Genomic DNA, 72,089 nt, shown 5'->3' on the forward strand with positions numbered 1-72,089 from the left:
TAAATCACGTGTTGAAAGTGGTTTACTTTTGGTGCATGACGCTTTTTATATGGTGGTTCCCTCCGCTTGGGGCTGCTTTTGCGAGTCTTCACCCCCTCTGATTGGCTTGGAAGGTTCAATACATGTGAAAGAGTGCAACCACGCTGCTACTCAGAGCATTACAAAGGTTGATACATGCTACCTCATAACGTTGAACTTTCCTCGTTGATCCCTTGTGCGAACCGGTAACAAGCCCCCGCCAAAAGCACCACCTCAAATTTGATCCTTTGCTTGGAGCTAGCTCAAGTAATATTGACAACACAACGCTTCCAAAACCAGCCATTAAAGGAGATTATGCGTGCATCGAGTTTGATCAAGAAGAATACGAGAAGAGTCTCGCTGGTTGTAAGAAAATTTTTCACGGTGGACTTGTTCTGAACAAAGGAGCCAAAACCCTACACTGCAAGGGATTTGACTCTCAAGGTAAGATGTGGAAGACGACTGGTAAATGGAAAATGGTCTCACTTGGAATAGGCTTTTACAACTTTCAGTTTGCAACCTACGAAGATTTGTGTACCGTGTGGGCAACAGACACTGTTAATCTCAAACTAGGCATTCTTCGTCGCTCTCAATGGACGAAGGATTTCAACTACCACACTCAACATCAGGCACATGTCTACTTCCCATACCGTACTCTTTTTAAACTTATGGAGTTGCCTAAAAAATATTGGTGAGACCGTACTCTTTTATGTTGTTATTCAATAACCTTCTCTTTACAACCTTTGAGTCTTTTACCACAACCTTTAGTATTTTAAAATTGTGGTGGAAGAATTTCTATTTCCTCATAAATATTGGATCTGATAAAGGCTTGTAAATTATATGTCTTAGTTTTCTTAGAACCCCTTCAAAGTCCTTCAATTTCGTTTCCATCTTATTAACTCCATTTAACACAAGAAAAAACAATTTTTTCTGATCTTGTCCACACACGTAAGTGATCCTACGCATATGAAATAAACTTGTTATCATTTTTTGGTTTTAGAACACATTGCAAGAGATTGTACCTATATCAAAAATATGTTTTCTATTTCGAAATGTAGTACACCTATTCATGATCTACAAACTTGATATTTCATTTAAATCTTTTCGTTTTACAACACAAAGTATGTGTCCACATATGGTATGCCTTGAACCTGAAACATTTTGCACAAACAACATGCATTTCTCTAAGTTTCCTTTTAACTCACTTTTTTTCTCTAAATATTTACTCTACATGTGGTTGAGATGTATCTCGCCTTTGAATTAATTTCTATAAAGTAACCAGATAGAAAATAATTTAGATTCAATGTTTATGGGAAATAATTTCTATATATATAAAGCTTAAGTTAAAGATGTAAGAATATAGGTTCGAATCTTGATTGGAATAATATTTGATAAAATTTTAGTTGCCTCTCATCTCGATTTAAGATTTGTAGGGTCCACTCCACCTTGGAATTAGATGGTGACCAAAAAAGTCAAACTAGTCGGAGGAGCTTCTTAGGCTAGCTAGGTCATTTAATTCAGGTTATCGTTGAAATCTTCCAATACATTGATGAATCATGACATTGAACAATATATTTAGGTATTTCTAGATATTGTGATTTATATGATACGAGTTTGAATCAAACTATCATACAAAATTTAGAATAGTTGAGAATTCTAGTTTAATAATTATATTTTTAATTGCACTTTCATAAAAAATTAAAACATGTTATGAATGAACTAGAAAAGATTTATTGAAGCATAAAGGTAAAACAAAATCTAGTGATGGTTATGATGTGTATATTAGGGGTGCGTTTGGCCCTACTTTTTAGAGGTATAAAAGTTACTTTTAGAATAAAGTTGAAAATTAAAACTTTGAAGTTGAAGTTGAAGTTGTTTGGTATTTGTTGTTTTTTCCAACTTAATTTGCACTTTTAAGTTAAAATATGTTTGGTAAAATATTTTTAAAAGAGTTTTGTGATTTTATTACAAATTATCGTCAATAAAATAAAAGGCATTTTTTTATAAACATTTAAATTTTGTAAAGTACTGATTTTTTTTTTAGAGCAGATGAAAATTTATAAATTCTTATATAAAACATTATCGTAAATTAAATTGAAAGAGTTTGAAATTAATTAGAAACATAACACTTCATAAACTTGAACGATTTTTGTTTTCCAACAACTTAGTGGCTATTTGATTTCTAGCTCTATCCATGTAGCTCCCATCTTGCACTCTTAAATTGTATGAACTGGAATCTTCAGTAATATTTCTTTCTTCTTCACGTTCAGACATATATCCAGGAATTTGATCCAATTTGTTGAATTCCTCATCTTGAACGCCACATATTCGAATGAAGTTATGACGTGCTGTTGTTGCAACTATGATCTTTTCTTGTTTGATTAGTGGAAATGGTCTCATATCACATAAAATATGCCATCTTTTCTTCCAAACACCAATTGTTCTTTCAATGACATTTCTAAGTGATGAATGTGCATGATTGAATACTTCATGAATACCTTGTGCTTGACTGCCATCTCTAAAATCAGGAATGTGATATCTTTCACTTTGTATGGTGATAAATATCCTTTCATGTTTGGATATCCTGCATCAACTAGGTAATACTTTCCTAGAAATATTTAAAAAATAAATAAATCATTGTTAATTTATGCATAAAAGTTATTGTCAGAATTATATAAATCACAAATTTTATTTATAAAAAAAAATATTAATCGTACCTTCAGGAGGATGAGGGAACACTTTTTTCATTTCTTCAAGGACTGATGTAAGAATACGTGTGTCATGTGCAGTACCAGGCCAACCAACAACAATAAAAGTGATTAACATGTCTAAATTACAGACTAACATGACATTTTGTGTTGGATATCCTTTTCTGCCAATATAACGAATTTGATCTTTAGTGGGAACAATGGCAGGAATATGTGTTCCATCTATAGCACCGATACATCCTTCAAAATAAGGCCAGTACCTTTTATCATCCTTGATTTTGGACGGAATTTCTGTAAAGTTAAAATCAGGAGGCCTCACAATTTCTTTTGCTAGCAAACATAAACTTTCTAAAACTTCACTAAACTTCCTACTAACGGTCTCTCCTGATTTTCCAAATTTATTTTGAATGTTTCTATTAGTCTCGCTATGCGCACAACTCCAAAGAAACATAACAAGGGCCTCCAAGGATGTCATTTCATTTGATGGGTGTAACCATCCCTTACTTACTAATAACTTTTCAAGTTTCAATACAGCATGAGTTTCCATTCTAAACATATTATAACTTTCACCTGGGGTGTTAAGAGTTTCTCGAACCCAATTCCATCCATGAGAATAAAGAAATCTATTACCTTGCTTCATTAAGTATTTCATATGATAGTCATATGCAATCATCGCTGCCCCATAACATATTTTATAAAACATGCATTTTCTTTTTTTAACTTTTCTTGAATGCTGCTCATTGATCTGATTAGATGACATCTGTAAACAATTTCAAAACAACGACATTACCAAATGAAAATAAATATAAATTAAAGTTGCTCAAATATTGCATAAATGTCATTTGTTTTTTTATTCTTACGTTTTTTTTCTCTTTTCAATCACTTCAAAGTTATACTATCATTCTATCAATATTCTTTGATCATTCTAACAATAAAAGATCGAAGGAGATCGATAGGTAAGCAAACAAGGTATATATCCGTATGATCATATAGAATTAAATGACAGGATTAATGAACAAAAGGAAAACTAAAATATAGAAGAAGCTTGTAACAAGAGTAATAGATTATTACTATAAAGAATAAAACATGAGTTGGTTACTAAAGAATAAAAAGACAAAATCTGATCATTGAACAAAAGTATAAAACATGAATGATGTGCATATCATATAAAGGGATAAAGAAAATAACAAAAGGACAAAAAATAAGCAAGATTAATTGGAATCAAAAGAATAAAATATAAAGAAATATGATGTACCTGCCTGCACCTGTCAGCGGCGGCCACAAGGAAAGGTGTAGAAGAAAGCAGAAATCGAAAATGTATATATATTAGGGTTGGACAGTTTTGGCGCTTTCCTCAAAAATGAAAAACAGTGTGGCGCCAATTTGCCAGAAATAATAATAAAATAAAAATATAGTGGCCAGTGCGGGAATCGAAGGAGGAAAAGCAGATATACCTCCGAAAAGTTGCTCCCAAAGTTCATTTTTTTATCTTATTTTCAAAGTCACTTTTGTTGCATTTCCTTCTTTGCAAAAAAGTCACTTCTTTTATTAAGAGCTTTATTAAAATTGTGTTTGGCCCCACTTTTCCTTAGAAGTAAAAGATAAGTGGAAAATAAGCAGGGCCAAACATGCTCTAGATTCAGTTTGGCAAGATTTTCCATTCGAGTGAGACTTGTGGAATTTCATGACTCTGCTGTAGCGACACCTTAGAGTCAAGTATGTAACAAAAAATTAAAATTGAACGTGTCTTAATATTTAGAAATGGCAATGACAAGTTTTGAATGTTATTCTCCCATTTACTTATTTTGAGAAATGATATTTGAACAATTATTTTTAAACAATTTTTATGACAAGTCTCTCTTATATTTTCATTATACTTTTATTCTTTCTCTCCATTTTTCTCTCTCTATTGCTATTGTCCAATATAAAAAAGAGAAAAAAAAATTGTCATTAAAGTTGTTTAAAATTGGTTGTCCAAATATCATATTTTCAACAACCACTCATATTTTCAACAACAATATTATTAACAACACTCATAATCCAACAATAATATTCATCACTCATATTTCAACAAAAATACATCAAAACTCATATTTCAACAACAATAATTCAACATAATTAGAGATAGAACAACATTACACAGATTGAAAAAATATAATGCAAAGTGACAACACAATTTAACCAACCAAAGTAAAACTCTGTTGACACATTTGAGACTTGAAGTTTGAGCGAAACCAAATATATAACCCTCTCTTCTCATATACCATCTAGAAAAACATTTATTTTATGTCACCATCATCCTTAAGAAGCTCTAGATAATGAACTACAATACCTTTGTCGTTATCATCTTATAGCTTATTTCAGGAGCTTATAGCTATTTTTCAGAAGCTACTTCAAGTAGCGTTTGAGTTTATAGCTTTTAGCTTATCATATTTTGTTCCATTTTTACCCTTATCATTTTAATTAAAACCCACATTTACCCTTTATATATAAAAACACTTATTATTATGTTTTCAATGCCTTGCCTCCATTTCTTTTGTTCCTACGTTTTCCATCCTATGTATATGACGTTTTACAAGTTTTGTTCCATATAGATAATGGTTTGTTTTAAAAAAAAATTGTTCGCGTAACAATTTTTATTTCAAAATAAAATTTTATACTTTATTTTTTTTAAAGTATAAAAACTGAAATGGAATAAGTTTAAAATGAATCTTCAACAAAAAAAATAATATTTTTAAATAGAAATAAATTAATAATATATAAAATATATATTAAGAACATAATTTAATAATTTTATTAGAATTAAAAATGTCCTTTTATGTCATTTTATATTTATCAGCTGGTTGAACCGCTAATTTTACCAAACAGTTTTATTACCTTATCAGCTATAAGTTATCAGTCATCAGTCATCAGCTATAAGCTATCAGTCATCAGTCAGCAGCTATAAGCTATCAGCTATCCGCTATTTTTACCAAACAAAGTCATAGTTGCTTTGAAAGTTTTGCCACACCAATATCAAATGGAGAAATGATATTTTGACAACCACTTTTTAACAACTTTTGGACAACTTTCTCTCTCATACTCACATGATGTTGTTATCCTCTCTCTTCCTTTTTCTCTCTCCATTGTTTTTGACCAATAAGAAGTGAGAAAAACAAGGTTGTCAACAAAGTTGTCATCATCCTCTCAAAAAAAAAAACAAAGTTGTCATCAAATGGATGTCAAAATATCATTACTCTATCAAATGTATCCGCCCCCTGGGTGCAATATTTACCACAAAGTGTCGGCAGGGGCGGATCCAGACTTCAAGTATACGTGGAGCTAAAATTTCAAAAAAAAAATAATGCAAACTATAATAAAAATAAGAATTAACATTATTTTTTGTTGAAACGAAAAATTTTATTCATCGACAAGTTAGGTGTAAAACACCACCAACTCGCGGGAAAACAGGAAAAAACAACAAAAAGTGCACCGTATATAGGCGGCACGCCAAAATCCCAAACCCTCTACCTATGATGCCGGACTATAATACAAGAGGCCAAAAGAGAAAAGACACTCCCAACAGCAAAACACAACAGAAGGTACTGCTATAGAGTGCAATACATTACAAAGAAAATGAAAGACACGGGAAAAAATTTCTTCATCCTATAAAACACGCACATATGAATATAAATCAGTTTACTTCAAACACAATTTTATGTTTTTAAGTTTTACAAAATCAACATCTTTAAAAGTCATGTCCAAAAAATTAGTCCCCAAGGCAATAGATTGCTCCCTAGGAGCAGGGGACAAAACAAAATTACAGCAATGAAGAACAAAAACTATTGTCATATTAATGATTGGCAGTTTGAAACTTCCAACTGTTAAAGTACTATAGTCACATAAATCTCTAAAAGAAGAAAATTAATCCTGTGACCATTTTAATTGATAGTTAACAACCCAATTTAACTAAAATAACATAAATTACGTGACATACATACCTAATTCCGTGGGTAAGAGCACAAGTAACATCATCCACATTCACATCTGAACATCCAGGACCAATTGAAATGCAATCATCACCTATTAAATAAAAAGTAACATTATTTGACATAATTAAATAAAAAACCATAGAATAAAATGAAAAAGAAATTAGGGTTTGAAATAAAATATGAGGTTTATGATTTCCTACTCAAAATCAATATAAGGATCAAATTAAACATTCTTAGTAATTGATTGATGTCACTAAGGAAACCCTAACAATTTTAAAACCCCAATTTTGAAAACCTAAAACAATCAATTGGAGAATGAGGGGGGAAATTGCTTACCTTAGAGTGAGAGGTGAGAGTTGAGAAGTAGGAGAAATTTGAAATTGAGAGAGATGGAGAGCTGAGATTGAGAGAGATGGAGAGCTGAGAGAGGAAGGGGCGTGTGTTCTGTTTATGGTTTACAGGATTGGAATAGAAAATGAAAGACAGAAAGAGAGTGAGTGACGTTTCCTTTTGTTTAATATATAAAAAAAAAATAATGGAAAAAGCATGTGGAGCTATAGTCCCACATAGCTCTCAAGTGCATCCGCCCCTGAGTGTCGGTGAACATCTTCATCATCAACCACTCTTTCTTCAACCCAAAAATTTTGCTCTCAAACACACAACCTCTCTTTCGTCAATTAAGTGACTTTCTATGAACAAAATTTATAAGATAAATGCTATTTGAACAACTATTTATTTGTCCAACAACGTTTTTATATATTGTGTATATACAATTTCAATTTTTATTAGTTTTTTCTCTCAACAAGTCAAATTAATATCTTTAAATAGTATACTTTTATACGGTTATCAAATACGTTGTCAACTTTTGAATAATTCCAATTTAAGTGTGCTAGTTTATCTTTTTCAAAAAAATGTTTGCATTATTCAAATTACATTGTTCAATTAATTATGTCGGACTATAACAGTTTTCTGAAGAAAAACCATTCTTTTCCATTACCTTCCTTTTCTGAAGAAAACCATTTTTTAGTTTATTAAAAAATTACTTAAGCTGATGAAATTTATGAGGAGCTTGTTTCTTTAATCTATGCATTGCATCATTGACATCTATGTCACGTGTTCGGTTCAACGAGGTACCAATGTTAAACAATTTTGAAGATTAAAAAAATAAACTTGGTCATGTATTAGTCGATAGCTGCAAATAATATACAAGGTCGAGATTCGAATCTCAATTTTTTCATTTCTTCGCACTTAAAGTGCAACTATCAATTAACCTTAAAAATATATTAACCAAATAATTTTGTTACATTTCTAGAAGTTTTTTTTTTTTTGAAAAAGTTAGAAGTAAAATTCTTCAACGTTATTTCTGAAAATAAATTTGATAAAAACACTTTTTTTGGGTACAAAAACAAACGCATGTAATTTCTCCTTCCCTAAAAAAAAATATATGTTTCTCCTTAAAAAATGTGATTTCTAGTATAAATAGATGTTTTTAATAGAAAATAGCGAAAAACTATTACACATTTTTATGTAATTTTTTTGTTGATATTGACATTTTTATGTAATTTGATTTGATAATAACGCAGGTATATCTTTTAATTTTTTTTACCAAAGGTATATCTTTTAATTATTTACTAGACTTTTGACCCGTACGTCGCACGGGTTTTCTCGACTATAATAGAGACCAATAAATAATCTTTAACCCCGTAAGATCATTGATATGGTAGAAAATATTTTCTTCAAAAAAAAAGAGGCAAGAGGATAGGAATGAAATTGGTGTGCAATGCATTTTTTTAGATGGAATTTGTTAGGTTAAATAATTGCAAATCTAATAAAACAAATGAGCGGGAAAAAAAATAGGTTAAGTTGCTGCAGACGTAACAAAATTAATAAATAAGGATGTAAAAAAAAGGCATGAAATTAAAAAAATCCAAAAAAAAAAGTGTAAAATTCTTTGACAAAAAAAAAAGGTATAAAATAGAAGGATCATACGTGATCATTGATATGGCAGAAAATATTTTCTTAAAAAAAAAAGGCAAGAGGATAAGAATGAAATTGGTGTGCAATGCATTTTTTTAGATGAAATTTGTTAGGTTAAATAATTGCAAACCTAATAAAGCAAATGAGCGGGAAAAAATTAGATTAATTTGCTGCAGACGTAACAAAATTAAATAAATAAGGATACGAGAGATATTCCTACGCAAGTGAACGCATAAATTCCCCGTGTGTGAACTGGGCATGATGAAAGGAAACTATATGAAAAATGCTACTTTTCATGTCAAACCGAAACAGAAGAAAGATTTGTTTTGATAAAAGAAATAAAAGGATAATAACCTATGCTCACAGCTTGAGAATGGTATATGTATGAAAAACATAAAGGGAATTAAGATGTCAATAAATTACTGTTAGAATATTATTGTCAAGTCAACAATCAATTGATAAAAATGTCGAAATTGTTAGGCCGAACTTTATGATTAGGATTTAAACCCAACTCCTCCACTTTTATGTGTGAGATTTTAATAGATATTTTCATTTCGTTTATCTAAAAAAAACATAACATAATTTTGAAATATTCTAAAATTACTCATTGAGCAACGATTAATTATCAAATTTATTTAGGCGTATACATCAAATTAATTAGATGTTGCTGGAACGAATCTCATAGTAAACATATTTTTTTAACCGGAGAAGTACTTTTCTTTCTTGAGTGCTTTGTTAGAAAAAAGAGATGGGTTATTTGAATAACCATTTACATGATAAATTAGGGTTTAAGTATTGGCACAAAATAAAAGCGATAAAAAGATAAAGTAAAAATATAATGTGAATATGAGATAGAAAATTGTCATAAAATTTATAACAAAATGATTGTAAAAATATATCATTTCTGTTAGAACAAATCTCAAAATAAAAACAATTTTCTTCTAATAACGTCTTCATAGAAGAAAAATATATACTTTAACATAAAAAATGTATACTTTAACATACAATTTACTATAATTTGTACTATTTGGATCATCTTGTGCTCATGAAGATTGTTAAAATCGAATTTTAACTTGTACAATCCCCCGATTATGCATTTTTACGTATGAATTTAGTGTAAAATCATTTGTAAAAAATGAATCTATGTAAAATTGAAGCTGAACCTCAATTAACACGTAATAAACTCTCTAAAATTGGAAAGAATCAGACGAAATTAATCGATTTATCCGATTTTGAAGAAATTGACTATGTCTTTTTTGGGCAGACTTCACTTTAATAACTTTAGGAACTTTTTAAAATTAATACATGTAATTTAATTTTGATTTAATTCGTCACAACCCAACACCATGTCCCATAGGACACCGCCGGTCTTTCCGTTGTCCAAACAATTGTCTAGTTTGGAAGGTAAGAAAACTACTGAACACACTCTTCTTACCATGCAAAAAAATGCTTACAAATTTGGACCGCAAAGCAATACAAATACAACACTCATCCATATGCATGCAAACACAAACACTTTTATGCTTGTAATGAAAAATATTTACCGTCAAATGAAAAAGTTTTTTTTTTTTGAAGAGGCTAAAATGAAATATATTACCACATCAAAAAGGCCTTCCAAGCACAAGATGTGCTAAGGAAGAAACACCAAAGTATCAGACACAATCTTAACAATATTTACAAAGGCACGAAGCCAAACACCAAAAAGCAAAACAACAAGAAACACTTAGCCAACTCCTAAAACAGTAAACGGACTACTCCACCATCCATGATAATTGAAAGAAAGATTGACAAGTTTTTCTTTCAACCACATGAAAGATAGAGACTTAATTTTGTCCACCACCTGTTGAATAGAGCAATGTTTTCCATTGAAAACTCGATTGTTTCTTTCTTTCCAAATTTTCCAAACTGTTGCAAACCAAGTAACCTGTAAAATGGACCGCCTTGACTTGGCGGCACCTCCAATAAAACTGAACTTATAATAATGACTTGAGGCATCCCCAGGTAAAACAAACGATACTCCAAGCCACCTAAGGATAAAATTCCAAACAGAACCAAAAAGATTACAATTCAAAATTAAGTGAGAAGATGTTTCCACCTCCCCACAACCTCCAATGCACAACTGAGAATCAATGTCAATCACATGTCGACGATGAAGATTGTCCTTAGTAGGGAGCCTGTCACGGAACAGACGCCAAGCAAAAAGCACCACCTTCAGCGGAACGTCCTTATGCCACAAAGATGACACAGGCACCCGTGAATCAACAGGAGCAATTGCAGTAAGACAATTATAAGCACTGCGAACTGAATATACAGAAGATGTTTCCAGACGCCACAAACTCCTATCAATCTTATCAACCTGCAAAGAGACATTATGAAGTAAAAGCCTAATTTCCCCTACCATCTCCTCCTCCCATGCAAATAACCTACGCCTCCACCTCCAAGCTCCGCCTTCACTCCCCCACCCCAACGAGTGCATTTCGAACACAGAAACACCCTTTAACACCGACAACTCAAAAAGTCTCTGAAATCTATCGCTAAAAGGCACACCCCCCACCCAACCATCCAACCAGAAAAAAGTATTTTTCCCATCTCCCACCAACAGACTGATATTATCTTGAAACCACTCCTCCGTATGCAAAAAGGAAATGTCCCTCCACCAATTAGAGGCCTCACGGCCCCCAAATGAAAAAGTTTTAATAAGATAAGATTTTTCTTGAATTTTTTGTGACAACCCAAAATTATTTTGTTTTGGAACCTGTTACTCTTTAAAGAAAACCCAAAATTCTTATCCACACATAAATATTCAAAGTTCATATAAGAACAATTCAACATTGGGTTGTTTGATCGATTACACACACACACAAAAAGGCTTTTCCTCAAAATACTAAGAGTCTGTTTGATTCAGTTTTCAAAAATAGTTTTTTTTTTTGTTTTTAAGAACTTAAAATAAAAAAAAACTTGGTTGATTGACATGTTTCTAAAAACTGTTTTATGAAACTATTTTCATTTTAATGGGTTTTAAAACTGAAAAAGCAGAACAGCTGAGAGATGTTTCAGATTTCTGTTTTCACTTTTGTATTCTCAGGAGATAAGTAAAAACACGGAAAAAAGTGACAATTTTCATTAATGGTAGTAATGTAATATTTGGCAATGCATGATAGAATACAATATAAGTGAACAATTGCTTTGCAAGAGTAAAAAAGTTGAACTGTGTGATGTGGCTTCGTAATGTACCAACTTAATTATTATTTTTTTACGTTAATTTTCTTTCTATACATCTTGTGCTAAAGGGGATACACCGCCGTTGTTAATATATATACCATTTTTTATTCTTCAAAAAAAAAAATTCTTTCTATATTATAATAAAAAGTGTCAATGTAATAATTTGAACTCAACTTTATTACTGGGATTGCATATTATTGACGTAATTTTTTTGATTGAATATTATTATCAATAATAATATTAATGATACAAAATTTTGTCTTTGTGAGCTTAGCTAAGTTGGTAGGGACAATGCATAATATATGTAATGTCTGAGGTTCGAACCCCAACATCATAAAGAAAAAAGATATAAAATTCTCTCAAATCATATATCATATTTGAGCTTATAACTTATTAACTTATAAGATTATGTTTGTATAACAAAAATGAATTGTTTGATAACCGTCATTGTCTCACAAACTTATAACTTATTTTTATAAGCTCATATCATTTTTTAAAGTTAAATCAAGTAGCTTATAGTTTAAAGTTTACATCTTATCACTTTTTATCTCAATTTTACCCCTGCAATTTAAATTTTAAAAAAAACTAATATTAATTAAATATACATTTTTTTATGTTGTTTCATAATTATAAGTTATTTCAGTCGTTTATTTTATCAAGCACTACTAATTCAATCAGATAGTTTATCCTCTAGAAACTACTCCATCCGTTTCAAAATGAGTGCCGCTTTAGCTAAAAAAAAATTGTTTCAAAATGAATGTCACTTTCAGTTTCCAATGCAATAATAACTTTTTCTTTTCAATTGTACCCTCCAATTAATACTCTGTACACTACTTCCAAAGTATTACTTTTAAAACTAACCAATAGTTAATAAGGATAATTTGGTAAAATAACCATTCTCTTTCTTTTAATCATTTCATTTCTTAATATGTGTGTAAACACCTAAAACGACACTCATTTTAAAACGGAGGGAGTAGCTTATAAGTGATATGTTATAAGTTCATCCAATATAACCTACCTTATCAACTATTTGCTACTTTTACCAAACACAACCTATATCTAAAGTTTAATATGACTAGTCAAGTTTAATTTTTTTTCGACTGTTCTTTTAGTTAATAATATTTTTAGACAGATGAAATGACATCAATCACGTAAAATTTAAAACTCACACATATAAGTAAAGGAGTCAAGCACAACATCCGATCTAGCAATTTTGACATTTTTGTCAGTTAAGGTAGAATTTGTAAACATAATTTTTTGTTTAATTAGAAGACTTAATTATATTTTTTGTCCTTTAATTTATCATACACATAAAAATAGTTTTTTTAGGATCAAACTTTTTAGTCTATCATATATCACATTTATTACAATTAGAGTCTTATTTCAAAAATTTAACTCCAAAAAAGGGGATTTGCAAAAACAAACTCATCAAACAATTTTTTTATTTTCTCTTCATTAAAACAATTTTTAAAATTAGAACTACCAAACAATTTTACTTTTATTTACTTCTAAAAACCTGTTTTTGAAAATCGATTTATAGAATAGTTTTAGAAAACTAAAAAGCAGAAGTTAATCAAACAGGCCCTAAATCATTTTATTATCAATTTCTTTTTTATTATTTGAAAAAAAATCTTTTAATATGTGTGTCCAAACACTATTCATTTATATCTAATGTGACCCTAGTATCAATTAACTATAATACATCACATATATTATTATTATTATTTAAAAAAACATATTATTATTATTATTATTGTTATTGTTATTATGACTCACTAGAACACCGACCCGTGCAACGCACGGGTCTCACGGGCCGGAATAATTTGATACATAATAAAACGAATAATTAATAAAGTTTTTAGTCCCTATAAATATATCAAATTTAGTTTTTAGTCCTCGTAATTTTTTTTGATAGATTTTGGTTTCTATAAAAAATTTCCGCACGTAGTTTAGTCCCTCTTAAATTAAAATTTATTTAATTATGCTTAAAATTTTAAATTTTTTAATGATCTGTTACATACTTGTTTAAAACATTATAAAATGTTCCTTCGCTTAAACACATACTTATCAAAGGCAAGCATACTAACTTGGTTTTATCAATCTGTACTTTTAATTTAACATGTGAATGTGTGGGATCTAGTTACTCAAGCCAAATCAGTATTGGGTTTTCTTCATCAAGCATACCAACTTGGTGAATGACTATCTAACATTCAGAAAAAAATATTAACACCTTCCGGAGGTAAATCTAAAAATAAATTTCGTACATTTAGAGGTCGAAGCGCTAATAAAAGACAATGATAATAAATTGTTGAATTAATACTTATGGCAATGAATAAATTTATTTAGGTGGACTGGAAAAAGTTTTCTTAGCTAAGTAAATATAGCCGACACAGCAACTTGAAGAAAATTAAAAACCAAACTGTAAAAAACAAAAGGAAAAAACACAGATTATTTAATGTCTGATTTATGCAGATTGAAGGAATTCGATAACAAAGCAAACGGCTCTAGCATTCGAGCAAGCTAAACATCTTTGTCGTCCTTGTGCTCAATTTTGACACGAACAACTCTGGTGGTTTTGTGGCCGATGTCTGGCCAGCTTCATCATCATCAACAGCCACATAGTCAATGCTATTAGAGGACCTCTTAGCACCTGTTTTGGTGGTTGGTGTGTCAATCACACATGTATTGTTGCATGAGTCCTCAGCCTCTGGTACATCCTGCAGACATTGGCGGCAAACAATTTGATCAATTGTGTTACGGATTAAACCTTTCGGACTCATGAAAGATTAATGTAATAATTACCATCTGAACATTTGAATTGTTTGGCGCAGCACAATCCACACTAAGCTCAACAACAGATCCATCGTCGGAGTTATTAATTGTATTTGTTTCTCTACTGACTTTAGTCTCGTAGAGCTAACGTGCCTGCATGCACCTTCCATTCCACCGTAAAGACTCATCGCCACTGTATCAGAACACTTTCCACCACTGTTGCCTCCATCGATTCCTCACCGAACAGATCAGTTACCATACATTGATTGATTAGTAACTAATTTAGTAAGGGAACCATAGTTTCAATTATAAAATTAAAAAAGTATACCAAAAATTATATTAGGAGAATACCAGCACACAGATTTGTTAGCAAACAAATGAATAGTCACGCAACCGTTTAAAATTCCAGAGTAAACTTAAAAATGTCGTGATTTTATAGGAACTAAACATATTTATTTATAAACATAAAATTTCATTAGATATAGATAAAGAAACTATAAATTGTAATAAGTTAAATATAAAGTATGTAAATAAATTAAAAATTAAAAATATAATTATGTCTATATATACTATATTTTATTACCGTGTTTTTTAAATTCGTTTAAATATTATTTTAATTAATGGTTAAGAAAAGGGAAAATTTCTTATACGATATTTAGTGTGACAATAACAATAGTTAAATATCATAGTAATATGAATCATGAATATAAATATGATAAAGGGCGACAACAGATTATACCCATGTTGGAGAATCGACTTAAACTAAACAATTTTAGAAGCTACTATGCATGTGTTTGATTATGCGGTGACCAAAATTGAGTTTGATTGAATTGATTTTATATATTTTTTTTGAAAAATAAAAGAAGGATTATATTAATTGGAAATGGATCCCAAATTTCTTTTGGATTTTCTTCTACCCAAATCTTATTTAAAAGACTTAAACGCACTTTTGGCCCCTAACTTTATCATAGTTGCAATTTTGGTCCCCTATTAAAAAAACCACTTTTTAACCCCCTAAGTTTACCCTTTTTTTTCAACTTTAAGGTCCCCTTAATCTTGACTCTATCAACGCCCACGTGGCTCATCACTTAAGTGAGTTGGACGCCACATGCATTATTTTTCAATTAAATTTAAAAGAAAAAGCCACATGTGTATATTATAATTAAAGAAACAAAAAAGAAAAAGGTAATGGGAAGGGGCGCACGTGACAATCTTCATCTAAAACACAAACAACGATGTCAGCAGTTCAACATCTTACAACATGAACAACAACAAACCACTTATTATCAAAAGAAAAAAAAACTATGGTCCTCTTTAGAAAGAATTTATCAGGCCACACTCATGCTTTCTCACCTACCATTTCTTCTTCTTTTTCATGGATAAGAAAATTCAAGGATGAAGGTGACATTCACAGCCATGGTCATGTGTATTTATAGTTATACCGTATGAAAGAAAGGAGTAACAAACAACACCTTTGTGTTCTTAGTAAAGTGGATGAAAAAATGGGGGGAAAAAATTAGGTTTAGGGTTAGCTTTACGGATTAAGCATTTACCACGGTTTAAGGTTTATTTTTATCGAGAGAAACAGGTTTAGGGCTTCGTATATATAACCAATATATTTGCTTCATAAAAAAAAGGCGAGGATAAGAATAAAATTTGTGCGATGCATTTTTTTAGATGGAATTTGTTATGTTAAATTGCAATCGTAAAAGTGTAGAAAATATTTGTTTCAAAAAAAAAAAAAAAGGAGGATACGAATGAAATTTGTTAGGTTAATTTTTTTTTTTGAAAGGGAAATTTGTTAGGTTAATTAATAAATAAGGATTCGGATGGCCAAAACTATAGGAAAACAAATTTCGGATTTAAGTGAATTGATAACAAATTTCGGATATGACCAAAATTATAATTAGAGATAAATATGAAATAGTTGTTTCGGAAAATAGAAGAGATAAATACGAAATAGTTGTTTTGGAAAATAGAAGAGATAAATATAATATGATCAATGGCTAAAATTGAATGGCGCCTAAATGCGCAAGATCCAATGGCTTAGAAAAGTGGATGAAAAAATGGGGGGAAAAAATTAGGTTTAGGGTTAGCTTTAGGATTAAGCATTTACCACGGTTTAGGGTTTATTTTTATCGAGAGAAACAGGTTTAGGGCTTCGTATATATAACCAAAATATTTGCTTCATAAAAAAAAAGGCGAGGATAAGAATAAAATTTGTGCGATGCATTTTTTTAGATGGAATTTGTTATGTTAAATTGCAATCGTAAAAGTGTAGAAAATATTTGTTTCAAAAAAAAAAAAAGGAGGATACGAATGAAATTTGTTAGGTTAATTTTTTTTTTTTGAAAGGGAAATTTGTTAGGTTAATTAATAAATAAGGATTCGGATGGCCAAAACTATAGGAAAACAAATTTCGGATTTAAGTGAATTGATAACAAATTTCGGATATGACCAAAATTATAATTAGAGATAAATATGAAATAGTTGTTTCGGAAAATAGAAGAGATAAATACGAAATAGTTGTTTCGGAAAATAGAAGAGATAAATATAATATGATCAATGGCTAAAATTGAATGGCGCCTAAATGCGCAAGATCCAATGGTTTAGAAAAGTGGATGAAAAAATAGGGGGAAAAAATTAGGTTTAGGGTTAGCTTTACGGGTTAAGCTTTAGTAAATAAGATTCCTTAAAAAAAAAAAAAACTACGACTCCTTCTTTAAGGTAGAAAAATAAAAGAAAAAAGATAACTACGACTCCTTCTTTTAGGAAGAAAAATAAAAGAAAAAAGATAACTATAACTCATATCTAGATGCTTCCACTCTTATCTATAAACGTACGTCACACACTAGTCATTCTCACTCACTCCCACTCCTATATATACTCTCTTTCTCAATTAGGGTTATACAACAACAAGTCCAACCCTCTGAGCAGCGCCGCTGCTCCTCTTCTCTTTGAGCAAATATTCGTCATAGCCCAATCCAGTCATCTCTTTCAACTTCAATATAACTAAAATCTGCTCCTCAATTTCCATGATCTATACAACTCATTTTTTTAACCCATGTTGTTTCCCTTTTTGAGCAAATACTCATGTACTTTCCACTACCCAACTCTGTCAATCCCTCAACTTCCATGTAACCAAAAGCAGCTTTGCAATTTCACTTAATCTGATTCAATCAGATCTGCACAAACTGCTTCCCTATGCTTGGAACGATGAGTCAGACAACAACTAGATTCCGTATTAGTGCATCTGTTGGAGGTCTGATGATTCAAAGAATGTTGATGGTGACTTCTATATCTTTACCATCTCCAATATGGTTTAATGGAATCATCAACAATAATTTTTTATTACTTCGAGTGTAATTTCCTTGATTAATTATGGGAGAAGGTCCATGGCTTAACGGTGACATTGATTTATTTATGCGAGTTAAGACGTTCTATAGTTTGATTAGAGCGTGACTCTTCACCAATTTTGTTTGAGATTCTATAGCTTACATTCTTCACCATCTTCGTTTGTTCTTTAAAATCTAACATTGTATCTGCAATTTTATGTAATGTTGTTATCTTTTTAAATAAATGATTGTGGTTTTCTTGATTAATTAAGTTTGTAATTTTTTAATACACTTTTGTTTTGCTTATTTATTTAAGATATAGAATCTATTCTAAAATATTTATTAGTTTTATACAAAAGTATTCACTTATTATGGTCACACCCATAATTGTTATAAGCGCGATGCTTTCTCTAGTGCTTTTTTTCCCGGGTTGTGAATATCTTGTTGTAAAATATTGACATATGAATTATCTCTAAATAATAATCAACATATATAAATATAAACATCAATAAAATATAGGTAAAAGAGACAACAATAAACTTATCTGTTCTTAAAATTGCGGTGATTTGAAGTCGGCGAAATCGAAGTGAACAAACACGAACAGTAATCCGTTATATAACATGAGGTGTGACAAAGTCACTGTCCTTAAGGATTTATCCGACTCATAAGCGCATATCCTCCCAGATACAACAGAACAACTTGAATCTGATAAAACACAAAAATGATGCACCTAGGAAACATAAACTTGATTTTCTAAGGAAGAGGAAATTAATTTTGTGTGAAGAGGTGAGTTCTTTATTCTACTGTAAAAAATAAAAGAACAGTAAGATTTTTTATAGGGAGCAAGTTTGGTGTCTCCTTATAATTAGGAAGTAATTAACACATGGTCAAAGAAAAAAAAATGTAACGGTAGGGAGAGAAAACCACAAATAAGTAATTAGGAAGTAATTAACACATGGTCAAAGAAAAAAAAATGTAACGGTAAGGAGAGAAAACCACAAATAAGGCTAGTTTCAAGAGATATCAATGGAAAGACAGTTACAACATTTGGAATTAATAATATGTTACAAAATCAAGTCAAACAATAGTATTAATAATAGAGAAATGCTAGGGTCACATCCACTAACAATCTCTTTTAACACACCAAATAAAAATTGGACATGTGTCTCACTTTTTTATTTCAATTAACCTGTAACTTGTTCAACCTGTTTCTAAATATTTTTTTAATAATTTAATTTAAAAGATAGAGAAAGAGAAGAGGTAGTGAAAAACACGGTCTTCTTCAATTTCAATTTCCCTGAGATGAAGCTTTCCATAATCTTGCCAATCATCTTGTAAGTTATGTTCATTTTTCATTTATTTCATGGATCTTATTGGATTTTCAATTGTCATACATCTGGATTTCCAATGGCCTTGCAACCAAGAGTATCAATCCAGGTTATTTCACGTTTATTGCCATATTTTGATTTTTTATAACCTTGCAGGTGTAGAAGATTTCATGATCTTTTCTGATACAAATGTTACACAAGACTTTACTCTCTCTCTCTCTCTCTCTCTCTCTCTCTCTCTCTCTCTCCTATCAACCAATCAGTGGGATTCATATGCGACTAAATCCATTTCAAGAACATACTAATCGCAACTGGTCAATTTTGTGAAAGCAATTAGTTTTTTTTGACAGAGGAGAAGAACATTTTTTTGACAGAGGAGAACTTGTGAAAGAGCATGAAAGGACCGTGTGTATTGGGGAGATTGAGTGAAAAGTTAAAACCTAATTTATTAAAAATAAAATAAATGATTTCCAACAATTAATGGTTTAATGGTTTGACAGGTTTCAAGTTAATTGAAATTAAAAAGTGGGACAAGTGGCCTATTTTTATTGGGTGTGTTAAAAGAGAGTGTTAGTGGGTGTGACGCTAGCATTTCTCTTAATAATAATATAATAATAATTTTTTATTAAAATATTTTTCAATATTTCTCAATTGAAAATATGGGACACAAAATATTTGAAACTTTTGAAATATAATCAAAATTTACAACACATCTTGACCCGGTTGAACCGCTTTTGATCCAGTAACTTGCATGCTTCAACCCGGATTCGAACGTTTTTGAATCAAAAATTGATCTGTTTTTTTATCTCATAAAGAGATACAATGAAGTTACCTTTTTTTTTTTTAATTAATAAAGGGGTTGGTGACTTTTAATGAGAAATTACATCCACACTTATGAACTTCCCAAAAATAATGATTCTTTCAAATGTGAACTTGGGACTCGGTGATTTTTTTTTTTATGATAAAGTGGAAATAATTAAAAAATTTATAAAATTCATCTACTAAAAAAGTTTTCCATACTTTGTTTAGGTCAAAGTCAAACTCTCATCATTTTGATTAAATCAATGAAAAGAATGTCCCCGTTAACTTAACTCAGTTGGTAAGGACAATGCATAATATATGCAAGATTTGGGGTTCGAACCCTAAACACCACAAAAAAAATCAATGAAAAGAATAATGATTTTTTTTTTTTGTATAACTTATGTTAATTTTTTTTTAATCTCAAGTGTGAACATTTTATCATAATACCCAAATAGTCCTTGATGTCATATTTACTTTAAAAACAATTTTTTTGGTACAAAAACAAACGTGTTATGAAATTGATCCTTAGCATTGCAAGATATTATAAAATATATAATAATAGAGAGAAAGAAACAGAGAGAACATAAGAGAGTATTGTATTACTTCACAAGTGTGTCTTTACAAGTGTGTCTTTACATCAACAAATGAGTCCTATTTATACGATACAAATAAGCAAGTGAATGTTCACATGCAATCAAAGAGCACTAACAATTCATTCCACTAATGGGAGTTATAGAACTTGGAAGATCAAGAATGGACATCCACCAACTTTATTATTCATAATCATAACAAAACGCACTTTTAAATATATGTAATTTCTCCTTAAAAAAATGCAATTTCTATTATAAATTGACGTTTTTAATATAAAATAGTATATTTTTAACTATTTATGCGAGATATGCCTACGCAAGTGAACGCGTAGATTCTGTGTGTGAAATGAGCATGATGAAAGGAAACTATATTTTATATTCTTATTGCTTTTCATGTCAAAACCGGAACAGAAGCAAGGTTTGTTTTGATAAAAGGAATAAAAGGATAATAACATATGATCACAGCTTGAGAATGGTATATAATATATATTAAAAACATAAAGGGAATGAAGTTGTCAATAAAGTACTATTAGAATATTGTTTTTTTTTTTGAAGGGACTATTAGAATATTGTTGTCAAGTCCACAATCGATTGACAAAAATGTCGATGTTGTACTTCATAATTAGGATTTGAACCCAAGCTCGTTCACTTTTAATTATGTGAGTTTTCAGTAAATATTTTCATTTCGTTTATCTAAACAAAACAGAACATAATTTTAAAATATTCTAAAATTACTCATTGAGCAACTATTAATTATCAAATTTATTAGATGTTACTAGAAGAAATCTAATAGTAAAAGTACCTTTTTAACCGGAGAAATACTTTTCTTTCTCGAGTGCTTTATTAAAAAAGGAGGTGTGTTATTTGAACAATTATTTACCCGATAAATTAGAGTTTAAATATTGGCACAAAAATTAAAGCTATAGGAAAGAAAATAAAAACATAATGTGAATATGAGATAGAAAGTTGTTATAACAGATATAACAAAATGATTATACAAATATCATTTATATTAAAAAAAATCACAAAATAAAAACAATTTTTCTTCTAATAAAGTTTTCATAGAAGAAAAATGTATACTTTAACATAAAAAATGAGGTAGATGTAATTCAAACTTCTTTCAAAAGTTTAAAAACAAGATTTTCTATCAAAAGGGATACAATTTACTCTTTTGTACTATTTGGATACTCTCGTGCTCATGAAGATTGTTAAAATCGAATTTTAACTTGTACAATTCCCTGATTTTGCATTTTCAGGTATGAATTTAGTGTTAAATCATTTGTAAAAAATGAATCTAGGTCAAATTGGAGCTGAACCTAAACTCTCTAAAATTGGAAAGAATCAGAAGAAATTAATCGATTTTATCCGATTTTAAAGAAATTGACTCTCATTTTTTTGGATAGTTTTCACTTTAAAAAACTTTAGAAACTTTTTAAAATTAATATATGTAATTTAATTTTGTGTTAATTCGTCACAAACCAAACACCATGTCCCATAGAACATCGTCGATCTTTAGTTGTCCAAAAAATTCTCTAGTTTGAAAGGAAAGAAAACTATTGAACACACTTCCTCTCTTCTTACCTTGCAAAAAAAATGCTTCCAAATTTGGACCACAAAGCAATACAAATACAACACTCATGCACTTGATTCAAAACCATGCATGCAAACACAAACACTTTTATACTTGTTATGTTTTTTTCTTTCCTTTAACTTTCTCTATCTTTCACAATACCTGAGAATTTTATCATATCTCAGCATTACAAAATGATTCTCTCTGCAACATAATCCACCGTTGCTTAATATTCTCTATCAACAAACAAGAGAACCTATCTATTCTATTCTATTCTATTCTATTCCATCTTTCTGCAATTCCCTACTTTCTTTTCATTGCTTTCCAAGCCAAGAATCTCTCCCTATACCACTTCCCTCATAGATTCCTCTCCCTTCTTTTTCAACCACTATTAACCATGTTTAATGATTATACTTTTTTTCCATCTCTCTCTCTAAACCCTTCTTTTCTCTCCCCATCATTTTCATTTTCTCTTGCTCTTGCGTAACCAAAAAATCTATACATATAGGCTTCCATCGTCGTTATGGCACCTCCTTCATCAGATATCAATATTCTTTCACACCCTTGCATATATGGTATTTTCTTTCTCTCCTTTTTCCTATTTTTCCTTCCTTATGTATATCTATTTAGAGCTTCATGGAAGACTAATGAAACTTTGCAACATCATGAAGCTATTTTTTTAACTTTAACTATATTCTTGTTTTTTATTTTTGGTTGATTTTGTTGATTCTCACCGTGATGCGATATTAGAGAACTTATGAAATGTTCATAAGTTGTTTTTAGCCTATAACTTATACATAAATAAATTGACTAAATTTTATCTTTTGTTATAGATATAGCTTATATATAAGCGCTTAATGAAGTTGCGTATCGAAACAACCCTTGTTGATATGCGAAATTTGATTTATACTATGACTTAGCTATTTCAATTAAACCCTTTTTTGTTGTTGCAATTTTGGTGGGAAGCAGGGGATTTTTCTTCTTCATACTCAGAGAGGAAGTCTGGTTTTATGAAATGGTTTGGCAAGATTTTCAAAATTGGATCCAATAGAGGAAGGGGTGGCGGTCATCTTTTACAGCAACCTGTAGACGAAAACATGGCTTGGCGAGCTCCGCCTAGATCCTTGGTAAACAGAACCAATGACTCAACTATCTGCTTTGTATCATAGATAGCTTAATGATAACATTGTCCTGTTTAAGAATTTCTATTGTTGTTGCACATGTCAAGTTGGTCATCTTTATATTTATTTCCATCTCAAGGTTAATTCAATTATTTTGACGTGTCTATAAAAAAGTTCCGTTCGAAATGCAAACAGTTCGGTTCAGTTCAGTTATTTTGAATTTTAGACTGTGTAGGTCACTGTGTTAATTTCTACTGATGTGTCTATAAAAAAGTTCCTAGATCAATGTACTAAACAATATTCTTGATGCTAATAGGATAACCGTGCTAGAACTAGGAAGGAGGAAGAGGATTTAAACGTCTATAAAAAAGTTCCTAGATCAATGTACTAAACAATATTCTTGATGCTAATAGGATAACCGTGCTAGAACTAGGAAGGAGGAAGAGGATTTAAACAAAGCAATTGCACTTTCTTTAAGTGAAGATTTAAAGATACCAGCAGGTAGGTACTAATTTTCAACAAATTTCTTGCTCTCTAACTATAATAATTTTGAAAATCAAGAAATAAACTTTTATTTGCATTTTCTCGTTAAGGATATAGATGGCGAACGGGAACTGATGATGATTATGCAAAAGGACTCCAGGATCGCATGCACTCATCTCTACACCCTCCATGCGCTCCTTTACCTTTTTATCCCCGCGGATACAGGTAAATTTTCCTCTTCTAATTTTGATCAGTACTTCAATAGCATGTACTGCCAGCCAACTTCATATAAGTCAAGATTTCTCTGACATTATGTATGTATGCGCGTGCTGTAATATTATAATTATCATGCATTGAATTTGAACAAAGTTTTGAAATAGCCTTTGAATTTGAACAGAATTTGAACAGAGTTTTGAAATAACATTATACATTATGTAATTAGTTTTTGTTTCATTGTTGTAATGCTTCTGTGTTTCAATAAATCAATATCTGATGGTTTTGTTTCATCACTTATTTACAACTGATAATATGCAGCATGCCATCGCATAACAGAATATGTGGAGGATGCAACAAGGAGATACTCTATGGTAATTGTTTGGGAGTCGAACATAGTTATTTTCATCCAGACTGCTTTCGGTGTCACTCATGTCATCATCCTATTACTGAGCGTGAGGTATTTTGATTTGATCATCTTGAGATTTAGAGCATATATTGATATAATCTATTTTCAAGCCTCAACACACATTTACACAGGCACGTCATGCAGATGCACTCGTACATGTATTCAATATTTTCCGACAAAATCATGCTATTTACACTTTCAAAGCTATGCTTACAAACAAATTGATTTGAACACTCCTCTTTTATCCATCTCTTACGGCCTTTTGTTTCTGTTGATCCAAGTTTTCTTTGTCAGGGAAGCATCCATATCACAAGTATTGTTTTAAGGAATTGAGCCATCCTAAATGTGAAGTTTGCCATCATTATGTAAGTTTTTCTTCCCCTTCCATTTCTTTTTTCACAATGTCCTACTTGGTTATTAGTTTTCTTCAATAGTTTAAGTCATTAAATGTCGGTGAGTTGCATATATCTTATAATGACAGAACCAAATAGTTTTCTTATGACATTGAAATGTGTTGAAATTGAAGTCGTCGTTAAAATGGTTGCTTCCTATTTATTTGTAATCATTTAGAATATTATAGAAGTTCTGTTTATCACATTGATCAATCATATGATATGGCATCAGAGCTTTCCATTGATATATCAGAAAACTAGCATAGTAAAAAAACATTATATCTTTTGTATCTATTACTATTGAACTATAATCTATAACACATGTTAATTTGTTTCACTTGCAGATACCTATAAATGGTTCTGGTTTGATTGAGTATAGGTGTCACCCCTATTGGAACCAAAAATATTGTCCATCTCATGAACATGATAATACATCTCGCTGTTGTAGCTGTGAAAGATTAGAGGTACTGATATATTTTATTATCTCCTTTTTAAGATCATGGAAATAACTTTTTGCTATATATATGTTTCTCTTTTCTGATATTTATATTTTTGATTACCTTCTCCTGGAAGTCTCGGGGCGAAAGATACTTTAGATTGGATGATGGACGGATTTTGTGCTTTGAATGCATGGAATCTGCTATAACAGATACCGGTGAATGTCAGCCTCTTTATCATGCTATTAGAGACTATTACGAAGGAATGAATATGAGAATCGATCAACAAATTCCCATGCTTCTAGTTGGAAGAGAAGCACTTAATGAAGCCATCGTCGGAGAGAAGAATGTATTGAATCCATCCATTCTTTGTTTTTCAGTCATAGGAATTGATTTCCTTTTACTCTTGCTAATTGCTTGGTTTCTACCAGGGTTTCCATCACATGCCAGAAACAAGAGGGTTATGCCTTTCAGAAGAACAGACTGTCACCAGTGTATGATTTTCAATACCTTCTGCTTTTGTTTTATCAGATTAGAGAATGTTGAAGCTTTCATGTACTTCCATTTATTTATGATTTTCTGTTGTTTCAGATACATAGATGGTCAAAAATTGGAGGTCATCGATTAATAGGGATGCGCAGTCAACCTCAAAAATTGATTAGAAAATGTGAAGTTACGGCTATTCTTGTTCTTTATGGTCTTCCGAGGTAATTAATATTTAATACACAACAATGGAAACTTCTCTTTTTGTCTCTCTCCAACTACAGATGATCCACTTTGAAAAAAATTTAGTACCTATGAATTTTGAGAAATGATATTAAGTTTCGATAACAATTAGATGGTTAACGCTGTTCAAACCATCCACTCAACGCATGATTTTGAACGTGGACCACAATTTTAAGGTGTAAAATTTACATTCTACTTTATGTTTGTGAATATGTTAACACTTTATAACAAGTGTTCTGATATATTTGTGGGTGCAGGTTACTCACAGGTGCTATCCTTGCACACGAGTTAATGCATGGTTGGTTACGCCTTAAAGGTTATATTTATAAACATTTTGATTTTATCTTGACATCAAATTCCTTAGTATTACATGACTTACTTGATTTTTATCTCATTTATCTTAATCTAATCAGGTTACCGCAACCTTGATCCTGCAGTAGAGGAAGGTATGTGTCAGGTTCTTTCTTACATGTGGCTTGAAGCAGAAGTTATGTCAGGTTCTAGAAACATGCCATCAACATCAGCCGCAGCTTCTTCTTCTTCTACCTCCGCCTCCTACTCATCAAAGAAAGGCGCGATATCCAAAGTTGAGAATAAATTGGGTGAATTTTTCATGAACCAGATTGCCAATGATTCTTCTCCAGCTTATGGCGGAGGCTTTAGGTCAGCTAATGCAGCTGTTAATAAATACGGTTTACGTTGTACTCTTGACCATATTCGTTTGACTGGTCAGTTCCCACTGTAATAAGAACAACTTCTCTGAGAAGTTTGAATTGGAGTATAAATTCACTACTACTATTATAGCTTCTCCTCCTGCAATTTCATGCTCGGAGGGGAAGGTGTGTTCTATAAGAATGTCCAAGTATAAATTCACTACTACTATAGTACATGCCTTGTTTAAATTTAAGAGAATGTTCTTCTCTGATGCTTTTCCTTTTGATAATATATGTGCACATTATGTTTTAGTTAGCTTTACATAATAAATAAATAATACTCATCCTGACATATACCTACTTTCTCTTTGATTTTTCAGACAAAAAGGTATAAATAATGATATGTAGTATTGAAGTGTGCAAAACTGCAAATAACAAAACAAGAATAATGTGATCACATAACACTAAGTAATATTGTAATATATTTACATTTGTAGTATGCATATTTTGAAATCCTTATAAATATTATGAATCAAATTATTTCACAAACACATTGTGAATCATAGGTTTGATTCACATGAAGAAATAGTAGAGGACTAGACCTTTGTAGCATCCTTCATGCTGTCATCATCACTCTTGTAACCATTAGTTTCTGTAGTTCTCCTCTGTACGGTCTTATACGTATACCTCTTTGCTATGACGAGAAACACGCACACATTCAAAAAACTAATAGCTGCCAACATCCAGTAAAAGTTATCCAAACGACTCGAATTTATATCCTTCCCAATCCAACTTTTGCCACTCTTTGCCGTGACATGGTCGACAACGACGATTATAAAGTTGCTTAAGAAGTTTCCAATTCCAAACACACTAAAATACAAGGCCAATCCCAAGCTTCTCATTGAGTCAGGAACTTCGTCGTAGAAATACTCTTGTACACCAACCATAAGAAATGCATCCGCAAAGCCTGCAAGTAAGTTTTGTGGTAACAACCAGTACACACTCATAGTTATTTGCCCTGTTTCCCCTGTTCTCAAGATTTCATTCTCAAGCATTCTAAGTCTCTTAACTTCTACTAAGGCTGAAAGAACCATAATAATGGCCGAGAGTGTCAAGCCAATGTTTATCCTGCTAAGGATACTGATGCCTCTTTCATTGCCAGTGATTTTCCTCATAATTGGAACAAAAATCTTATCGTAAATCGGGATGCCTATTAAGGTACCAATCGCAGAAATGGCGTTTAGGGAAGCTGGCGGTATTTCGAAACCGTTTCCTATGTTTAAATCTGTAGCAGCTGCTTGTTTGACATAAAAAGTTGAGCCTTGTGCTGCACATGCCCCACTTGCTAATAAAGTTAGCCATATGGGAACTATGTTCAAGACAAGCTTTGTCTCCTCCACTCTTGTCACTGTTGTTAATCTCCATGGATTCACTTCCTGATCAACATATTTCTCTTCGATTATCGCAGCCTTGTCTAGAAACCTATTCATTCATTTCAAGCGATCAATATCAGACTAATAGTAGGGTTTTCAGGTATATATTTATAGGTAAAGTAACATTCATTCATACAATATATATGTATATCTTTGAATTCTAACTATGGACGACCTTATCTATTCTCATCCCTAATTCTAACAATTAGACTCAGTTAGACGAGGTGTATGTGTGATACCTGAATCTGTTAGTATGGCTTAGAAGCCTTCCTTGAGAATGGTCTGAAATTTGAAGCTCATACAATAAATCAGGATTTGAAGGACAACATAAATGCCTTTTCCTTATGGCTGCAACTAAGACCTGTAAAATTGGCAATAGAGGGTTTCCTTCCGGCTTCCTGTACCTGTATAACGGCTTACCTACACAGAAAGTTATGACAGCAATAGCCATAAAAGCTGTAAGTATTAGAGTAGCAACTCCCCAGTTGACAAAGTCTTGAACATATACAATCACTGTGGAACTAATCAGCACCGCAAAGCACAATCCAAAGTTCCACCAGTTGAAGAAAGACAACTTCTGCTTCATTTCTTTCAGATGACCATCATCAAATTGATCGGCTCCAAAGCTTTGTAAGCATGGTCTGTATCCTCCAGTTCCGAAAGATTTACAGTAAAGCGCGAGAAAGAAAACCACTTCATGAATTTTCCTAGGCCGATGACATTTCTCTGTGTGGCATGACTTCAAACTTGGGATGTATTGAGTCATTGTCAACACACATAACCCCTGATTTCAGTTTCACAACTAGAAGTTAGGCTTATTTTTCATGGAAACAGGTATATCAGTGCTTGCAAATTGAATTTGATGTATAAACAGTGAAATCCATAGTTTTTTAAAAAGATCCATTGTGACATAAGATTTTGATTTGCTGAAGTCAACATTTCCACGCATTCATACAGTCAGCACATCGATAGCTGTTGGATTGAGATTAACGGTCCAAATTTCAATGCATATTTTGATTTTAGAAAAACTAAAATATCGAGCTTGAAATCTAAACTGTCTCATCTCAATCCAACGATCACTGATGTGCTAACTGCAGCAAATCCAAATCCAGATTTTTTATGTGTCTCTGATGACCGCAGCTCAAGGTATCGACTCATTTATCCTGTTTTTTTTTTTTTTTTTTTTTTTTTTTTTTTTTTAATCTAAGTTGGAATAAATTAGGTGAAAAAGTACATAAAAAAGTTTAAAAAAAGGGTACACAATACACTACGAAAATGATAAATATTTACCGTCAGATAAATTACGGATGACAATTGGACCATATGAAACCGACCAGTATATGCATCAGCAATAAATCCTCCTACCAGAGGCATTAAAGTTGTTACTCCTATCCAGGTGTTTACATTTTTAGCAGCTGTTTTAAGATCTTCATGAATCACTTCAGTCAGGTATGTGATAAGGTTCATGGTTAATCCATAGTGGCTCATCCTTTCACTAATTTCAACCACTGCTCAAAATCAAGTGAAAGGTGTTACATGTTATTTATTAATTTGACATACAGGCATATGCATGCTTGAACTCATTTTAATCATATAATAGTAGAGTGAAGCATTAAACGAGTTAAGAATCATTGATGAAATAAAAACACTTTTTTAGTGTAGGTGCAAACATGAAATAAACTAATGATAGTATCTTACTGATGACAAAGAAAGAAGCTTTCCATGCACCAGTGGAAGCACGAAGAGGAACTCTTCCTTTATAATCCAAAGAACCATCATACACCCATTTTTCTTCATTACTTTGTTCACTTTTATCTCTTTTTCTCTTCTTCATGACTTGCTCCATTTTTACAAATTGAAGAGGCAAGTTAAAGGGTCATCAAGGGAATTGGTTTGTTAAATAGACAACTTAAAAGGAAGAGTGATTTCTATGATTGGTGATGTCATTAGTGAGTGACATTTGAAATGGAAGCTGCAAGAATAATACATGAATTTTAATGACTCTAATAGAAAAAAATTCATATTAAAAAAAATTATGAAATGGACCTTTTTAGTTCATAATCAAATGATTGCGACTAATGATATTTGATTTGGTTGACAACCATACATTCTAGTGCCTTTCAAAAATTGCAATATTAAGACCAATACTGAAGAATAAATATATTTTTTGTGGCTAACCCTCTAGTTCCAAGGTGACGGGTTTCTTGGTAACCCAGAGTTCGATCAGAAAATAAGTAAAATCTGATCATGAATTGTTTCACTCAGAAATTAAATTTGAGTTCTCCCGAACGATTCGTCCTAGGGGACTCATTAACCACTTTCCAATATAATATAGCTAACAAATTACTATTAAAAAGCAGCTAGTAGTGGTAATTTAAATTGATAAAACAAATGTAGCTGATAGTGTATAAAGCTCTTTTAACAAGTTAATAAATTTTTGCAACAGAAAATAATTGCATGGAAAAATTAATGTACAAGTATTTGAATTCAAGTTTGTTCACATCTATTAAAAATGACCTAAATAAAAAGGATAATATAAGAGACTTGTCTTGTATATTTAATGCCCTAAAAAGAATAAATCGGGTTTTACTTTTGATTTTTATTTTTGGTGGTCTTCATCGTCACTCTGTGTAGGGTACACCACAACTTTGTAATCATGGTTCTTGCTTTGGTTATCTTTATTATGTTGACTCGTATTGTTTTTCCTTTAGGCACATCTTGTGCGTAATGGGGATGATTTTTAATATATTTTACTTTTGGGTTCTTAAAAAAATTAGAGAAGTAGTGTCAAGGGTTCTTAAAGATTCTTATTATTAGTGCATTTGTTGTTCTTAAAAAGGAATGTTTGATCATTTTATATTTAATTTTTTATGAATCAAGAGAGCAAGGAAGGCATCAAGAAAAAGTTAGACGTATCAACTAGGTTGACACCCCGTAGCTGCTCCCATCCTCTACCACTAAGATCACAATTGAAGAAACTCTTGATTTCTTCAATGGTCACACAATTTCATTGGTCATGAAAGCTGTGTCTAAATATTATAAGTTTTCATTTTTAAAATGTAAAAAGACAAGTACTGAAATAACTAAAAAGACAGTCATTACAAAACCCTCAGCGGTTCATCCTTGCTTTCCTGTCCTATGATTCAGATTCTAAAATATTTCTTGCTTTAAAATATATACTAGTATATAATATATATACTATATTGCTATTTGCAAGATTCTCACGTTTCTCTATTCTTTTTCTCATAGAAAGAAAGAAAAAAAACAATAGAGTGATAGGATGGTGGAAAGACTTTAGAGATCAAGAAATATTTATAAAAAAAAAAAAATTATATTTATCTCTCTCTAAATATATTGGTAGAGCTTAAATCCGAAACCTTCCGTGTAATTTTTTAGGAAAATTGGCTCTATGATGTTCCTTCAAACAACAAAATAAAATATTTCGTCATGATTTTTATTTTATTTTTTTGACAGATATTTCGTCATGAAAATGAAATCAAGGAAAAAGAGATATCAAGTTGGTTAGTAATTTTTTCTTCTTATTTTACCGTTTATTTAAACTATTACATTTATAATGGTAATTTTTTTATCAATCAAATAACTAATTTTTAAATAAACAAACAATTTGGCATCGTTAATTTTTTTGTAAACCTTCTGAAACCTCTTATTCATTGTATTCTCAAGCTGAGATAAAAACCCTCTAAATCTAACCCGAAAAAGAGGAAATAAACGGAGAAACCTCCCTCTTCCTCTAAGAAGCCAAAAAATGTTCATTTATTTTCAAATAAGTATGCTTAAAAGAAGGCTTAATTACTCTTTTGGTCCCTTAACTTATTTTTGGGTTTCGTTTTGGTCCCTTAACTTACTTTTTGGTTTTGTTTTGGTCCTTTAACTATTAAAAGTTTTGTTTTGGTCCCTTAACTTATTTTTTGGTTTCGTTTTGGTCCCTTAACTCTTTCTCCGTCAACCACTTTGGTCCTTTACGTTTGGATGAATGTATTAGAGTTAAGGGACCAAAACGAAACAAAAAAATAAGTTAAGGGACCAAAACGACACCAAAAAATAAGTTAAGGGACCAAAAAGAAACTTTTAATAGTTAAGGGACCAAAAGAAAACCCAAAAATAAGTTAAGGGACCAAAGCGAAACTTTTAATAGTTAAGAGACCAAAACGAAATCAAAAAATAAATTAAGGGACCAAAAGAGTAATTAAGCCTTAAAAGAATTATCAAGAAAACTAAACTCTAATACATATTTTAGGAATATACTTTGATTTTAAGAGTCTAGCATAATCTGGTTGGAAAAGCTTTGAACATTCCAAACATTGGTGAGGATATGTGTAAAGAATCATGGTATGCTCCTCAAGTCATCAAGGATGACATTGTCTCTGAAATTCTCAAGAATCCTGAAGAGACTTGTAGAACTTCAAATCTCAAGGATCTTCCAAACATTCTTCACAACATGTGCATTCACTCCTTAAAACCAAAAGTTGGAAGTCTTGAGAGAGTGACACAAACATACACATTATATACCGTCTCATGAACAAGAAACCATTGAATCTAAACTACATCATTATGGTTCACATGATAGATGCAGCTAAGAATTCAAAGCAAATCTTCAAATATTTCAAGGTAACACTTTAGGATGAAAAATCATGCAATTTTTGAAGGAGAAATCCTTCAGAAGACGATCAATTTAATCAAATTAGAATGATATTTTGAAGGAGAAATCCTTCAGAACACTTACGAAGACGATCATGATGCTCTCAAAGAAGACCAAACATCTAGTCATCAGGACAAAACATGTGGACGAAACATCAAAATATCAAAATCAGAGATCAGAGCCAAGTTTATATCAAATCATCAGGACCAAACATCCGAAAAGGTTCTAATCAGGCATCAAAATCGAAGTTACTTGTTCTCAAAGACTAAAATGAAAACCATAGAAAAAGAAACATCATTCCTTGGCTCTCAAGATTCTGAATTCACCACTACAGAAAGCAACGTAACGACTATATTTCTAACTTGCTCTCAAAGATTCTGAAATTCCCTCTCATCTATAAATACTCTACTATTCAGTGCTGCAAGGATCAAAAGATTGCACTCAAACATAATCTACATTGTCAAAACTACTCATCAGAATAAAATCTCCTGAAAAGCATAAAGTATATATAATTAATCACCCACATTATATCCTTGAAATATGATTAAGTAATTAATTTTAGCAAGCCATACATTAGGCAATATACAACAAATGTAAACTTGGCGAAACAATGTCAGACATTTGATTCAGCAGAAAAATATAAATGTGAGATTCAAACCATTGTAGCTCTCATCATGCCATCATCTCTACCCCATCATCACTCTTAACACCATCAATTTCATTACCTATCTTCTGAACACTCTTATAAGTATACCTCTTTGCTAAGAAGAGATAGGCACACAAATTCAAAGCATTAATAATTGCCAACATCCAATAAAACCTGTCCAAACGACTTGAATTTATATCCTTCCCGATCCAACTTTTACCATTCTTTTCTGTCACATGATCCACAATGGTGATTAGAAAACTACTTAAAAAACTTCCAACTCCAATCACACTAAGATATAAAGCCATTCCTAAGCTTCTCATTGAGTCAGGAACTTGGTCATAGAAATACTCTTGTAAACCAACAAGAGAAAATGAATCACCAAAACCAAGGATCAAATATTGGGGGACTAACCAAAAGACACTCATATTATTTTTTCCTGTTTCCCCTGATCTCAGAATTTCTTGCTCATGCATTCTAAGTCTCTTAGCTTCTACTAAGGCTGCAACAATCATAACTATGACTGAAAATGCTAAGCCAATGGCAATTCTTCTAAGGATGCTGATGCCTCTTTCATTACCAGTTATTTTTCTCATAATTGGTACAAGAACTTTGTCATATAAGGGAACAAATATTAAGGTTCCAATAGCTGTAACAGAGACAACAGAACCTGGTGGGATTGTGAAATTGTCACTTAGCTTCAAGTTCATCGAAGCTGCTTGTTTTACGAAGAGTGTTGTAGCTTGTGCTACAGTTATTCCAGTTGTTAATGAAGCTAGCCATATGGGGATAATATTAAGAATAAGCTTTGTTTCTTCAACTCTTGTCACTGTTGCTAATCTCCATGGATTGTGTTTTGGATTAACAGGTGTGTCTTCTAATATTGCAGCCTTGTCAAGAAACCTATTCATCATTTCAAGTCATATTAGACATTATTCAAGTTAAGGAAGTTCTGGTTCGGTATATCAATTTCAAACACTCATGCTAATGTAGATAAATTTTGGCCATGTGTGGATAAACAAATTATGCAAGGGCATAGAGCGTAAGTGTTTATCATACACGGTGATTACTATTTATATAACAAAATGTAAAGTAAAATTAAAATGTTTTCATATAAGATATAAGCAGTTTTCATAGGTTATCGTTAAGAGCATATGGGAAAAAAAGTTGAAAACAACTCGAGATGTTATAAACTGTTTCCATAAATAAGCTCACCGAAATAGTCTTATAAGTCTTTTTATCAGTAAATAATGAACGTGTTATAAATTATTTTCATAAGTTCTCTAAACAATCTTACAAGTGTTTATGTCGGTTATTAGGTTCAAATAAGTGAGTCCAAACTTTTGAAACACCGACGCAGATACAAACACCTGACGCAACAGTACCATCGATAGTAGTTTTAGAAAATAAAATAACTAAATGGTGACACAACTTCAATGTGAAGTGTTAGGGCTATATAGATTGAAATGGACCTTTTGTCCTTATGAAAATATATACATATTTCATTGAATTTTGAGGTTAAAAAGTATTGATTTGAAATGACAAGAAGTATGTATCATACCTTAGGTTGCTAGTATTGCATAGAAGCCTTCCTTGAGATTTATCTGACTTTGGAACTTCATACAATAAATCAGGATTTGAGGGACAAGATAATTTTCTTTTCCTTATAGCTGCAACTAATACCTGTATAATTGATTTTAAAGTATTTCCTTCTGGCCTTCTATACCTATAAAATGGTTTCCCTAGATAGAAAGCTATGATGCATAGAGCCATAAGAATTGTGAGAATTAGACAAGAAACTCCCCAACTAACATTGTCTTGGACATAAACAATCACTGTTGCACCAAGAAGTAATGCAAAACACAATGCAAAGTTCCACCAGTTGAAGAAAGACATTTTCTTCTTGCTTTCTTCGGCGTGATCTTCATCGAATTGATCAGCTCCAAAGCTTTCCAAGCATGGTTTGTGTCCTCCAGTGCCCAAGGAGATACAGTAAAGGGCAAGGAAGAAAACTACTTCATGAAGTTTTCTTGGCTGTAGACATTTCTTTGTGTTGCATGTCTTTAAACTTGGTATGTATTGAGACATAGTCAACAGGATTAATCCCTGGTTTGAACAACTAGAAATGAGAGCCAAACAGAGGCTAAAGGCTACGTTAAAGTTCATTCCATTTTTTTTGGGTTACCATAATATTGGTACGAAGTTTCCACTACCGCATAGCAGTGGCTAATCTCAGCCAGAGAACCTGTGGGACACAAAGTGCATTCTCCCCTCCCAATCAACCCGATTTTTACCATACGCATGAGCCAGAAATGGAACCGATAATTTGGGGTGGCAAAATGGACAGATTGGATGGATAAGGATTTGAATACTATTGGATAGATCAAAACAATCCAATAGTCCATTAAAATACACTTTTATGTAATTTAATCCATTAACTATACAATTTATCTGATTCATCCATTGTTAATTATTAATAGATGGATATCCATCCGACCATATATTAAACTCTATTATTTATTTAATTTATTTTTTCATAAATTCAATCCAAAAGAAATTTTATGTAGCAAGGCCCAATGCTGAATTTTTTTTTAGGCAAATGTTTTTTTTAAGAGAAGTCCAATTAATCAAATAATAAAAAATATGATGGGGTATCAGCTGGTGGTTAACAGGCCATCGTCGGCGTTGGCCACGGCATAGCTCTGGCGACCCCACGAAGGCGGGCGGCAGAGCTCCAACCAGTTTTCCGATGACTCGCGGCGGAGCTCTGGAAGTCGTCGGTGCTCCATCAATGCGTGGATTATATTTTTATTAATTCTTTTTTAATATTTACTAAGATAATAAATTATTAATTATATCAAATATCTCTAATTTTTAAGTTTTCTATTTTCAGAAAAAAAAGAGTTATATTTTCAAAAAAAAAATTCAGATTTTCATTTCTAAATTAGTTTTTAGTTTTTTATTATTAGAATTTTTTTTATTTGGTTCGTTAAATTTAAATTAACATTTCGATTGATCCATTAGGTCTTTAAAATAAGTTAGATGGGTTGGACCCATCTATATTTTTAAATGGATAGATCGGATCCAATCCATTAGAAATATTTGTTTGGTGGATGGATTAAATGGATTTTGCATTGAATGGATTTGATGGACTAAATTGTCACCCCTACAACCGAACACATGTTAGAGGGGTTCAAGTCTCTTACCAGTTTGATCAATCCATTGTTGATAAAAATTCATTCGATTTTAATTTGATGTATTATGCATAAGCAAATAAATTGTAAATACTGTCAAAAAATAAATTGAAATTTTTTGTCCATATTGTGGTGGGCCATATGGATTAAAGATAGAGCAAATTACACTCTCCTCCCCCTAAAAGAAGTTTGAATTACACTCTCATCCCCTCTTATGTTAAAATATGCATTCCCCTCCCTTAAAAAATAAAATTTATACTCTCATCCCCTATAAGATATGCTTGAATTATAACATCCTCCCTTAATAATTAAATACACACTACACTTTAATCTATTTCAACATAAATAAATGTTTTTATGAAATATACTCATTTTTAACCACTATTTAAGAAAAATAACTTCATTTTCTTTATAATTTAAATGTCAATGATAATTAAATTTAAATATTTTTCTATTAATTTTTTAATTTAGAGTATAAAATTAACTTTTAAATAACCATACTTTATTGTCTTTAGTCATTTTTCACATATTTTAATTTTATTTTGGGTTGTTTCATATTTTATAATAAGGTTTAAAACTATATGTTAATGAAATTGTGAATAAAAAATAGCGAAAAATATATATTCAAATTTTGATTATATTGCATAGACCCGCAATACTATTTTTTTCGAAATGTGTTAGCTTATTATTTTTTTGCTTGATTATTAGAAATAAAAAAAAAATATTGAGGGAGTAAAGTGTAAATTTTAACATAAGAGGGGTGTGGAATGTAATTCAAGCTTCTCTTAGGGGAGGAGAGTGAAATGTTTTCTGATATGTTTTGAATAAGAGGGACGAGGCGTGTATATTTTAACATAAGAGGAGAGGGAAGTGTAATTAAAGCATCTTTGATGGGAGGGGAGTGTAATTTACTCTTAAACATATGATATAACAGACGCAAATAAGGCCTTAATTAAATGTTTAATCTCTGCTTCAGAATCAATTCTTATAATATGTGGACCATATTGATATATTATTATTATTATTATTATTATTATTATTATTATTATTATTATTATTATTATTATTATTATTATTATTATTATTATTATTATTATTATTATTATTATTATTATTATTATTATTATTATTATTATTTAAGCTCCGCTTGAGTTTGAATCCAAGTCCCAAAATAGCAAACATTCATAGTAATTTTTTTTACAAAGACTTTAATAGTAAATAAATAAACAATAATTAAAATAAAATATGCATGACATTAGTATAAAAAGATTTACCAAAAGGTAGACGAGGGAAGAAAATAGGATCATAGGAAATCGACCAGTGTAAGCATCAGCAAGAAATCCACCTATTAGAGGCATCAAGGTTGTTGTTCCTGACCAATAGTTTACATTCTTTGCTGCGGTTTTGAGGTCTTCATGCATCACCTTAGTAAGGTATGATATCAGATTTGCAGCTATTCCAAAGAAGCTTATCCTTTCACTAAATTCAATTGCTGCACCACATGAAAACAAAATGACCAAGTTATTCAGACACGTCTATTTCACAGTTTGATGACAACTACTAGTGATAAGTAGCAATAAATAATAAGACATTAACCGTCAAAAAAAAAAAAGACATTTCTTTCATATGACTTCTTTAGGATTTGCCATTGTTTTCCTTAGAACCTAGTTTTCTTTGTTTGTTTTCTATTTTTCCTTTTAAATTTCTCTTTGAAAAAAATGAAAATAAATTATAAGTCGGTATGCAAAAGTAAATGCATAGCATAGCAATAGTCCAAAAGGAGGAGGAAAAATAGTTTATCTACAATTTTCAATGCACTTGTACTTTGAAGATCATTTGCAGGCTTCAATTGTTTGTTGTGATACTATTTGTTTACATGCTTTTGCTAACCCTAATTGTTGAAAAAATTTCCTTGAATTAATTTGGGAGGAATTATTTTTATTTACGTAGAAAAAAGGTCGTGTAATCTCAAATCTGAACAAGATGGAAGTAAAATTTGATTAATAAGTATTTCATCTAAAGAGTCGAACACAAATACAACCCAAACAGTTCGACTTAAACTTCGTCATATTTACTTGTGTCAAACTACTTCGTCTGGAAACATATATATGGTAGCTAATTATAATCTTGTAAGTAACATGTGCTACTTTTTATTCATGATGAAAATGAAGTTTTAAAACGAAATTTAAACCATTATAATGTTGTATTAAAATAGTATATTTTTACAATTGTTGCAAACTTCATAAGAAAAAAAATGATGAACAAAAGTAGATATCTTACTGAGGACAAAGAGAGAAGCTATCCATACACCAGTTTTAGCACGAAGAGGAACTTTGCCTTTACAATCCACAGAACCATCATAAACCCATTTCTCATGCTCCATATTAACAGGCTAAAGAGGTTTGGAACAATTTCTTTCAATGGGATGTTATGCTATATAGAGAAAGGAAACGAAAAGGTACAGCTATGTGTTAGCTAAGGTTGACAACCTAAATGGTGAGATATTTTCAAATGCATTTAACTCCCCTTTTTTCTGCCTTAAAGTACTAAACTATTTTTTTGTTTTTGATAAATAAAAATTTGACTTCTTGACAACAAAAAAGAAGTAAAAGTTTGACTTCGAGTGAGTTTAATTCCAGTTGTTTCTTAGCATCAGAAAATTCGCAAGTCTTAAAAGAACTGAACATATATATTTTCATATTGCAAATGAACTATCTGACTTATAAAATATACAAGGTCTGGAGTTCGAACCTCGGCCACCACAAAAAAAAATCTTAAAATGAAAACCACTTGACTTGCTTGAAGCTTTTTTCAGCAATATTTTGACCACCAATGGCCATTTATAGTTTTTTTTTTTTAAAGAGGTTTACATTTAACCCCATGAAATTGATCGTGTGGTGTAGACATAAACCATTGAATATAAAGGATTTCACGTTCTAATCCCTCAACTATCAGCAATTTATGTGTTATATTGGTCTATAAAGGATTTTGCTCTTGCTTCAATTAAATAACAGGTTTAAAAAATTAGTCAATCCTTTGGTCAAATAACAGGTTTAAAAAAACATTTTGAAAAGATTAATCTCCACTAGTGAACGATGAAATTGATCTTCAAAATTAATCAATCCTTTGGTCAAATAACAGGTTTAAAAAAACATTTTAAAAAGAGAAGAATCAAAACGAGGTAAACACTGTGAGGGACCAAAAGTGATAATCATAATTGTTTCGGCTTGGAGGTTGGGTAACTCAAATGGTATAAGCTAAGTGTTAAGGATTTGGAGGTACAAGATTCAAGTCCTTGCAAATAGGAAAAACTAATAAAATAATTAACATTTCAAGATCCCCATTATAAAAAAAGTTTGAGAATCTCCCTTGTCATTTAAACATTATTTGGATTTAAACCCCAAATTCATTTGACTGTGTAACTACCTGACTGTATAATTAACTTTGTTTTAAATTTTATTTTGTTTCGAGTTGGATTACATGCCATTATTTCAAGAGCATTGATATTTGAACATCAAAATTTTAACAACTTATGTGATAACCTATGAAACCAAGGGTCAATTTGGTTAAGAGAGAGAGGGAAATAAAAAATTATTAAAAACTCTCATGGGTTATTTTTAGTGTGGTTTTATAAGGTTTCAAAATTTTTATATTTAAATATCATTACTCTATTTCAAACAAAAAAACAATTTAAAACAACAAAAAAAGTTTGATAAAAATAACAACGTCATAGTATTAGTATGACATCATCTCTCTCTCCTCCTTCGTCATCTACAACATTAAACTCAAACTCATAACAACAAAAATAATAGTTAAAACAAAAAAAAACAAAATTGATAAAAAGAACAATGTCATATTATTCCATCATCTTTCTCTCCTCCTTTGTCATCTTCATCATCAAACTCAAAGTCAAAACAAAAACAACAACACAACAACAACAACAGCATAGCAAATCCGCTCCTCAACAAGAACATTACCACTGCAACAACTGAATCTTATACCAAAAAGATCAAGGTGGTAGAGGATTTTTTTGGGTTATGATTTTCATGAACTTTTTTTATAATTTTATTTAATTTATTTAATAATAAAAATGACATGTGGAAATAAAAGAAATCGAAAATAATTAAGAAAAACTAACCCGATGCTACGTAAGCCATTTTGCACAATCACCTGCTTTGAAGGTCTAAAATCAAAGAATATTGACATGACAAGGGTGAAAATCTAATTGTTTTTTAAATAAGGTAAATCAAAACCCACTCAAATGACATCGATTGAAGGGACTAATCTAACCTTAAAGATATTTATGATGCCACAAAAAACTAAAATTTGTGAGTTCTGTCTCAAACTAAAATATGGTCGGAACTAGTTAAGTCTAGGTTCTTTGGTGTTGATATGTGCACAATGGGGTTGATGGAGGGGTTTCTTTTGTTGGTTCAGCCACATGCATTGAATTTAATATAAAAAAAAAAAAACTGATTTTGTAAATAAGTTCAAATCTGGCACCTATATTCTTAATCTATATCTCTAAATGGTCAAGTGACGAAAATACTAACTTATTTCAATGAGTAATGTTTTGAACCAACTTAAAACATTTAAAATATAAAACACCAACTTAAAACGTTTAAAACATAAAAGACCAAATTAAAACGTAAAATAATCATAAGAGACTAAATATGCAATTAAGCCTAAATTAAAAGAAATTATCAAACTTTCATAAACTACTTATATCATAATTTAATAAGGTCTCACTATTAGCTTATACATGGTATGACACAGAGCTTTTGTAAAATTGCACAACTTTTATGCCACTTTTTTTTCCCTAACTAATCTTTCCTTTTTTACGCACTTATCCTTTAATTTGTACGCTTATTTTATTTATTTTAGAGTTAATTGTTTAAATTGACATTGTAATATATGAAGTCTGAAGAATGACCCTGAAAAAAATACTCTAACTATGTAATTTAATTTGACATTCATTATATATTTGTGATCCTCTTATATAAGCAAAGTCCAAACCACTATCCTAGAGGTTGTAATTTTTCATGATTTTTTGCATACATATTAATGACATTTAAATACGGCTTCCACAAAAAAGTAAAAGAAATTCGACAAGGGAAGGATTAATTATGAATGTTCCTTTTCAAAATTATGAATTTCTTAAATAATTAATAATTAATTCGTCCCTCATTTAAAAAATAAAATTTCATGGTGAAGGTTCTTATGATGTTCTAATCATGTCTACAAAATTAGTGAACTAAATTTGACCCGTGAATGTATGGTTACTTGGGACTAAATTGTAATTTTGCATGTTTTGATTGAAAACTCAAAAGAAATCGAGGGGTCTTCAAAATGCTATGAAAGTTTGCATATCCTTTCTTTGTTTTTTTATAGATGTCTCTACAAACAATCACCTCAAAACTAAATTTCTAAGATGAGATTTCTCTTGACGAATTTTTATTTTTTGTGGAAAGCCATATTTGAACGTCTTAAACATTCCTGGAAAAAAAATCAAGAAAAAATTCAACCTCAAAGTTATTTTACTAGACTTCGCATATATTAGAGGTTCAAAAATATAAATAATCTCAAATTACAAGATTTTGAGTATGTGTTTTTATATTTTACAGGGTCCTTTTTTAGACATCGCATAACTTACATGGTCAATTTAAATAATTAACTATATTATTCTATTTATATGTACAACACTTATCTTATAATAAGAACTTGGATGTATTTTTTCATGTGCTTTTCATATAGTTTCAACTAAGTTATTAATGATTTTTTCAAATTCATAATTTTCTCAAAATTTGTTATAACAGAAGATGTATTTTTAGTTAAGAACTATACGTAAATCACCTAAGAAAATACATCGAAGTTTTGTTCTATCTTTTATCCAACTAATCTTCTTTTTTTTTAAATATACTAACATTTTATAATTTTTTTTATGTAATATCACGTTCAAATACTTCAATTTATTTGAATAATCACTTTTTGTGCACTTGTCTAAACTCAGAGGCAGAGATGGGTTGGGGTGGGCCACAACCCACCTGAAAAAAATTAAAAAATTAACAATTATAGGTCTACTCTGTTCCTTCAAAAAAAAAGGTCTACTCTGTTGGATTTTAAACAATGTTACAATGTTTTTTGTTTTCGATACATTCAAATCTTTGTTAAGCGGTGTAGTGGTCCACCCAGAATAATAAAAAATCATAGATCAATTTTGTGAGATTTTAAACAATTTTTCAACGGTTTTAGATTTCGGCAGTTCCACAAATAGTTAGTTAGTATACATGATTTTTGTCGTGTCTATGCTTGGCTGGTTAGCGGAGGTTTACAGACCTTCTAATTTGTGGGGGGTTTCAAACCTCTCTTACATTGTCTCTCAACTAAAACTTGTTTCAATTAACATTTATACTAAGAAAAAAAAAGTTTCATAATTTAGTGGCCCACCCAAGCCTTTTTTTTCTGGCTCCGCCACTGTCTAAACATAAAGAGTTTATTGAGTATAAGAACTTATGATGTCAATTTTCAGGCTATAAACACTTATGATAATCGCTTGTATAATTTTTTTAAAGCAAACAAGGCCTTAGTATGTATATTTTTAGTCTTCTAATTATTTCTTTTTCTGCAATAAATAGGTTGAATAAATAAAAAATAATAGAGGGGTGGTATATTTTTTAGGATACATATAGATTTAATCCTATATATTCACATCTATGTGATATTATTTTAGCAAACCATACTTTAGGTAATATACAGAAATTAACAAATGTATATTTTGCAAAACAATATCTCAACAATTTGATTCACAAGAAAGATATAAATAACTATTAGATACAACCATTATAAGCTCTCATCATGCCATCATCTCTACTCCATCACTCTTATAACCATCAATTTCATTACCTGTCCTTTGTACACTCTTATAAGTATACCTCTTTGCCAAGAAAAGATACACACACAAATTCAAAGCATTAATAATTGCCAACATCCAATAAAACCTATCCAAACGACTTGAATTTATATCCTTACCAATCCAACTTTTACCATTCTTTTCTGTCACATGATCCACAATAGTGATTAAAAAACTACTTAGGAAACTTCCAACTCCAATCACACTAAGATATAAAGCCATTCCTAAGCTTCTCATTGAGTCAGGAACTTGGTCATAGAAATACTCTTGTAAACCAACAAGAGAAAATGAATCACCAAAGCCAAGAATCAAATATTGAGGCACTAACCAAAACACACTCATAGTATTTTGACTTGTTTCTTGCTCATTCATTCTAAGTCTCTTAGCTTCTACTAATGCTGCAACAATCATAACTATGACTGAAAATGTGAAGCCAATGGAAATTCTTCTAAGTATGCTGATTCCTCTTTCATTACCAGTGATTTTTCTCAGCATTGGAACAATAATCTTGTCATATATTGGAACAGATATTAAGGTGCCCATTGCTGCTGCAGTGGAAACAGAAGCTGGTGGGATTGTGAAACTGTCACTTAGTTTCAAGTTCATTGAAGCAGCTTGTTTTACAAAGAGTGTGGACCCTTGTGCTACACATATTCCTGTTGTTAGTGAAGTTAGCCATATGGGAATTATATTGAGAATAAGCTTTGTTTCTTCTACTTTTGTCACTGTTGCTAATCTCCATGGATTGTGTTTTTGATCAACATGTGTGTCTTCTATTATAGCAGCCTTGTCAAGAAACCTGTTCATTTATCTAAAGAATAAGGTAACCACTCATGTTATTGGAAAAACAATTTAATTAAGTGGTTAGAGTATAAGTGCTTGTCATGTAAGTACTTACGTATAATCTTTTTATATAACAAAATATAAAGTAAAGTCAAATTGTTTTCATATAAACTATAAGCTATTTTCACAGGCCATCCAGAATAACTTATGGATATATGCTAAAAACAAAGTAAGAATATGTCATAAACTGTTTCCATAAAATCACTGAAATAGTCTTAGAAGTGGTTATATTTGTAGATAACTTCAAGTAAATCAATCCAAACCAATGAAGCACCGACATAAATGCAGGCACCATACAACATTGACACCAACAATAATTTACAAAATGAAAGAATTAAATGTAACCACATATGTCGGTTTCACGTAACACTAGACATAACTTCAACCAAAAGTGTCAACGCTACGTACATTGATTTGAAATGTCAAGTTGTATGTATCATACCTTAGTTTGCTAGTATTGCATAGAAGCCTTCCTTGGAACTTATCTGACTTTGGAACTTCATACAATAAATCATGATTTGAAGGACAAGCCAAATTCCTTTTCCTTATGGCAGCAATTAGTACCTGTAAAATTGGTTTTAAAGTATTTCCTTCTGGCCTTCTATACCTATAAAAAGGCTTCCCCACATAAAAAGCTATGATACATAAAGCCATAAGAATTGTGAGAATAAGACTTGCAGCTCCCCAGCTAACATTGTCTTGGACATAAACAATCACTGTTGCACCAAGAAGCAATGCAAAACACAATGCAAAGTTCCACCAGTTGAAGAAAGACATTTTCTTCTTCCTTTCTTCGATGTGATCTTCATCGAATTGATCAGCTCCGAAGCTTTCCAAGCATGGTTTGTGTCCTCCAGTACCCAAGGAGATACAGTAAAGGGCAAGGAAGAAAACAACTTCATGAATTTTCCTTGGCTGAAGACATGTCTTTGTGTTGCATGGCTTTAAACTTGGGATGTATTGAGACATTGTCAATAAGCTTAATCCCTGGCATTGAGACAAATGTGCTTAGATTTTAATTTGATTTTCAGTTTCAAATTATTTGTTGTTTGTTTAAATCCATATTTGGTCATCCGATTTATGTGCTACATTGAATATCAATTCCAGAAAGACAAAAAAAAGGCTACATAATTGATGTCACATCATCAACGAACATGCAGCATCTGTCAAAATGATCCTAAAATGTGACATAGATGATAAATTACAAAAAAAAAAAAAAAAAAAAACTAGTGGACCAAAACTGATTTTTATAATAAGGAGACAAAACTTCACTTTTTTTAAAATAAGGGGATCAAAAGTGCATTTAAACTTGAGATTTTTAGTAAAAGTAACAAGGTCCCTACAACTTAAATCCTTTAAACCCGTTATGAGACTAATCATCGAGTCGACAATACAATATCTAATTTTCATCGCAAACTTTTTATTTACCAAAGACATTATCAAGTGTAAATTTATTAAGAAATATGATTAACTTTTGCTAAAAAAGAAAAATAAATATGATTAATTTTGTAAACTGGTACTATGTCCATTAACAAATTTATTAATTTTTTAATATTTTTATAACTTTTTTATCCTATTTATATAGAAAACCTAACCGAACATTAATTTTTTATCATGTTATATGTACCAAATGTCACCACATGTTAACATTGACTAATTATCTAATCTCCATCGTGGATTATGTCGAACGTCTAAGGTGGATTTGAATTTTCGTCAGATGTTAGTTCCTTGGTGACAGAATTCAAATTTCTTCCAAGAAATTAGTAGAATGATCACTAGTCCTACTTTAACTAATACTATTTTATCCCATTTCCAATTTTTAAGTAAAAAAATGCAAGATATTGATACAAAAAATATTTACCATAAGGTAGACGAGGGAAGAAAATAGGACCATAGGAAATCGACCAATGTAAGCATCAGCAAGAAATCCACCTATTAGAGGCATCAAGGTTGTTGTTCCTGCCCAATAATTTACATTCTTTGCTGCAGTTTTAAGATCTTCATGCATCACCTTAGTAAGGTATGATATAAGATTTGCAGCTATCCCAAAAAAGCTTATCCTTTCACTAAATTCAATTGCTGCACCACATAGAAATTAACATAATCATCAAGTAGGGCTTGAAATGAGTCAAGTCGAATCGAACTCGTCAGAGTTCAACTCGACTCAATAAAAATTGGTTCAGCTCGAAACTCGACTCGAGTTCGAAACGAACTTTGTTTTTAACTCGAACTCAACTCGATGAAAGTTAATGCTTTAAAACGAAATATAAACCATTGTTTTATTAAAATAATATGTTTTTACAATTGTTGCAAACTTCATAAGAAAAAAAAAATGAACACAAGTAGATATCTTACTAAGGACAAAGAGAGAAGCTATCCATACACCAGTTTTAGCACGAAGAGGAACTTTGCCTTTACAATCCACAGAACCATCAGAAACCCATTTCTCTTGTTCAATTTCTTCTCTTGTACCTTGCTTTTTTTCTTGCTCCATATTTACAAATGAAAGAGATAATGACTAGCTAATTTGGTCCTCAATGGGATGTTATGCTATATAGAGAAAGGAAAGAAGGTACAAATAATATATGTACTCTCTATGGTTGGTAGCCACATTAGTGACATCTTTTCAAATGCATTTAATATGCAAAAGATTTGTTACCTCATAGCATCTGCATTTCTGCATAATTAACTAACTAGACGTTTTGCGTGGGGCTATTTTATAAATTTAGCTCATAATAATCAAATTATACATGTAAATCGTTTTTTTAAAAAATATTTTGATATCAATCATAGTATATATAATATACTATGAATCTCCACACACCAAAAAAATATGAATCTCTTCTATTTTTCTATTGTACAGTACTAAACTAATTTTTTTTTTTTCATATATAAATTAAAGTTTAGACAAGTTCAGTTCCAATCTATAACAATCTTTCATTTTTTTCCTCTGGGTATCATCTATACGAAATTGTATAAATTAATTCCACAAGCAAGGTAAGACTATAATGGATGGCAATGCCCCTCAAAATATTTAATATTGTTATATTCTAATGGTTTGATTCAAGCCTAGAATCTAAAACTAAGCTGAAAAAAAATTCTTTACCATATTATTCAAGTGCTCTTTGATGAGCAATCTTCCGTGTGTGACTAAACATTCGAGTCTCTTTCTCATCTTTCACTCTAAATAATCTATCTGCTGATGTAAAATAATGATAAAAAAAACTTTTTGCTATGAGGACTAACTAATTCACTTATTCAAACAACATTCCCATTTATTTTTCTTTTGATAAAGTATCATCTCGTTCTCTCTATGCAGACGGATGTCAATTAAGAGTGTACCTACTCTTTAGGTTTTAGCTTCAAACATTTCAAGTGTCAACAATTTATATGTTGGATAGTCTATACATAGCTTTAAGCTGGTTTCAATTAGGTTTTCACAAATAGACGGTAAAATCGGTCTACTCAATTAGTCCGTCCTTATATTAAATATTGAATATTAAGGAAATAATTGTTTTCTCATTTTAAAAAATGAAAGAAAAAAATATTATCTCCTCAAATTAGACTCTAAATTATCAGAAATTAATCGTTAAATTAAACGTGACTTGCTTGAAATTGATTGCGACAATATAATTTTCTTTTAAAAGAGATTTACAATTAAATATTTATGTTGCTTAATTTGCTAATTATTAAATCACGTGAAAACTGCTTTGTGAAAAGAATCTGACGTGTGCTTTAAAATGAATTTGATGTGTCTGTATCTCTATCTCTCATAGTAAATGAAATTCACTGTTCTTTCTTCGTCCAAATTGAATCAGATTCTTTTCATAAATTTAAAGCACATCTACTCTTGTACCATCCTGGGTCATAAACAATTTACAACACATATGCTTCAGTCAGAATCAGATTCCTCATATAAAAGGAGCAAAACAAATGCCATAATCAATCATCTACATCAAAGGAGAAAAATGTGTCACTATTAAACATTGTTATTAGGACACTCGTTAACAAGATTTTAATAATATTTTTTTTGGAAACAAGACTAATTTGAACTCAAATTCTCCCTATCATTCTAGCAACAAAAATAGATTATTGATGTAATTATAACATATAGAAAATATTGATGTTGTATCACACACTCAATTGTCAAATTTCTTGAACGGTTGGATTGGATGTATATATGTGCTTAGACAATCTCATTCTTCGAACTAGTAACTTTTAAAAATGAGATTCAAACTCATTTAACAATGTATAAATGTAATTTGTACACTCTCGTCATTTACACTAACTCTTAGAAGTGAGATCTAAACTCATTTAACAAAAAGACATCTGATCCGAGTTTTGAGCATGTAAAATACTAATAATAGACCTGTGCAATGCACCGGGCGACCCATAGGGGCTAATTACTTCTCATATTTCTTGTTTTCATATTCACTTCACTATAGGTCTTTCATCTCTTTGTTAATGAGTTAGTAAGAAAATAACTTTTAAAATAATGAAAACTGAAATCATTTTTATAAAGTAAGGAAGCTTCATTTTTAGATAATAACTTCTAATAGTAAAGATATGTTACCCAAGTGGAACCCATATCTTTACTAACAAAGCAGTTGTGTCATACCCCAATTTTTGACTTAAGATCCCATTTCATTTGTCTTTTGGCCCGAAGTATTTTTGCCTGTTAATGTACTCTCTTTAATGCTCAAGCTCTCATGAACATTGTGTTTATGCTCAAGCTCTCATGAACATTGTGTTTATGCTCCAGCTCTCATGAGCATTGTGATCATGCTCAAGCTCTAAAGATGAATCTTGATGAGCAAGCAAGCAAAATATCTTAAAAAAACAAGACTTGGTGACCAAGTATGCTAAAATAATTAAATAATGGTGTCTTAGTGGCTAAGAAATGCAAGGACATTAACAACAATGCATCTTGGAGAACAAGCATGAAACAGCTGTAAAAAGATAAGATATTTTTACTGTTCATGTACTTTTCACTGTTCACACACGCTCCTGGTCCAAGACAAGCTCAAGCTCTTAGTGTTAAATGCTGAGGTCGAGGCTGACAAGCTCAAGCTCAGTGTACAAAAGTATGAGACAATGGCAGTTTTGCAATTCCTATCAACAGCAAGGGTCTCTACACAAGGATGAACAGCTGCAGATGTTTAAGGATGAAGGTTGGCTATAAATAGAAGCTTTCTCTCAACAAATAAAGGGAGGAGAAAAAGAGGAGAATTGGAAGTACACTCTCAAGCATACAATCAAGCAATAAAATCATTCAAAAGAGCCAGAAGAATCAAACATCATAAAACCCATCACACCCTAAACCAAACCGCATCACAGCTCTATCCAAGTCCACCAAGCCGATTTGAAACCTACACAAAGCCAGTCACAGCAGAAGCCATTTTCAAGAAAAGGTAGTATTTCATTTCTTAGATCCAGGCTTAACTCTAACTCTTTCAAAAATCTTGAGGTTGTCTTGCTCGACCTCAGCTTTAATTTCTAGAGGTTGAGCTTGTCTTGCTCAACCTCAGCTTTAATTTCTAGAGCTTGAGCTTGTCTTGCTCGACCTCAGCTTTAATTTCTACCTAGAACTACGTAGCTTTGATTTCTCCATAGCACCTGGAGATACGTAGGAGCAAGATGAAACTCTTGTCAAGCACAATAATAAAAAACCCTTTTTTGCATTTAAAATCACAAAAATATTTTCATAAACAAACCTTGATCTTAAATCAAGTGACCGTCTTTTTCATTTTTATTTTCTTAATCAAACTTCAATCAATTTAATCTTACTTCAAGTCTATTCCTTTCAATATAAAAAAATACAAACCAATTCCAATTTGCCATTTGGCTTTTCATTTTTAAACCTTTTTCAAAAACCATTAAAAAAACCCAAAACCAATCAAACGTCAATTTCTACCCCGAACTACGAGGTTTTGATCCTTCACGGGTACGTAGGCAAAGGACATGCGTCTTTCCAAATCAATAAAAACGTAGATAATTTAGGTCTCTAATTTTCTTTTATCATTGCTAATTCCATTTTTTAAAGCAAGCAAGTTTATAGCACAAAAGTTAAATAAAATCAAGAGGTTCTCGTAGAGTACTACGAATATTTAGGGTGCTTAACACCTTCCCTAAATATAACCAACCCCCGAACCCTTAATCCCTTAAAATGTGGTATTTGAACCTTTTTCCACTTTCTTTTGAAAAGAATTAAATGTTCAGTCGTGAAATCAAAAGTGGGTCGAACGCCAATCAAATGGCCTTTCGACCAGTCCGAAAAATGACGCGACAAGTTGGAATTTGGAAAGGACGGGCAGGGAGAGAAGACTCTAAAAAGATTATACCTAAAAGCTATACAAAACCATTATTTTTACTTAACCTTGCATATATGCTATACTTATTCAACATTAAAAAATCTACATCCACTCAATAATTTTATCAAGTGCTTTATCTAAACTAAAACACCGTATCTCTTTAGAAGTTACTAATGACAAATATTTGGATCAAGAAATCTTCCAAGATATCAAATGCAAGCATTTTGCTATAGTGCATGGTGGGATTTAATTAAAAGAAGTACTAAATAATAAGAGAGGTGTAGAACATAAATAGAGGTTTGCCAACTAAATAAAGAACCTTATTCTACATTAAGATACTCCTAAACTTTAATGTAAGCATTTCAGAATCAGTATGCCAAACCAACTAATATAATGTTAATTAACATGTAACACTGCTAGTATCATATTCATTTTCTATTGTGCTTTTCAAAAGATAACTTCCTATTGAAGGTAGCCAACTATATTTTCTCATGTGTTCAAATTACATAAAAAAAGAAAGGATTCCTCGAAAATATCGTCAATTTTTTTTACAAATTACACCCTGTTAATTGGAGCAACAAGATTTCTTTTCAACGGTACCAGACATATTAGACACATTTATGGTAGTACCATGAGGAACACTAGTTGTAGAAGCTGATTCTTGTGCTGCAAGTGCTTTTTTACTCATAATTTGATAAATATCAAACAAAATGGTTTGAAATGCTTTCTCAACATTTAGGGCTTCCAATGCTGAAGTCTCTAGAAATGAAAGAGTCTCTTTCTCAGCCAAATTTTGAGCATCATCAGAAGATACTGCTCTTAGATGATTCAAGTCAGATTTATTTCCTGCTAACATAATAACAATGTTAGAATCTGCATGGTCTCTTAGTTCGCGAAGCCACCTTTGCACATTCTCAAATGTTTGTCTCTTGGTTATGTCATACACCAATAATGCACCAACAGCTCCTCTATAATATGCACTTGTGATTGCTCTGTACCTTTCTTGACCTGCAGTGTCCCATATTTGTGCCTTCACTGTCTTCCCTTCAACCTGTTTCGAACATAGCGCGTATATATGGGAGATGGTAATTAGTTCCTTCTCTTTTAATAGTGCAAATTACTAAAATTGTAAGCGAAGTTCATTAGGGAGGTATTTGGATTTTAACAGTTTCAATAAGTGTTTATGCAGGATAAATGTTTATTACATGTTTCTCTAATCGAGGAAAGAACGAGGGGTAACTCTTTATCATAAACTCTATCAGTTGCTTCTATGGGGGAGTTTACGGAAGATATGTTCAAGGTTTTAAATAAAAGTCAATCACTGCAACATAACGGTTTTTATGTTGCCAAAACTATGATGCAGTCACGATTGAGCACACGCAATTCTCCGCAGTATCAAAGACTAAAACATGACCATAGGCGACTTGTTTTGCTTGCGCATGATAGCATGCGTCTTGTGTTATATTAAATCATGTCTGAGATCCTTTAAGTTTGGCAATTTCACAAATTATTGCCGTGAACTATTAGGATCTAATATGAACAACAAGATCAAGTTGATTGCCCTAGCTACTTTGCTAGTGGAATAGGTTATTAACATTCGTTACATGGATATGCCTTTTATCACCAAGTTTTCAAAGGTTGTACATGTGCTTTAATGGTAGGAAGAAAGCTTTAAGAAATTCAAACCATTTATAAGGCTTCATGGATGTTTTCTTAAGGAATATTATGGGGACAAATTGTTGCAGCACATGTCTAGATGTTTCTAATTGCAATGATCGTTGTTGAAAGTCAGACAGAAGACTAACTATCCAAACAAAATAAAATATAAAGGACAATTTCGACAAGAAGAAAAAAAAACTTTAAAAATCAATTGCTAAAAAGGGTCAAACATGGTTTTAAATTGCAATCTACAATCGCAATTGTGGCTGCAATATTATGGATTTTGAAGTCTACAACGGCATCGCAAATGTGTTCTGACTACCCACGTTTACAGCAAAATAAAGGCTCACATTGTAACCGCACTTGTGACCACAATTTAAAGTCATACTAAAAAACTTCACTCTTGTAATCCCATCCATTTATTTCTCTCTATCTTATACATTTTTATTCATCACTTTCAACAGGGAAATATACAAAAATGTTTCAGAAATGTTAAAGTTTGATCAGAAATCAGAAATTAACAAAAAAAAATGTGCTCACATTTCAGAAAATCTTAAAAGTGAAAGAAATGAACCTGTATAGTTCTGGTAGCGAATTCAACACCAATGGTAGATTTAGATTCAAGACAAAACTCATTTCGGGTAAACCTAGAGAGGATATTAGATTTTCCAACACCAGAATCTCCAATGAGTACAATCTTGAACAGATAATCATATTCATTATCTACTTTGTATGCCATCTTATGTTATTTTATTTATTTCCAATACCGGATCGACACCACCAATACCTATCCCATATCAAATTGTATATTCTCAAAAATGTCAAATACTATGATGATAATAATGTAAAAGAGAAAAGAAAAAAAACCTAGCAAAGTAAAATATGAGAGATGAATTATGAAACTAACCGTGGAAAGATGGTGAAAGAAAAATGGGGTGATGATGAAGGAAACGTGCATGGATGAAAATTGAAAAGTTGGGAGAGGGAGAGAGGAGAATAGGAATTTTGAAAGGCCCACAATGAGTAACAAAAACTGAATAAACGGACAACAAGCCACTTTCAACGCCCGTTCATCAACCTTCCTTAGCAATGTTATTTTTCCATTTCCAAATTTATTTTTGGCTCAATTGCATTTTCATCCTCTATTTTATCTTTTTTTTAGTGGTGGCCGGGGTTTGAACCCCGCCTTGCATATATTATGCATTGTCCCTACCAACTCAATTAAGTTCACGAGGATTCATCCTCTATTTTATCAAACTAAAGAAAATAATCTTTTTTTTAAAAATTGTACTTTTTTCTCTCTATTTTCACATTTGTTTTATTTTTGGTCCCAATTAGACATACTTTTTGGTGCAAAGAAGATTATTTATTGGTCCAACGATGAATATAAAGTTATACTCCATCCGTTTTTATTTACTTGTCGTTTGATGTTTGATTTTATGTTTTTATTTAACTATCATTTTAATTTTTTAAGGTAATTTGTCAATTATATATTTTGAAAAAAAAAAAGCAGAGTTTGTTTTTTTAGAAACAAACGTTTATTACCTATAATGGGGGTTTGGGGTTAGGAGGACATGGGAGTTCAATTTGGTGTTTCTTGGTAAGAGTTATTAATTGGAAAGTGTTGGAGAAGAGGGAGATTTTACGGGATAAAGTGTTAGTGACCCGGCATGGAGAGGAGGGAGAGTTTGGGGTTAGGAGGACAAATTATTCCAATGCTTAGTAATTGGTGGAAGTTAGATAATGTAATTAAGTTGGCTGTCATAGCATATGGATTATTTTTCTTATAGGTAAAAATGGAGAAAGAAATGAGAGAGCTGAGGTTAACTCATTCATCAGTGTGGAATTCACTCTAATAGCTTGATGTGATGGTTACTGATTTTGTCTGCTATAATGTGTAATAGTGATGCATTATGGATCTTAGCTAGCATGGAATTCAATTAGCCTTCTATCAAAAAAAAAATTCCTTTAAAAAAAATAATAATAAAGGTGTATGATTTTGACACACCTTGTTTATTCATCAATAAAATTATTTTTGCAGTTACAAAAAAAAATCTTAATTTAAATACAATGTCAATTACTTACACGTGTTTGATTAAAAGAACAATTTCTTTATCTCCTTTTTCCTTTTACATTTATCACATTACTGTTGATAAATATTTTCCTTCAAAAATAGAATAATGGGTCGTGAGGTGATAAGCTTCAAAGTAGTTTTTCCTTCTATGATGCGGTGGTGAATTTTTTTGATTTGGCATGAGTTTGTTTCCGCTATTAAATTAATAAATCTCATAATTTATATCAAATGATTTATGATGAGACTTATTGATTTAAAAGTAGAAAATAAAGTTATGCAATGTTTAAGGGATTTTGCTTTCTAACTTCAAGAATTTTGCTCTTTAACACCCGAGAAATATCAAAAATGAAACTGGAGGCAGTTAACTGTTGTTCGCCTCCAATGATAGTTAATTGTCGCTGACGTTCTAGTTTTATAGAAACCACAACTTCAATTACTCCCATTACTTTCAAAACACAAAAAACAAACTCTAAACTCCCTCAAAGCAACAAGCATCCAATATCATCAAATTCAAGTTACTCATCACTCTAATAACAAGGAAGTATTCATAATCCCTTAGCATTGATATTTTATGTTTTATATGTTACATTTTTTTTCTTTAATTGGTGATATATATTTTGATTATTTTTTTGTATTGAATGATCAAATGTTTGGATTATCAATGTTGTTAAGACTAGGTTTAAGTTCAATATGGTGGTTTAAAACTTGAAATAACTCAATGACCCAATAATGTATATTTTACACTCTGTGTGCTTGATGAAATTTTTGAATGTGTTTTTCATTGATTTTTTTTTTATTTCTTATGTTCTGTAGATTTGGTTGATAAGAAGATGCTCATTAGGTGGATCTGAACAACCTTTATCCAGTAGATTTGGACAAACTCAAAACTAATATTGCTACCTAATGAGTTGTGCAAAATCTCACATTGAATTCATTCATATAAGAAAAGCGGTGACGAAAAGGAATGTTTTACGAAATATTGTTTTGAATTTTATCATGCTTCTCTGTCTATTAAAACATATCAGCTGACATGGTAGTAAGGTGAAATTAAAAAAGAAAAAAAAAATAGAACATATTCCCTTTCATCACTAATCCTTTGGTGAAGAAATTCGATATGAAAATCTACACAACCATAATATTATGGCTTAATTATTAAAAAAAATAAAAAATTATTTTTTAATTAAAAAAATTATATTTTTAATTAAAAAAAAATTACACACGTGGCGTCCATGTGTGCATTGACTTGGTCAAAATTGGCATGTGGCCAAAACTGCAAAAGGGGCAATACTTAGGGGGCGGTTTTGTATTTTATTTTGTTAGGGGGCCAAAATCGCAACTTCTTGAAACATAGGGGGCCAAAACTGCTATTAAGCCTAATATTATCAAGCACATTGAAATTGATAAAGTGGTACTGTGTAGTTGCACATTAGACCCAAATTCAGTAAATCTCTACCCAAGTTCCTACACCAAGGTTTTATTGTCTCTATTACAAGTTAGACTTGATTCCAATTCTCTTTTTCTTTTTTATCAATACATATGTACGAAAGGGATACACGGTTTTGGGATGGCTTTTCACTTTTAATTATACCCTTAAACAAATTTTCCTATAATCATATCATATTGTTTGTGTCAATAAAAAAGATAGTAGTTTATATTATATTATATTAGCTATACTATTGATTTCATTAAAAAATAATTATAATCAAAATTTAATAAAAGATATTATTCACAATTTACATGCTTTAACACAATAAAAAATGTACATTTATATTATGTGATTATTCACAATTTACATGCTTTAACACAATAAAAAAGATGTGCATTTATATTACGGGATAAATTCGTAAATTTAATATAGCAAACGAGTCTTTGACACAAATGTTTAGTTTATTTTTGTAAATGGTTCTTTAGCTCGTATAACATCCTATCAATTTAATTTTGTTTTGGAACCTTGAAGTATGCTCCTCCTCAAAGTTCCAGGTTCTATTATCTCTGATGCCAATTTGGATGGACTAGTTTAACTTTTAAAAAAACTACCGTAAAAAATGTTGGTCAGATGTTAGTTAACTTTTTATAAATGATAATATTATTCAATTTGATAAAATAATTTATTATCTAAGCGATAATATCTTTAAAACAAATCCAGCTGAATAATAATTAAATCACAACGAGTTTAATTTTTCATTGCAAAACAATGAGAATATTCATTATGTGAAGGTAGAATAATTAATTTATAGATAGTAATTCAACTTAAAATTAAATTTTATTCACTATATTGAATACATTTAAACTTTCCTATCAGAGATATAAAGTGTAATCATGTTTGGAATTCATCAAAGAAAGTCGTTCTTAATGTTTACATCATTGATTCTAAACTATCTTGAAAGGAGCAGGTTTTAGAGAAGGATATGCAAAAGGGCCTTCAATTAAACCTTTAGCTATTTGCTTATAAGCGGCTTCGGTAAAGTGTTGACCATCCCAATTTATTAGTTTTGAAGGATCAGAGCAAATTGTTGTATTCGACGTTCCACAAAAATACTGATCATGATGATATGGTCCACTTCCTCCACAACATGCTTTCAAAATCTCGACTTTATCAGAAATAAAACCTGCATCATTAATGAACATAAATTAATGCATGGGATCAAATAAATTTGAAAAGTAAAAATCAATGAAAACTTAACATGGAAAGAAAATAATTGCTCCACCCACCAAATTGTTGTGGTGCTTGATATAAACGTTTAGCATCGTTGTAATAGTCAAAATATACTATCTTAGCTTGTGGGTATTTCTGTTTTATTGTCTCTATGGATTTTTTTAGCTGCTCATTAAAGTATTCGATGAGAGTGTTGTAAGCTATCAAACATCCAAATTCATCATAGTCTTCTTTCTTCTGACTAATCTTTTTTGACAATATGTCAGTATTACACCCCATTGGAAAGTTCCCTGGAACCACTAACTCTACCGCTCCTTCTTCAATTAAAGCCTGATAAACATAATTAAATAAATATCTATTACTTTTTTCCAAGATTGTTATTTATTTGATAATACCTATAACTCAAACACAATAATTCTACAATTGAAGTAAACTTTTTTTTTCAATACTCAAACATTTAATTACTTAAGTTTTGTATAACATACAATGGTGGTATTTTTGATTGAATCAACCATCAAGGGAACTATCTCTCGCAGTTCTGAAATAGTTTTGGAAAGATGGTAAAAAATATCATTTCCACCAATCTCTCCCACTATAAACAATGATTTTTTGATGAAGCTATCACATTCTGTGAACTCACAAGGAAAAAATTTTGTTAGTATTATAGATGATAAATCATTTATATCACACAAAAGTAGCAAGCAAGGAGTTAGGACAAAACCTTCTTTGGTGTTACACAATAAGGGTTTTAGCTTCTTAAACCAATCAAATTGCACATTTAATGAGTTATCTTTCTCTGGTGTAAGGACTCCACTACCACTGAAATATTTGATGCCAAGTGCAGTTGAACCGGCATAAGCAAAATTAACTCCCTTTTTTATATCACCATGGATTTTGGTGACATTTTTATAGGCCGGTAAAAATGGCAAACCATATGCCTCAGCTACAGTTAACATGAGAATGAGCTAGTGAATTTGTCAATCAGAAATGTATCAACATTAAAAATTACTGATTTTAATTATAACAACTATATAAAATAGATTATTTTAGAGTTCTTGGTAGGAAATTTTTGTTGTTATTTTTTATTTTTATTTTGTTATTTACCATTTCATGAATACAAAAATAATTTATTTAAGAAACAAAAGAATGTGTAAAGGTACCTATGAAGTCTATGATTAGTCGTCCATTTGACATGCGTCCCGATGCATGTTTAAAGTACGTTGAACCATAAGGACCCATATCTCTGGGGTAATCAAATGCAGCATTTCCAGTATCACTTACAGAATCACCAAAGTTGAAGATGGCTTCATACGGTAGAGGATTAGCATTTGAAATGAAATTTAGCCCACATGCAAAGGTGATACCGAAGAGAATGAAGATCTTCATGGTGTTTATAGAAAGATAGCAAAGAACTGGTATTGATGTTTGCTAGAAAATGAGATTGATAATCTTTATATATTGTCACGCTTACTCCTTTATCCTGTTATGAAACGATTTCTCTAATTTTTTAGCTGGAACTTGTTTTGCTATTTTTATTTTTGTAAAGTTGTAAACTTAAAATATCCAACGCATAATCATTAATGAATGTGTATTGATTATGCTTGTTTGTTGTAAACCTAAATTATCTAAAACAATATAATATACTAAAATTAGATTATAATAAAATTAGATATCTTCTCCTCTCAAACAAATAGATATCTTCCACCCACAAAAGAAATTAAAATAGTAATCATAACAATATTCATATCCTAAAACTAGAGATCATAACAAAATTTCTAGTTTTAATTATACTCACACAAAAGGGTTTTCATAGCTCCATAAATTTCCACATATTTGCACCCACAATGATATTTCACTTTTTTTTTTTAGGTTTTAATTTGTTGTTAGTTCAAAGCATAATACTTTAGTTTTAATTATTGTTTTATTAAAAAAACAATAATTAAAAATTAACATATAAATATTTTAAGATAACAGTTGAATCGTAAAATAAATATTATTTAAATAAAATTAAAAAAAATATTATTTAAGATAACAGGCTTTGTGTCTACGAAAATTTAGTAGAAGCAACAGATTAGTAGGGCACCAAAAAAACTAACCGATCTGGGTGCAAACTCCGGTACCGCCTACTACTCAGCCTCACCCTTCTGATGTTGCGGCTGAGGCTCCTCATGATGTTGTGTAGGGTTCTGGGACGACGTCCCCTCCCCACTCTTACGTTCGCAGCCGCGTCCCCTTCTAACAGGAGGGTGTGCAGCCTGTCTGCCTACCCGTGCACTCATGGTCATCGTCTTCTTGCCGAGTCTATTCTTGTTTGGTCTGTCAAACATATCTACACAAACATAAAACAATGAAAAAATCAATCAAACTTTCATTGAGACATTTTATCAAACACCTAGAGTTCAACATAAACATTATGAGTTCATTGTGTCATTTAAATCTCTAAACTACCACATTGCACTAAAACTCACTATAATCAACAATAACAATCCAATTTCTAACTAATTTCATCATTAACATGCAAAAAGTCAAACAATTTTTTATTCAGACATTTTATCAAACACCTAGAGTTCAACATAAACATTATGAGTTCATTTTGTCATTTCAATCTCCAAACGACCACATTTCACTAGAACTTACTCTAATCAACATCTCAAGTATAATTTCTAACTAATTTCATCGTTACCAAGCAAAAAATTCTAACATGCAAATCAACCCTAAAACCTTAAAATTCCATTTATAAAAAAATCTAACATTTAAATAAAATAAAATAAAAGGTCAATGTCAAACGATTATAATCACATACTTGTAATTAGTGTAGAAGTTGAAGTTGATTTGGTTGAGTTTGATGAAATTCGCATAATTTGGAATAAAATTCGATTTTTAGGTTTTGAAACACAGCTTCTATGTTCTGCCCGTTCAGTTCTATAACAGAAAACAACGTGAGTGAGTTAACTCACGTTGGATATCAACGTGAATTAAGTCACGCTGGATAGACCAGGCATGAGTTAACTGAGGGTTATTTTACGAAGTCTGGGGTGGAAATGAGCGAATTTGTTTGGGAAAAAAAGCAATTTTCAACTTTAAAATGCTTTTTCTCGGGCTCCTGCATTGATCTATTATGCCTACTAAATTATACCAGCAGCACATATAACATCGTGGAGCTCCTGCATTAACCTTGCATTGAGTTCCACCTTCATCATTGTAACTTTCTTTTTATGGTGAAAACCTTTATATAAATTTTTAAATATATCTTGTAACAGCACTTAAACTATCACCGTCGTTAATATTTCCACAATTTTTTTTGGTGAACTTAATATTTCCACAATAGTTCCAAATTAAACCAACTATCTGCACTACATCCGTTTACATTTATATGTATAGGTTGCACTACTTCAATTCTTTTCTTATTCCGATTTTTTTTTTTTTTGTTATGAATTGTTATTCTAGTACTCCATTCTAGAATATAATTATTTGATATTAATGTATATAGCATACAAATAATAAAATAATAATGAGGCGGGGTGGGGTGGGACATGTTTTGCCTTCTCTGTCACCATCCCCGACTCCCATATACTTACCCATTAATTACACTATCTCGTCCCCATCCCTGCCCCATCTCTGTCTTTGAAGTGAATTATTTTCTAAAATAAAAATTGAAGTATTTTCCAGCCATGAGGGCGATTCGTTGTGTAAATCTGTGAGAGTAAGACCGATTGAGAAAAGATAATGGAGATCGATGTCTATGGTGATGGGGAAGACAGAGACCGAATGTGTGAGATGATGAAGATCGATGGCTTTGGTGAAAGAGAAGAGATAGAACTGGAGTGAGTGTAGACACACTCTGGCCACGTGAGTGATTAATGTTTAGGTTTGTGTTCCTATTTTTATATAAAGGGCGTAATAAACAGGTATAAAGTAATTTTTTTTACATTCAGAACGGGTTTAGGTTCAGGGTGAATACTTATATCCTCAATACTTGTCACGTACTTCTGTTTTGAAATCGGGAAAAACTCATACTCAAACCTAATCAAAACGGAAAAAATCCGTCAAATCGAGATGAGTTTGGACAGTTAAGCGTGGATATGATGTTTGTTGTCATGCCTAATCAAATGCCAACACATACACAATATTGATCGGTAAAAAAACATACAAATTGATTTTAATTTTCAACGTGTTTTTGAGCTGACTAAACTTTAAAACTAAATAAGTAATAAGGAAACTCAAATTCAATATGAGCTAAAGACTAAATTAAACCCAACTTTGAAGAAAACTCTAATCAATGAATAACGCAGCAAGGGCTTAATTTCCTTTTTGCTGTTTTTCTAAATAATTGAATCCTAAGCAATGTATACCACGTCAAGTTAAACCCAACATAATTGTTTAATTAGATTAATATCAATTTATTTAATAAAAAACTTCATACCTATTCTTATAATTATTGTAAAAAAAAAAAAAACAATCATCAATATGTGCAGGATGTGAGCTGGAAGACACTAAAAACTAAAAAGAGTACTAATCAAAGAGATCTTAAATCATCTCCAATAGTGAGGTCTTAACCATTTAAGACCCGATACCTAATATGTTCATTAGAGAATATTTTTTGAGGATCTCTTAAGACCGAGGGTCTTACTTAAGACCCTCATTCTTAAGTGAACCCACACCACTTTTTAATAAAATAATCATTTTTGAGATACTTTTGTTGCTTTTGTTGAAATGTAAATGATCAAGAGTTATTGGTGGTACTCATTTAGACATTTTGTTAGAGGGTCTCTATTAGAGTGGTTGAGTACCTATTAGGTACTATTATTAAAAAATTATATAAAAAAAAGTGATGTCTCCATGTGGGACCTATTTAAGACCTCAATATGTCTTCATTGTGGATGCATCCACAATGGAGACCCACACCCATATTTTTAAGTATTTAAGTGGCTCTCATGTGTATACATCACTCATTTATAATTTTTTAATTGTAGTACCTAATAAGCACTCAATCCCTCCAATCCAGAATATCACACAAATTTCTAAAACGAGACCCACAAATCAACTATCAATAACTTTATATAATTACATATCAATTTTTTAATATTAAAAGGTTGAGTCCCACTTAAGATTGGGCGTCTTAAGAGAGACCCTTGGTCTTATAAGACCCCCAAAAAGTTTCTTCTCAATGGAGATACCTATTAGGTATTGGGTCTTAAATGATGAAGACATCACCATTGGAGATGGTCTTAGGTTGAAAGACTGAAAGATACCATAATCAACTGATATTCTCAATCAATAACAATGATAATAATAATAATAATAATAATAATAATAATAATAATAATAATAATAATAATAATAATAATAATAATAATAATAATAATAATAATAATAATAATAATAATAAATCCTTATTTCAAACTCTGTCACTTGAGTAGAACTGGTATTTGAGAGAGAATCATAAGGGATTGCAGGAATGATTTTATATTTACAAAAGAGCAATGCTATATCTCTAGAAAAATAACATCAAGAATTTTTCAAGAATAAAGAGCAGTCAATCACAATGCATTATTTGCCACAATTCAAGGAGGTGTGGCCGAAAAATAGGAAGTGAACAAATAAATCATGCAATTAAAACTTGTCAGTTGTGTCTTGAAAAATTCTTGATGCTATTTTTCTAGAGAAATAGCATTTTCCTTTACAATATCGTGTTTTGCCGTCAACGTTGTCCAAATGAGGAGTTTTTCTCTTTTGTTTCCATCCATAAGAATCTTTACAATAGGGTTGAAAATGAGTCGTGTTAAGTCGAACTCGTCGGATAGAGCTTGACTCAATTTGATAATAATTTGTTCTACTTAAAACTCTACTCAAGTTCGATACGAACCTTTTATTTAGCTAGAGTTCAACTTATTTAAAGTTTATGAACAACTCGGTTTGGCTCATGAGATTCAACTCATTTGCTCGATACAAATAATTAAAAAAAAAAAGACAAAAAAAATCATATTTTTAGATTTTTTAACCTTTAATTTTGTTAAAAATAAATCAAAGATTGAATTAAAATAAAAATTATCCCAAGCTTAAGGTGTTTAATGGATAAACACAAGGCAAATTCATCGGTGCAGTCACTCAAAATAACTTCACCAATGAAGTCAAAACCTTCTAAATCAGTTTTTACAGAAACCGGCTTAAAAAGTCTAAAATAAAATAAAAAATAAAAATCATGAATTGGATTAGAAATCCTACAGGAAGAATTATTTCTTCTCCTTTTATTTTACATCCTAATTACCAAGAAATTAATTTAGTAAAATTACAAATCAAATGGTGTGAAGAGTCAGCTGATTATTTTTTAAAAGTAGATTTTGATTACCAACTTTTTTCAGAATACATAAAGTTCAAAACTCTTAAAGAAAGTTTTAGATGACTTTTCTGATCTAAAATATTGGATAGAAAAACAAACATCCTATATAGAAACTTTGCAGACTAAAGAAGAAAAGTATAAACCTCATGAAACATGGAGTTTTAATGAAGAAAAATTTGCCTGTTATGAAGAAGATGAAACACATAGATATCCTCGCCTTTTTCATACAGAAAATTCACAACTCAATAATATAGCTTGTATGTTAGCTTACATAATCAAGAATTGTTGTTATAAAAAATGTCACCAAAGAATGGATGAAATTCAAGAAAGTATTTTGAAACTCTTAGAAAATAAAGAAAGATATTTCACCCTAGATGAGTTATCTCAATTTCTTACAAGGGTGGAAGATAAGGGAAAACAAATAGCTATCCCATAAAAAACACCAGAAATAGTTAAAATTCAAGAAAAAGTTTCTGAACCTAAAGAAACTTCTGAATCTAAACAATTAACTATTAGACCATCTAATTTCTTTTGATGGCTGATACAGAAGAAGCTCTTAATAAGCAACTAGAAAATCTAGAAAGACTTATGGTTTCTTTGGATATTAGTGGCAAAGTTCAAGAAACCTTTGATGACAAACAAGAAGATAATAATCAAATTATCTACGACTTTAGCTCGGAAGAAGAAGCTAATGAAACCGATAATGAAAACCCTCATTATGTAAAAATAGAAGAAGTTGAAACTTCAATTACTAAAAGACCTGCAGACTTTGAAAAAGAATTCACAAAACAAAAATTTTAAAAAATACCTCATTACTATGAGCCTTCACAAGATCATTTTCAAGAGCAAGGAATTCTAGATATAGATTGTAGTATAGATACTGCAAAAGATTTAAGAGATTGGTATAATTCAAATAATGTATTAGTCCAATTAAATGAGGATCTTAGAAATTTGAGCGACTATCTGCAATATAAAACTAGAGGAAATGCATATAAATACATTTCAACTCTACCTTCAGAAGTTATGGCAACTATACCCTTAACTGGATCCTTAGTAACAGACTGGGTATATGGTCTATTAGTTAAAGAATTCAAGGGATGGAAAGATACCATCCAATCAAAAATAGCATTTTCCGAACAGAACCTTTGGAAGATAACCAATCAAAAAATTTGCAATATGTGTTATGTAGATAATTTTATTTGTGAATTCCAGAACTATTATTATAACATAGATAATAATATCAGAAACTCTAGGAACTTGATAGAATTATTCTATGACAAGTTACCATAAAAAGTTTCAGAACAGGTAAAGTTATATTTTGCCTCGGCTCTCACAAAAGGAAAGGTAGATAATACCCTTGGAGGAAGAATAACTTGCCTAAAGATCTGGCTTCAAGAGAAATGTAGCCAAAAAATAGCCAAAAGAGAAGCTCAAGTATCCCTTTGTTGTAATAAATTACAAGACAAAGTAGGAAACTATGGATGTAACCCTAATCCTAGAAAAGGGTCTAGAAGAACTCAGAAACATCATTATAAGAAATAGAGAGATTTAAGAAAATTCCGTTTAGAAAATTTAAGAAGGGAGATAAAAAAAATCTTTAGAAAAAAACCACCTCATCCAAAAAGAAAAACATGTCCAAAAGTTAAAAAAATCATGTACATGTTGGCTATTTCATGAAGAAGGTCATTATGCAAACGAGTGTCCTAAGAAAGATAATCCAAAGAAAAATGTCCTACATGCTATATATGCTTTAGGATATGAACCTATAGAATCAGACATTAGTTCTAATGACGAACTTTATGAATACTGTACTGAGACAGATTCAGATGTCGAAGAAAATACTTGGTAAAGGAAATCCGAGTGTACATTCATAAAAATAGAGTTAGGAAATAAAAAAAAGTCATGGCCTATATAGATACAGGTGCAACTCTTTGCTTTGGTAAAAAATCAATCTCTAGAAATTGGGAAAGATTAGCAAAACCAAAGAAAATTATAGTTGCAGACAAGGCAAAACATCAGATATGGTTTCACCTTAGAGATGCTTCTATAGAAATTGAAGGATATAAGTTTTTCATTTCAACAATTTACCTCCATGATTCAGGACTAGATTTAATCATAGGAAATAACTTTTTAAAGTTATATGAACCATTTACTCAAAGAAGAGATACTATATCACTTCATTGGAAAGACTTAAGAAATCCTAAAAATAGTAAAATAGTAACTACCAAAATAGTTACTAGAAATGAAATCTTAAATCTTATCAAGGGAAACCTTAAGGAATTAAGAGTTATATGAAAAGAAAGAAATTTCCGTATTAGCATAGAAGAAAGATTAGATGAAGTCTGTTCAGATAACCCTTTAGACAGTCTTAAAAACACTAATCATGAATTAATAGTTATTAAACTTAAAAATCCTAACGAAGAAATAAATGTTCCAAATAGAATTTCATATTCTATTAGAGATGTTGAAGAATTTCAACAAGAATGTAAAGATTTACTTGATAAGAATCTTTTCAGACCATCATCAAGTTCACACTCTGCACCAGCTTTTTATGTAGAAAATCACAACGAAATAAAAAGGGGTAAGAGGAGAATGGTGATCAATTATAAGAAGCTTAACTTAGCAACAGTTGGAGATTCTTATAAGTTACCAATAAAAGATTTTATTTTAGAAAAAATAAAAGGATGTAATTGGTTTTCTTCCTTGGATGCAAAGTCTGATTATTACCAACTCAGACTAGCTGAAGAAACAAAATCATTAACAGCTTTTTCATGTCCACCTCAAAAACATTATGAATGGAATGTTTTGCCTTTCGGACTAAAACAAGCACCATCAATATATCAGAGATTTATGGATCAATCTTTTGAAGGATTGAATCATATATGTCTAGCATATATAGATGATATACTTATTTTCACAAAAGGAAGTAAGGAACAACATCTTAAGGATGTAGAAACTGTTCTTTTAAGAATCAAAGAAAAAGGTATTGTGATTTCAAAAAAGAAATCAAAAATTTGTCAAAAAGAAATAGAATACCTTGGACTTATCTTAAAAGAAAATGGGGAACTAAGTTTAGCACCCCATACTCAAGAAAAAATACAAGCTTTTCCAAATGAGCTTTCTGATAGAAAGCAAATCCAAAGATTCCTTAGATGTTTAAATTATATTGCCAATGAAAGATTTTTCAAAGATTTAGCAAAAGAAAGAAAACATTTGCAAAAGAAAATTTCAGAAGAAATTCCTTGGTCCTGGACTAAATTTGACTCTGATGTCGTTAAAATCATTAAAGAAAAAATTCAAGTTTTGCCTGAACTCTACAATTCCACAATAAAAGATTTTCTGATTGTAGAAACAGATGCATCACAAACAACCTGGACAGGTTGTATGAGAGCTTTACCTAATGGTAAAGAAAAACTTTCTCTTAATGAAAAAGGAGAAATTGAAGAATCGAAAGATCTTCAAACTATAAAAAGCATTGATTATAGTGCTTCAAAAATCCTGATAAAGGATAATGAAAAATTGCATTTATGCAAATAAATTTCTGGTACGTTTACAGATACAGAATCTAGATACCATATTCAGGAACTAGAAACTCTGGCATGTGTATAAATATTAGAAAAATGGAAAGTTGAATTACTTTCATCAAGATTTTTATTACGAACAGATTCCAAGTATCTTACAGGTTTCTAGAAATACAAAATTAAAGCAGATTATAGACAAGGCAGATTAATTAGATGGCAAATGAAGTTACAACCATTCCAGCCATACATTCAATACATAACATCTGAACAAAACAGTTTTGCAGATACACTCACCCGAGAATGGAGCAAACAATAAGGATGCTTCAAAACAACTTAAAACAGAAGGATGAACAAATCCTTGCCGCATAATTAAAGCTCAAAACTCTCACTGCCGAGAGGGGGAGATGATGAAAATGATCGAAAGCCTAACAAAGATCATGAAAAATGAAACTTCAACAGAAGAAACAGCTACTTCATGCTTGACAAAATCATGGGCAGATAAAGTAGAAGAAGAAGATTCAAAAAAACGAATCAGAATCCCAAAACGTTGTCGTCGATCCTATTGATGAACATTTTGGAAAAAAGATATATGTTATCTTTGATGGTCCAATGGCAGGTATCTACCAAAAATGGGCAATTGCAAAAACTTTTATCGAAGGAAAGAAGGTCAGACACAAATCCTACTCAACAATGGAGGAAGCGAAAACAGCATTCAGTGCAGCTTACAAAGAGGTCACCATGGCCAAAAACATTCAAAAGTCACCAAGCATGGAGACTAAGAAGAAAGTGTCAGTTGATACAATCCTCAATCTAGAACGGATAAGAAAGAAAGAAAGAATGTTTACTGATTTTATCAACAAATGGAAATGGGTAAACATATATTCCGAAGAATTTGCTAAGGAATGTTTTTATCCAGTAAACAACAACCAGTGTGCAAAAGCAATAACTGCGTCTGGTAATTCAAAAGAACTCATGAAAGAATTCTATGATAATGGGTTGTTAAAAACAATCTATCTTGAAGAACAAGGAAAAAGATTTGAAGAACTTAGTTTTTTACCTAAAGAAATTGGCGATATTGCTAAAAGATTCAACGATTTCTATGCTAAAGGAAAAGAGATTTTTTTGCATATAGATCAAACATATCCTTGGTTTGATATAGAAAACAATTCTATGGCAACAAAGCTAAGAACAGTCATAAAGATAGGAATATCCAACAAAACTTATCTACCAGCAAATCTGGAACAAAGTGATTGGACGGTCCATTCATTCATTTTTCAGATGAAAAGATTTTATGATAGTTTGTTAAAATATGGGTCATCCATTACAAATTTCAGAGTACTATTTGCATCCGAACATGAACTGGTCGTATGTGATTCAAGAAAAAGGGTGTCTCAAGAACATCTTAAACAAGTTCTCCGCTTCGAAGAACTATTCTCAGGATTTGAAAATGGTCTCTACAGGATACCAGAAGAGATCCAGAAGGAATGTTGCTTGTATTTTCAAAAATACAAGGGACACATGTGCAAATGGTGTGCATCAAAACTGTCGGCACTAGAAGACAAAGCTACAGAGAAAGCTTATAACACGCGTCATGTAGATGATTAAAGTGTACAGTGAACCTTATCATCTGAGTCAGATAGGGTCCACTTAGGGATAAGAATCTTATCACTTAGGTGATAATGTATTTACTTTTTCTTTGCGTGTATTAGTTGTTTTCCTTTTTAGCTGGCATAGACAGAGACATGTGAACTACTTGTAAGTCTCGTCTGCCTATAAATAAGAGCCTCGTTGCTCATTTGTAAAATAACGAATATTGAAGTTTAGTACTACTAAGTATTTTGTTCCTATAAAAACTTGTTTTTATAAAAGTAGCTCTTGAGATAAGACTCTGGAGGAGCTAGATCCTTGAGGTAATACTCTGGAGGGATCACTCAAATCAAAATATAATCATTCAGAAGATTATATCTGACTACAACAAAAATATCAACAAAATCTCAAAGAAGATCAAATCAGGTATGAATATATCTTTATTAAATTCTAAATTTACTTTTCAATATCATATTATTGATATAATAAACATTATAGAGTATGACTGAGGTTTCGTACTTTGAAGGAACATCTAGTTATTATGCTGATGGCATAATAGATAATAAGATAGAAGAAGTAGATTTATCTTTAACTACTGAAGAAAACTTTAAAAGAAAGTTTAGTAAATTCAAAGAACTTTTCTCAAGAAAAAATATTTTGAAATTTGGAATAATGATCGGAGAAGAAGCAATTCCAATTGAAACGACTCAAGGAAACATAGTCATATCTACCATAGATAAGACTCAAATTGAAAAAAGACTTGAAACATTTTCTGAAAAAAATTGGTTATATTCATATATCAACCATTCAAATTTTAATCAAAAGTACTTTTATGAAAGGTATTGATTCACCTCTAGAAATAGCTCTAGAAGACTCTAAGATTTTAGAAAAAAGACAAGCAAGAATTGCACAAGGAAAGTGTAATTTAAAATATGGAAAAATAAAATTTGATATAAATTTACAAATGGGATTATCCCTAAAAGATAAAAATTTAGATAGATCTATAGTTTTTCATTATAAGCTGGAAAACTCGAATTTTATAAAAAAGGGTAATCATCCTTTTACAATATGTTATAGAATTAATTATGCTTTGAGTAATTCACACCATAGCATAGAATTTATAGGTAAAGATACAATTCATATTGATGAATTATTTACACCTTTAGTTACTCTAAAGTCACCTATATTTAGAAATTTAGCAAGAAATAGCTTTTCTTTAATAGAAGCTAAGAAAGATCTGTTTGAAGAAAGAAAAACCATTGATCAGGAGTCAAAGCCTTAGAGTAACACCACCCAAAAGAGATTTTGAAATCTTAGAACAAAAAGGGCTAAGTAAATTACAGAGCTCAATAGAAGGGTTGTCTCTACAACTCGAAAAATTAGACAAAAGAATTTAAATTTGTCTATAAGAATTTGTCTTCCGTACTCTGGTAACAGAGCAAACCTCGATCATAAAAATGAAAATAAATAAATAAATAAATAATGATTCCACATGGCACTCTCCTATTAGGCCACATAAATGACTTCACCAAAAAAGTCATATGACTGACTTCACCATAGAAGCCCCCTAAACACAAAAACATAGTCGACTACAAACACTCAAAACAAAAATATAAAACTACATAAAAAAAACTAATACATCTAAATGAGACAAAAACTAAAAAAAATTCATAAATAGAAATGAAAATCCTCAAAATACTGTTCTATTTTCAAACTCCAATATACATTTATTATATATAATCGAGTCACATCATTAATCAAACAAGTTGAATTATGTATAATTCAAGTTCAACTTATTTAGTCGTCAAACATAATTTTCAACTCAACTTTAACAAGTTAATTGTCGAATTAAGTTTCAAACTATGTTCGATTAATGACTCGGTTCATTGTCAGCCCTACTCCATATGACATCACAAGAATTAACCAAAAACTTACTTTACACGTTAACATAAATAACATATTATAGTTTATTTTAACATATGAAAACATAAGTTTTATATAAACTAAGTTAGTTTTCTCAGTATTCTTTTATTTTGTTGATGAAGATAAACACAAAAGGAATACGAAGACAAAGCTAATATTATTGATTTTACATTAAAATATCTGCACTATCCACATAAATTATACTCATGTGAAAGGTTGCATACAAAAAATGTTAAATATTTAAAAAGAAAGAGAGAAAGAAAAAAAAAACATTCTTCATGCCTAATTTGCAAGATGACAAACGCAATTTGTCATTTTCCTCCTTGACTTAGCAACACAAGAATTTTAGCTTGGCTAAAGTGATTCCAATTTCAATTATTCTCTCCTCAAATTGATGGAACAATTCCATGTACACATGTTCAAGTCAGTAGATTGGAGTAGCTTTCGGGCAAATTCTTTGAACCAACATGGCTTAGGTTTAAGCAACTCACCGAGAAAGAGGGCAGCAAACAACGTCAACAAGGTGTCCATTATTAGCACCCATTGGTCAAACCAAAATTTAATTAGACACTCTTTATTTGACGCTTGAGGCTGGTGAGGACAGAGAGTGATCATCGGTGAACATGACATGTACAATGAGAAACTCTTGGCATGATTCTAGATAGGGGGTGCATGAATGAACCAAAATACATCAAAATGAGAGGGATTCATTGTTCTTGTAGGTCTAGAAAGAACTATACGGTTAAAAAAAAGATTTATAAAGATTGATTGGTATTACCAATACCAACAAAATATATCTTCTTTTCGGTAGTCTAGAAGATAGGAATTCAATTGTTAAGCGTGTTTGACTTGAACAACTTTTTGGATGGGTGATATTATTGAAAGCTTTCAATAAAATATGTGAGTGAGAACAAAAATACTGAAAATTAAATACTAGTGCTGGTTTATGGGATCAATCTGCAATCCTAAAATCATTTTGAATTGTGACACATTACCTAGCCTCTACCAATGTATGTTCACAGACAACAAATCCCAGCACGGTATGTCAGCTCTAGGAATCTCTTGTAATATATTAACTTCAATCAATATATAATGAATGAGTCATGCTAACGGATGTCCTAAGGAAATTGTTTAAGGATTATATAAAAGAAAAATTTGCCTCGAAAATATATTGCTTAATTTTCAACAAATTTAATATTAATCCTAACTTTTTTAATTCTCCTGGTTTATTCAACAAGGTCTTATATTTAAAAACATATTATGTAATTACTTTGCTAGCTTTCAAGCAACAATAGTAAATAAATTAAATTTATGGAAGAAGAAAGAACATTTGTTTCATGTCGTGCGATTACTTGTGGAAATAAGTTGCATTGAGCTAGACTTTATATTCATATATCTAACATGTAATGCCAGACTTGAGTCTATAGTTTCTTTTAATAAAAATAAAAATAAAGTTTATATTTTTTTTTAATCGAGTAGTCTATTGACTAAAATTCACCTTTAAAATGAATAAATTGAGTGTCTGAAGTTCGAATCTCGATTCCTACATATTACATTACCAATTGAGTCATGATCACGGTAAAAGTTTACATTGGTTTTATTATCA

At 30.9% G+C, this 72,089-nt stretch overlaps 6 protein-coding genes, 2 long non-coding RNA genes and 2 pseudogenes across 8 annotated transcripts; 3 read left to right on the plus strand and 7 right to left on the minus strand.

Annotated features, from left to right (window-relative positions):
• Window positions 1-6,103: 6,103 nt before the first annotated feature.
• LOC146939816 (uncharacterized) lies at window positions 6,104-7,284 on the minus strand. Its single transcript, XR_015033469.1, has 2 exons — window positions 7,034-7,284; window positions 6,104-6,788 (listed from the first exon to the last, which is right to left on the minus strand). It is a non-coding gene; the product is annotated as an uncharacterized LOC146939816 (long non-coding RNA).
• Window positions 7,285-14,181: 6,897 nt separating this feature from the next.
• Window positions 14,182-16,310, minus strand: LOC146939817 (uncharacterized). The gene is made up of 2 exons (XR_015031770.1): window positions 14,699-16,310; window positions 14,182-14,613 (listed from the first exon to the last, which is right to left on the minus strand). It is a non-coding gene; the product is annotated as an uncharacterized LOC146939817 (long non-coding RNA).
• Window positions 16,311-22,378: 6,068 nt separating this feature from the next.
• On the plus strand, window positions 22,379-27,013 carry LOC146939818 (protein DA1-related 2-like). Its single transcript, XM_085753368.1, has 12 exons — window positions 22,379-22,867; window positions 23,262-23,419; window positions 23,827-23,914; window positions 24,007-24,121; window positions 24,431-24,569; window positions 24,800-24,883; window positions 25,255-25,374; window positions 25,484-25,696; window positions 25,779-25,841; window positions 25,939-26,054; window positions 26,331-26,389; window positions 26,487-27,013. The coding sequence occupies exons 1-12, from the start codon at window positions 22,816-22,818 to the stop codon at window positions 26,816-26,818; spliced, it is 1,539 nt and encodes a 512-aa protein (XP_085609494.1). The 5' UTR covers window positions 22,379-22,815; the 3' UTR covers window positions 26,819-27,013.
• Window positions 27,014-27,158: 145 nt separating this feature from the next.
• LOC146939819 (protein NRT1/ PTR FAMILY 5.6-like) lies at window positions 27,159-30,158 on the minus strand. Its single transcript, XM_085753367.1, has 4 exons — window positions 29,858-30,158; window positions 29,450-29,667; window positions 28,399-28,943; window positions 27,159-28,208 (listed from the first exon to the last, which is right to left on the minus strand). Exons 1-4 carry the CDS (start codon window positions 30,003-30,005, stop codon window positions 27,323-27,325), a joined length of 1,797 nt encoding a protein of 598 aa, XP_085609493.1. The 5' UTR covers window positions 30,006-30,158; the 3' UTR covers window positions 27,159-27,322.
• Window positions 30,159-33,292: 3,134 nt separating this feature from the next.
• On the minus strand, window positions 33,293-39,152 carry LOC146939820 (protein NRT1/ PTR FAMILY 5.6-like). Its single transcript, XM_085753364.1, has 4 exons — window positions 38,940-39,152; window positions 37,934-38,151; window positions 35,027-35,571; window positions 33,293-34,368 (listed from the first exon to the last, which is right to left on the minus strand). Exons 1-4 carry the CDS (start codon window positions 39,040-39,042, stop codon window positions 33,492-33,494), a joined length of 1,743 nt encoding a protein of 580 aa, XP_085609490.1. The 5' UTR covers window positions 39,043-39,152; the 3' UTR covers window positions 33,293-33,491.
• Window positions 39,153-43,410: 4,258 nt separating this feature from the next.
• LOC146939821 (protein NRT1/ PTR FAMILY 5.6-like) lies at window positions 43,411-47,776 on the minus strand. The gene is made up of 4 exons (XM_085753365.1): window positions 46,768-47,776; window positions 46,274-46,491; window positions 44,855-45,399; window positions 43,411-44,368 (listed from the first exon to the last, which is right to left on the minus strand). Exons 1-4 carry the CDS (start codon window positions 46,904-46,906, stop codon window positions 43,513-43,515), a joined length of 1,758 nt encoding a protein of 585 aa, XP_085609491.1. The 5' UTR covers window positions 46,907-47,776; the 3' UTR covers window positions 43,411-43,512.
• A 3,319-nt stretch (window positions 47,777-51,095) lies between these two features.
• Window positions 51,096-53,448, minus strand: LOC146939822 (ras-related protein Rab11C-like). Its single transcript, XM_085753366.1, has 3 exons — window positions 53,290-53,448; window positions 52,957-53,169; window positions 51,096-51,774 (listed from the first exon to the last, which is right to left on the minus strand). Exons 2-3 carry the CDS (start codon window positions 53,119-53,121, stop codon window positions 51,289-51,291), a joined length of 651 nt encoding a protein of 216 aa, XP_085609492.1. The 5' UTR covers window positions 53,122-53,169; window positions 53,290-53,448; the 3' UTR covers window positions 51,096-51,288.
• A 3,180-nt stretch (window positions 53,449-56,628) lies between these two features.
• On the minus strand, window positions 56,629-58,526 carry LOC146939823 (GDSL esterase/lipase At5g45910-like). The gene is made up of 4 exons (XM_085757952.1): window positions 58,273-58,526; window positions 57,598-58,055; window positions 57,169-57,442; window positions 56,629-57,065 (listed from the first exon to the last, which is right to left on the minus strand). The coding sequence occupies exons 1-4, from the start codon at window positions 58,496-58,498 to the stop codon at window positions 56,827-56,829; spliced, it is 1,197 nt and encodes a 398-aa protein (XP_085614078.1). The 5' UTR covers window positions 58,499-58,526; the 3' UTR covers window positions 56,629-56,826.
• Window positions 58,527-63,986: 5,460 nt separating this feature from the next.
• Window positions 63,987-65,301, plus strand: LOC146939824 (uncharacterized; annotated as a pseudogene).
• A 3,760-nt stretch (window positions 65,302-69,061) lies between these two features.
• On the plus strand, window positions 69,062-70,321 carry LOC146939825 (uncharacterized; annotated as a pseudogene).
• Window positions 70,322-72,089: the final 1,768 nt, after the last annotated feature.

This window comes from Medicago sativa, chromosome 3 (assembly GCF_051527215.1).
Source record: "Medicago sativa cultivar Bolivia chromosome 3, Bolivia_mono, whole genome shotgun sequence".
In the NCBI taxonomy this organism is placed as follows: domain Eukaryota; kingdom Viridiplantae; phylum Streptophyta; class Magnoliopsida; order Fabales; family Fabaceae; genus Medicago; species Medicago sativa.

Bases quoted from the DNA above. Each gene is read 5' to 3' on its own strand.
- LOC146939818 (XM_085753368.1), top strand. From the start codon at position 22,816: ATGGCACCTCCTTCATCAGATATCAATATTCTTTCACACCCTTGCATA. The intron at 24,884-25,254 runs GTAAGTTTTTCT...TTTCACTTGCAG, and splicing joins GTGAAGTTTGCCATCATTAT to ATACCTATAAATGGTTCTGG. The intron at 25,842-25,938 runs GTATGATTTTCA...CTGTTGTTTCAG, and splicing joins AAGAACAGACTGTCACCAGT to ATACATAGATGGTCAAAAAT.
- LOC146939819 (XM_085753367.1), bottom strand. From the start codon at position 30,005: ATGGAGCAAGTCATGAAGAAGAGAAAAAGAGATAAAAGTGAACAAAGT. The intron at 29,668-29,857 runs GTAAGATACTAT...GATTTTGAGCAG, and splicing joins AGCTTCTTTCTTTGTCATCA to TGGTTGAAATTAGTGAAAGG. The intron at 28,209-28,398 runs GTATCACACATA...ATGAATGAATAG, and splicing joins AGCCATACTAACAGATTCAG to GTTTCTAGACAAGGCTGCGA.
- LOC146939820 (XM_085753364.1), bottom strand. From the start codon at position 39,042: ATGGAGCATGAGAAATGGGTTTATGATGGTTCTGTGGATTGTAAAGGC. The intron at 38,152-38,939 runs GTAAGATATCTA...CATGTGGTGCAG, and splicing joins AGCTTCTCTCTTTGTCCTCA to CAATTGAATTTAGTGAAAGG. The intron at 35,572-37,933 runs GTAAATCTTTTT...TGTTCAAACCAG, and splicing joins CTTCCCTCGTCTACCTTTTG to GGATTAATCCTGTTGACTAT.
- LOC146939821 (XM_085753365.1), bottom strand. From the start codon at position 46,906: ATGGAGCAAGAAAAAAAGCAAGGTACAAGAGAAGAAATTGAACAAGAG. The intron at 46,492-46,767 runs GTAAGATATCTA...TATGTGGTGCAG, and splicing joins AGCTTCTCTCTTTGTCCTTA to CAATTGAATTTAGTGAAAGG. The intron at 44,369-44,854 runs GTATGATACATA...ATAAATGAACAG, and splicing joins TGCAATACTAGCAAACTAAG to GTTTCTTGACAAGGCTGCTA.
- LOC146939822 (XM_085753366.1), bottom strand. From the start codon at position 53,121: ATGGCATACAAAGTAGATAATGAATATGATTATCTGTTCAAGATTGTA. The intron at 51,775-52,956 runs GTTCATTTCTTT...TGTTCGAAACAG, and splicing joins TCGCTACCAGAACTATACAG to GTTGAAGGGAAGACAGTGAA.
- LOC146939823 (XM_085757952.1), bottom strand. From the start codon at position 58,498: ATGAAGATCTTCATTCTCTTCGGTATCACCTTTGCATGTGGGCTAAAT. The intron at 58,056-58,272 runs GTACCTTTACAC...TGTTAACTGTAG, and splicing joins ACTAATCATAGACTTCATAG to CTGAGGCATATGGTTTGCCA. The intron at 57,443-57,597 runs GTATGTTATACA...TATGTTTATCAG, and splicing joins CAATCAAAAATACCACCATT to GCTTTAATTGAAGAAGGAGC.